Here is a 72,089-nt window from a genome sequence, read left to right as displayed (position 1 = left end):
GTTGCACAGCGTTAACTTTGCCGTGCTGTCCGTTAGCGCTCTGGCCAAAACGCAATGTGACCCTAGCCTAAGGTTTAACGGGAAAGTAAACAGTATAAAAATAATAAATAAATACGGTAATAATAAAAGATCTCAATACTTTCTTTTTATTTGTAGGTGTGTGATCTGGTTTCTGCCAACATTTATTTTGGTGAAAAGAATAAGATGGCTCAGAGGTGAGAAGATGCTATTTATTTCTTACTATTTTGTAGCATATTTTGTTAGAATATTTTATGTAATATATTCTATAGTTATACCATGCTAGCCAGCAGATTAGGGGCAGGGAACCTTTTTTTTCAGCCAACAGCCCCCTTTACCCCCCCCCCCTGTTCTGAAAATACTTACTCGGCTCCATCGTTGGCTGTCGCTGCTTCCTGTCCTGGCCGCACCTTCTATTGTATGCGGTCACGTGGGGCCACTCATTTACAGTAATGAATATGTGGCTCCACCCCTATGGGAGGTGGAGCCGCATATTCATGACTGTAATCGTCGGCCCCACGTGACCGCATACAGTAGAAGGTGCGGCCAGGACAGGAAGCAGCGACAGCCAACGAGGGAGCCGGGTGAGTATTTTCAGAACATCGGGGGGGGGGGGCGCACAGGGAATGGGGACATGGACCTTTATTTTAAACACGAAAAACCACACAAAAAAGGATTATTCATATCTTCTTTACAGCAAACGCTGCTGCACAGAGGATATGAATCGCGGCTTCAGCACCATGTGGGGGGGACAGCGCTTACTGGAGCGCTGTCTCCTGCACGGCATGCGGACTGCACACGGACAACGTCCATGTGCGATACGTGTTTTACACGGACCCATTGACTTTAATGGGTCCGTGTAATACGTGCGCTCCCACGAACACTGACATGTCTCCGTGTTTGGCACACGGAGACACGGTCCGCAAAAAATCAATGACATCTGCACAGATGCATTGATTTTAATGTGTCTACGTGTGACAGTGGCTCCGGTACGTGAGGAAACTGTCACCTCATGTACCGGAGCCACTGACGTGTGAAACCGGCCTTAGTCGGTAAGCACTATATCTTGTTATATATCTGGGGTACACAGTTACGATCCTCTACACGGCGACTCAGCTCATCCCATAGGTTTTCTATGGGATTCAGGTCTGGAGAAAGTGCAGGCCACTCACAACCCCTTCACAACCTTTTGAATTTTTGTTTTTTTCGTTTGTTTTTTGCTCCCCTTCTTCCCAGAACCATAATTTTCTTATTTTTCTGTCAACATGGCCGTATGAGGGCTTGTTTTTTTGCAGAATGAGTTGTACTTTTGAACAACACCATTGATTTTATTGGGTACTGGAAAATGGAGGGGAAAAAATCCAAGTGTGATGAACTTGCAAAAACAAAAGTGCAATTTCATAATTGTTTTTTTTTTTTTTTTTTATCACTGAACTCACTGAATACTAAAACTGACCTGCCATTATAATTCTCCAGGTCATTACGAGTTTGCAGATACCAGACATGTGTAGGTTCTTTTTTATTTATGTGGCAAAGAAAATATCCAAAGTTTGTTAAAAAAAAAAAGTGCAATTTTACGAGAGCCCTAAGCATATTCATGTTTCACCTAGATTTTAGAGAAGGGAAAAAAAAAATATATATATATATATATCTATATATCTATCCTGGTATGCATGGGCTCCCCTTCATCCCCATCCTGGTATCTATGGCCCTCATGAGAAAAACATAAAAAAATACATAAGCCATTCACTTATCTTCCCTGTGCTCTCTTGCAGCGTCCTGTTCTGATGTCAGCAGCTGATTTCAGCTTGTAAGCAACGCATTTAGGTGACGTCATGCCCCGCTTACAAGCACAGAACAGCTGCTGGAATATTCACTGCTTCCCACTCTCAGGATTATAGGAATGGAGAGCAGTGAATATTAATTTCACTTTAATAGCAAGCACAGTAGCCACAGCCACCTGCTTCCTGCAGCTGCTCGGCGATCACGTAAGCCCGCTACTAAAGGGAATGAACATGCTTTGCACCCCCATAGGCGTAGGGAGCAGTTAATATGCATTCTCTTTAATAGCGGGCACGTGTGATCGCCTGCCCACCTCAAGAAGCTAATAGCGGGCATAGCAGCCTCTCTATGTGTGTGGGGAGCAGGGAATATTCTTTCTTTTTAGTATCGGGAACACGTGATCATCCACCACTGCAGGAAGCCGGCAGCTGAGGGGTCATGAGTGCCTGCTATTAAAGAAAACGAATATTCACCACTCCCCATGGCCATAGTCCTTCCCATATCTCGGTGTCGGCTTTAGTGCATAAAGGTGGGAGGGATTATGGCGTGGAGAGAAGTGAATATTCATTTCTCTTTAACAATAGGCACAGGTGTTAGCCTGCAGCTGGCTCCTGCCTCCTGTGACCTGCTGCTGACACTCCCCCACCCTCCTTCTGTCCACATCAGGTAAATCCGGACTAAAAGAAGCACTCCCTATTTTCCTCCAATTGTTTGGAGGAAAAAAGTGTGTCTTATCGTTTAAAAAAAAAAAATATGGTAAATATTGGAGCAGATCATATATAAGCAGAATGAAAGTTTTATTGTTCACTTATTGAGGTCTGCTCCATGTTTGTGCTTCCCCCTCTGAGGAGCAAATTCCTTAACAGGAACCTGTTGGCTCCCATAAAGGAGGTTTAAGGGGGAAAAGTTTTTTCTTCTGGAGAGCATTATGGAGACTTATAGGGGTTGTTGTCTTTCCAAATATAATTCGTCTTTAGATGCATTTCGTTGTTTTTTTTTAAAAAAAAACATGCTGTACTCACCTTTCTCGAGGTCCACCTCAAGTATCCCCCACTACTGCCGATAAGTGGCAATGGCTTCGGCGCTGATGTCACCTTAACAGCGCAGTAGTCAATCAGTGAGTTCATTGGCTCTGAGCAGGCCATTCCAGTGTGGATGAAATGTTGAGCTCTCCTCCTGGCTTCTGCAATGTGACGTAAGCGCCACAGCCAATGCCAGACACTGGGAGCAGTGGCAGAGACCCACAGGTGGATTTTGGGGTAGGTGAATATAGTGTGATTATTTTTTTTTTTTTTTTTTTTTATAAAACCATGTAGATTAGTCAAATTATATTTTTCCCTGGGAACACAGGAACTATGGGACACGGGAACCATAGATTATATATCTGCTACCAGCAGCATTTCTTGGCCGACGAGTGGAAGTTTGCTGTACATTCTGATTGCCCAGTGGTGGAAGATAATAGACCGCTCGCATTGGTTGGTGAGCAGGGGTTCATCGACCACACTGATAGGCCGATGAGATAAGGGGTGTGACCTGGCTGGATTTGGCTAGGCCACAAAACTGGGGGCTCAACTGAATTCCCAGCCCCATCAGTAGACCCCAAAAGCTGTCCCGAAAACTGAGGGATTGGTACATGACTAAAAACTCCTTGATCAAGGGGACAGATGACCTTGAGTTCCTGGCCAGGACCTAGACTCCAAGAACACACAAAAACAAGGCAACACCAAATTGATTAAAGTGGTGTCAGCGCAACGCAAGGCAAGGCCTTGTCAAGGGACCTAATTAATGCCCCAAGAGGCTTAATCCTGTGGCTAAGCATCAGGATGTCCAGGCACCTTTTTTCCTCTCCGTATGGAGGGTGGGTTGGCAACAGCCAAAGGCAAAAGTACCACCACCCCAGGTACCTGATCGCCAATTGCATCAAGGTACACGGTCCTGCAATACTGACAATACAGGAAACGGGCTGACAAGTACAGGCTTTTCTCTCCGACCTTCCGTTGGATGAAACAGAACGGCATCATTCTGCTCTGTTAACTATCCTAACGAAAATCTGAGCTCCTGGAAAGCAAAAAAGAGAAAAGGTTACTTCCTAACCTAATCAAGGCCAAGACAAGTATGAGATTCAGACCCCTGTCTGCCTCCAAATGACACAAAGCTAAACTGAAACTCGATAGCTGGGTGTCCGCTGCACAGGTGTAGCCTTTTCGGGAGGAGTCAGCTTTTTTTAAAAGATTTTCTTAGTGTAAGCCACCAGGTGGCATCATAAAACCTATGGTTCTTGTGTCCCCCTATGAAGGCTACAAGAAAGATATTACAATGAGTACCAAAACAATTAATTTTAACCCTAAATACATGAATTTAAATAGTAATACAATATTGTCCCCCCAGGTGAAAAACTCTTTTAACCCCTTCCCGACCTGTGACGCCACGTAGGCGTCATGAAAGTCGGTGCCAATCTGACCTGTGACGCCTATGTGGCGTCATGGAGGAATCGCGTCCCTGCAGATCGGGTGAAAGGGTTAACTCCAATTTCACCCGATCTGCAGGGACAGGGAGAGTGGTACTTCAGCCCAGGTACTTTGCCCCCACGTGGCTACGATCGCTCTGATTGGCTGTTTTACTTTCAACAGCCAATCAGAGCAATTTGTAATATTTCACCAATGAAACTTGGTGAAATATTACAATCCAGCCATGGCAATCCAGCCTCTTCAGGAAAGCCTACAGCCTACAATAACCAAGCCGCCGCCTCACCGCCGCTTCACACCTACTTTCTGTCTCTTCCCCACTATCCCATAGAATGTAAGTCCGCAATGACAGGGTCCTCTCCCCTCTGTACCAGTCTGTCACTGTAAACCTGTCTACTGTAAACGATATCTATAACCCTGTATGTAACCCCTTTCTCATGTACAGCACCATGGAATTAATGGTGCTATATAAATAAATAATAATGATAATGGCTGATGCTGCAATATCATCGGCCATGGCTGGAGACCCCGATCTGACCCCCCCACCGACTGACAGCGGCGCTCTGCAGCCACCGTCAGTGTTTCCAACCCCTCCGTCCTGTCATCCGCGCCCTCCTCTCCCTTCCGTCCTTCCGGCGCCCACCCCTGCTGTCCGATTCCACACCCTCCCTCCCCCCCCCCCCCCCCTTCGTAGGATGGGCGCCGTCATCTTCCAAAATGGCGGGCGCATGCACAGTGCTCAGCCGGCAGATTCGTTTATTCGTTTTGATCACTGTGATAGGTTCTACCACAATAATAAAAAAAATGGTAAATAGCCCCCCTTTATCACCCCCACAGTTAGGGAACATCATAAAACAAAGAAAATATATTTATTTTTATTTTTCCACTAGAGTTAGGGTTAGAACTAGGGTTAAGGTTAGAACTAGGGTTAGGGTTAGAATTAGGGCTAGGGTTAGAACTAGGGTTAGGGTTAGAATTAGGGCTAGGGTTAGAACTAGGGTTAGGGTTAGAATTAGGGTTAGAACAAGGGTTAGGGCTAGAATTAGGGTTGGAATTAGCAGTTTTCCATGCGGTGTACAGTACCATGTAAACCTATGGAAAATCAAATCTGCTGTGCCCATGGTGCGGAAAATACCGCGCGGAAACGCAGCGTTGTATTTTCCGCAGCATGTCCATTCTTTGTGCGAAATCCGCAGCGTTTTACACCTGTTCCTCAATAGGAATCCGCAGGTGATTTTTCAAAAACGGTGCTGAAAAATCCGCACACGAATCCGCAACGTGGGCACATAGCCTTAGGGTTAGGGTTGGAATTAGGGATAAGATTAGGGATAGCGGTGTGTTGGGGTTAGGGGTGTGTTGGGGTTAGTGTTTGAATTAGAATTGAGGGGTTTCCACTGTTTAGGCACATCAGGGGTCTCCAAACGCGACCTGGCGCCACCTTTGATTCCAGCCAATCTTGCGTTCAAAAAGTCAAATGGTGCTCCCTCCCTTCCGAGCCCCGACGTGTGCCCAAGCAGTGGATTACCCCAACATATGGGGTATCAGCGTACTCAGGACAAACTGGACAACTTTTGGGGTCCAGCTCTACGTTATAAACTTCTGTGAAGCACTTGGGGGTTCAAAGTGCTCACCACACATCTAGATAAGTTCCTTGGGGGGTCTAGTTTCTAAAATGGGGTCACTTGTGGGGGTTTCTACTGTTTAGGCACATCAGGGGCTCTGCAAACGCAACGTGACGCCCGCAGACCATTCCATCAAAGTCTACATTTCAAAACGTCACTACTGCCCTTCCGAGCCCTGACGTGTGCCCAAACAGTGGTTTACCCCCACTTATGGGGTACCAGCGTACTCAGGACAAACTGGACAACAACTGTTGGGGTCCAATTTCTCCTGTTACCCTTGATAAAATAAAAAATTGCAGACTAAAAAATCATTTTTGAGGGAAAAAAAATTATTATTTTTTTCACGGCTCTGCGTTCTAAACTTCTGTGAAGCACTTGGGGGTAAAAAGTGCTCACCACACATCAAGATAAGTTCCGTGGGAGGTCTAGTTTCCAAAATGGGGTCACATGTGGGGGAGCTCCAATGTTTAGGCACACTGGGGCTCTCCAAACGCGACATGGTGTCCGCTAACGATTAGAGCTCATTTTTCATTCAAAAAGTCAAAAGGCGCTCCTTCCCTTCCAAGCCTTGCCGTGCGCCCAAACAGTCGTTTACCCCCACATATGAGGTATCGGTGTACTCAGGAGAAATTGCCCAACAAATTTTAGCGTTCATTTTATCCTGTTCCCATGTGAAAATGAAAAAATTGAGGCTAAAATAAATTTTGGGTAAAAAAAGTACTTTTTCATTTTTACGGATCAATTTGTGAAGCACCTGGGGGTTTAAAGTGCTCACTATGCATCTAGATAAGTTCCTTGGGGGGTCTAATTTCCAAAATGGGGTCACTTGTGGGGGAGCTCCAATCTTTAGGCACACGGGGGCTCTCCAAATGCGACATGGTGTCCGCTAAGATTGGAGCCAATTTTTCATTCAAAAAATAAAATGGCGCTCCTTCCCTTCCGAGCCTTGCCGTGCGCCCAAACAGTGGTCCCCCCCCACATATGTGGGGTGTCGGTGTACTCAGGACAAATTGGACAACAACTTTTGCGGTCCACTTTCTCCTTTTACCCTTGGGAAAATAAAAAATCGTTGCTAAAATATCATTTTTGTGACTAAAAAGTTAAATATTCGTTTCTTCCTTCCATGTTGCTTCTGCTGCTGTGAAACACCTGAAGGGTTAATAAACTTCTTGAATGTGGTTTTGAGCACCTTGAGGGGTGCAGTTTTTAGAATGGTGTCACTTTTGGGTATTTTCAGCCATACAGACCCCTCAAACTGACTTCAAATGTGAGGTGGTCCCTAAAAAAAATGGTTTTGTAAATTTTGTTGTAAAAATGAGAAATCGCTGGTCAAATTTTAACCCTTATAACTTCCTAGCTAAAAAACAATTTATTTACAAAATTGTGCTGATGTAAAGTAGACATATGGGAAATGTTATTTATTAACTATTTCGTGTCACATAACTCTCTGGTTTAACAGAATAAGAATTCAAAATCTGAAAATCTAACCCTAGCCCTAGCGCTAACCCTAACCCTAGCCCTAGCCCTAATGGGAAAATGGAAATAAATACATTTTTTTAATTTTTCCCTAACTAAGGGGGTGATGAAGGGGGGGTTTGATTTACTTTTATAGCGGGTTTTTTTAGCGGATTTTTATGATTGGCAGCCGTCATACACTGAAAGACGCTTTTTATTGCAAAAAATATTTTTTGCATTACCACATTTTGAGAGCTATAATTGTTCCATATTTTGGTCCACAGAGTCATGTGAGGTCTTGTTTTTTGCGGGACGAGTTGACGTTTTTATTGGTAACATTTTCGGGCACGTGACATTTTTTGATCGCTTTTTATTCCGATTTTTGTGAGACAGAATGACCAAAAACCAGCTATTCATGAATTTCTTTTGGGGGAGGCGTTTATACCGTTCCGCGTTTGGTAAAATTGATAAAGCAGTTTTATTCTTCGGGTCAGTACGATTACAGCGACACCTCATTTATATCATTTTTTTATGTTTTGGCGCTTTTATAAAATAAAAACTATTTTATAGAAAAAATAATTATTTTTGCATCGCTTTATTCTCAGGACTATAACTTTTTTATTTTTTTGCTGATGATGCTGTATGGCGGCTCGTTTTTTGCGGGACAAGATGACGTTTTCAGCGGTACCATGGTTATTTATATCTGTCTTTTTGATCGCGTGTTATTCCACTTTTTGTTCGGCGGTATGATAATAAAGCGTTGTTTTTTGCCTCGTTTGCATCTTTGATCGCGGTGTGCCGGGGGTTAATGTGCCGGGGGCGGTCCGTGACTGCTCCTGGTACATAGTGCTGGATGTCAGCTGCGATAGGCAGCTGACACCCGGCCGCGATCGGCGGCGCTCCCCCCGTGAGCGCCGCCGATCGCGCTGGACGTACTATCCCGTCCGTGGTCATAGGGGCCCACCCCACCTCGACGGGATAGTACGTCCGACGTCAGAAAGCGGTTAAGGTCAAATAGGCTGGGCAATGAAGGGGTTAAAGATTGTTCCCCAAAGACGTCCTGGGTGATGGCAACTATGGATCAGACCTCAGTCATTGGACACTAAAACTTTCACTTTCCTTATGTATGCACTGCTCCAATATTAACGGCTACAGCTGTTGGCCAACCTTCCCTATTAATCTGCTTCACATAACTTATCTTGTGTACTGCACTATGTCTAGGTCCGATTGTGTCTATGTGACTTTTCAGATAATGTGCTAAATTATGGCTGATGAAGAGACCTGGATAGTCTGGAAAGTTTTTGTTGTGTAGCTTCTTTTTAGATAACCATTAATAGAAGCTCTCGTTTTTTTTAATTATTTTCTAGTATGGGACATATAATATGTTATAAATATCTTATCATTGATTTAAAATAAAGGGACTGGGGCTTGGGCATTCTTTCAAGATCTCAGGTTGACTCTTATAAGAGATCTGGTAAAACTGATTAAAGCAATTACAGTAGATGTTTTGAGTGATTTTGCATTTATAGCATATCCTCTGAATTTATCATAAATATGAATGGAATAACATTTTAATAAGCACACTTAATATTTTAACATTAATGTTGCTTTTTTATATATATATCTATAGAACTCCTCTTAGAGAAATTTGTACAAATGTGGGTTTGCCGGATGTGCTGCTTAAAGATCCCAAGTAAGTACTTCTCACCTCCCAAAATTTCTGTTTCATTATACATTGTAATCTACCAATAGAATATGTAAGTTGCATGTAATTCATGGTTAGAGTGATGTAAGGTAAAAAGTATAAAAATGTGATGTTGGTGCTGCACTGAAACACTGCTAAATGCGCAAGCAAACCAGACACATAATCTTGTGTCTTTTTGTATCACTATTCACTTTCTGACTTTGAATGAAAATAGAAGAACCTAGTTTACAAAATCTCCTTTAAGTTGCCAGGAAATCCAGACGTAAAATCTACTACTCAGCTATGGCTAAGTCTTCAGTATGTGCAACTTTGCCAGAAGCCTGAATCTAGGCACAAAGTAAGCCATTGTAGAATAGATTATGAAAAAAGCTTCCCAAATGTTACATGTGCATCTTTTTGCACATGGACAACATATAGGAGATATTCTAGCTAGCTGGGTTAGTTAGGACTTGGTCTGTATTTCCTGCTCTTTTCTCCTATCTTAGGGTGGAATAGGGACATCAGGGACAGCCACCGAGGAGCGGGGGCACCACTGTCGTGTTGTGTAGGGTGCCAACCTCCGCGGTTAGACAGGAAGTGAGGACAAGTCCCTGACAGCGAATCTTTTTCCCATTTCTACTCATATACATTGTATATGTGTTATCTCTGTTTAGGATCGTTATCCCATCCATTTTAACAAGTAATAAAGATACCGTATATTATTTTAGAGGTTTACATATGTTAGTCGCTCACAGGGGTTCTTGAAACAACATCCCTAGACATCAAAGTACATGGCATATACAAGTCCACAGAAAAAATTCAGTAACACGAACATGCTCAAAAAGGGGATATAACAGATCTTTCTTCAAATTTCACAATTCAAATTGTATACATTACAAACTCCTCCCTCACATACACCGAGGAGCTGTCAATCAGGTTATCTCACATTTCTAAGTACAAGCTGCAAAGCAAATACACCAATTTCATCAGGTCTAAGAGCTATGTAATTATTTTAATAGTTTGCATTATGAAATCTGGTGACAGGTCTGCTTCAGTGCTTTTGTTCCATTTAGAGACTTTCCTGTTTTTTTTTTTGTTTTTTTTGTTTATGTTTATTTCTGCTAATGTTGATGATTATGGCTTACAGCCAATGAAAACCCAAAAGTCATTATCTCAGTAAATTAGAATACTTCATAACACCAGCTTGAAAAATAATTTTAAAATCCGAAATGTTGGCCTACTGAAATGTAAGTTCAGTAAATGCACTTAATACTTTGTCGGGGCTCCTTTTGCATCAGTTACTGCATCAATGCGGCGTGGCATGGAGGCGATCAGCCTGTGGCACTGCTGAGATGTTATGGTAGCCCAGGTTGCTTTGACAGCAGCCTTCAGCTCGTCTGCATTGTTGGGTCTGGTGTCTCTCATCTTCCTCTTGACAATACCCCATAGATTCTCTATTGGGTTAAAGTCAAGCGAATTTGCTGGCCAATCAAGCACAGTAATACTGTGCTATTCCATGTACGTTCTTCAGTTTCTATGTATGTTGTTATATTTTACTCTGCTGCCACCCAATGGCCTTTTTCGGTATGGCAACTTGTTCATTATTTCTTGTGGGCATGTCTTTCACTTCCGGTTCAGGGGTCAAGTCTTCTCTTCCTCTGGCAGCCATTTCATTTTCAGTTTTCTTGCTGTTGTGAGAGGAAACGTTTGTACCGGGCTTAGGAAGGCATCAGTCTTTCGACCTCTTGCTGCTCTTTTGTTTCTCACACTTGCAGTCATACTTGATGCTACATCTTACTGTACCTTGTCTACACCTGCATTTCTGGAGAAATTACTGTATTACCAGTTATACGCTGTATGTCCAGATTTCCAAATAAACAAGTCTGGATTGCACAATCCCTGGTGTGCATCATCTCTTCTGAAGCTGAGCAGCATCGGTCCTGTCTGCCCTATAGCAAGGAAATACGAAGGTACGATTTTCTCTCTCACAACCCTTAACCCCTTTCTGCCAGCTGACGGAATAGTACGTCAGCTGGCAGATCCCCTGCTTTGAGGTGGGCTCCGGCGGTGAGCCCACCTCAAAGCCGCGACATGTCAGCTGTTTTGTACAGCTGACATGTGCGCGCAATAAGCGCGAGCGGAATCGCGATCCGCCCGCGCCCATTAACTAGTTAAATGCCGCCGTCAAGCGCTGACAGCGGCATTTAACTAGCGCTCCCGGCCGCGCGGCCGGTGGGGGTCGCACTGCGGACCCCCGTCACATGATCGGGGGTCAGCAGTGCATCGCCATAACAACCAGAGGTCTCCTTGAGACCTCTATGGTTGTTGATGGCCGATTGCTTTGAGCGCCACCCTGTGGTCGGCGTTCAAAGCAACCCTGCATTTCTGCTACATAGAGGTGATCTGTACTTCACCTCTATGTAGCAGAGCCGATCGAGTTATGCATGCTTCTAGCCTCCCATGGAGGCTATTGAAGCATGCCAAAATTTAAAAAAAAGTGATTAAAAATATAAAAAAAATAAAAAATATATAAAAGTTCAAATCACCCCCCTTTCGCCCCAATCAAAATAAAACAATAAAAAAAAATCAAACATACACATATTTGGTATCGCCGCGTTCAGAATCGCCCGATCTATCAATAAAAACAAAGGATTAACCTGACCGCTAAATGACGTAGCAAGAAAAAAAAATCAAAACGCCAAAATTACGTTTTTTGGTCGCCGCGACATTGCATTAAAATGCAATAATGGGCGATCAAAAGAACGTATCTACACCAAAATGGTATCATTAAAAACGCCAGCTCGGCACGCAAAAAATAAGCCCTCACCTGACCCCAGATCGCGAAAATTGGAGACGCTACGGGTATCGGAAAATCGCGCATTTTTTTTTTTTTTTAGCAAAATTTGGAATTTTTTTTCACCACTTAGATAAAAAATAACCTAGATATGTTTGGTGTCTTTGAACTCGTAATGACCTGGAGAATCATAATGGCAGGTTAGTTTTGGCATTTAGTGAACCTAGCAAAAAAAGCCAAACAAAAAACAAGTGTGAGATTGCACTTTTTTTGCAATTTCATCACACTTGGAATTTTTTTCCCGTTTTCTGTTACATGGCATGGTAAAATCAATGGTATCTTTCAAAAGTACATCTCGTCCCGCAAAAAATAAGCCCTCACATGGCCATATTGACGGAAAAACAAAAAAGTTATGGCTCTGGGAAGGAGGGGAGCAAAAAACGAAAATGAAAAAGCGGAAAAAGCTCCTGGGGTGAAGGGGTTAATAGTCAACTACACCGCCATTCGCCTCATGTGGGGACAGAACAGTCGAAAGACTGCCTTGAAGCCCGGCCAGAATCATCCTTATATCCCTATCAATGTGCCCACGCTCTGCCTGCTCACATACTGCAGCCCTGCTCTGCTAAGAAATCTCCTGCAGCATCACCTCAGACCGTATTGTTCATAAAGACTCTGACAATCTGCAGCAATATGGTATAATACACAGACTGCAGAACCCCACAATTCTCCAAAAACACCTTGGGAATCTTATCAGGGGGTCGCAACTAAGCTGCACCGCGATTTCCAGCCCCCAATTCAAAAGTTCAGTTTCTTAAAAAGACAGCGCACCTTAAATCAAAATGGCCGAAAAGGACCTTACGCAGTTCCCCAATGCTGAAACAGAGCAAATACAACCCGATACTGTCCATTATGAAGACCAGGAAGCAGAGCTCGCTTCCGCAGCAGACCCAGATGCACGACCAGTATGCTCCCTCAAGCCAACACCTAAGGTCCTCGAGAATTACCGTTCCACAAGGGATGAGTTCAATGACAAGCTGGATGACCTATGGGAACCAGTTGCGTCCCTCATGTCAAGCGTCCAACGCCACAAAGATGATGCAGCGAGTTTACGTGACACTATAAGACAGCTAGACACAGCTCACGGCAGATACAAGAGACTGTCCGCAAAGTACGCCACCTTCCTAAAAGACTCTAAAATCGACAAAGCCCTATCAGAGTTAAGCAAGGCAGACTCCACAGAGAAAGGGACGCCGCCGTGCAAGTCACCAAAGATAAAGCGGTGCTTCGTATCGCCCATCTGCAAGAAGCTAGATCACACAGGTCAGCCTCGTCTAAACACTCTGTTCGGTCATGTAAATCATCCTGCTCAAGAACTTCAGCCCTCAGCGACAGAATCCTAGAGGCCTGTTTAAACGCAGAGCGATCCAAACTAAGACGTTCATACACAGAAAAGAAAGCAGAGGCTAGAGCAAAGATTCTTCAAACAGAAGTAGAAGCGAAGAAAGCAGAAGCAGAGGCTCAAGCAAGGATTCTTCAAACAGAAACAGAGGCTAGAACAAAGATTCTTCAAACAGAAATGGAGGAAGAAATCGCATTAGCCGAAGTAAAAATACTTGAGCAAGCATTGAAGCATAACTTCGACCCGATTTGCCTGCCACCACAGGAAGAAGACGACCCAGCTGTTCGTACCAGCGACTACGTGCAGAAACAGATACCTGCAGCGCACACCTTCTCCAGCGACGTTCAACCCAACATTGCGGAAACGTCCAAGTCAGCCCAACCTATGGTGCCAGTATTGCCCACAGCCCCTATAGAGACCCAAGACCAACACCATTATGCACCCCCTCAGGAGCAGTCATCGCCGCAAGACGACTGCAAGGCACACTCCAGCCTGCCTCCACAGTTCAAGCAGCAGTCATCAGAATCTCCAGAGGTTAAACCACAGCTCAACCCTGCAGCGACATCATTCTACCCGGGAACAATTCACCCTTCCAAGCCACACAGCTTATACGCCAGAGGGGCACCACAAGCTAACACGGTAACAAGGAGTGAAGGATCAGACATGTCCGAGTTTGCCAGGTTCATGGTGAGCAGGGAGCTAATCAACACGAGCCTCTCAAAATTTGACGACCGTGCAGAGAACTACAGAGCCTGGAAAGCAACCTTCAAGGCTGCCATTGCTGATCTCAACCTATCCACGGAGCAGGAGCTCGACCTCATGATAAAATGGTTGGGTCCCGAATCCACAAATCCTGGCAGAGACTGGAAAGAACCTATGGTAGTGCTGAAGCCATGGAAAAGTCCCTATTCAAGAGACTGCAGAACATTCCACGATCAACCTTAAGGAAGCCTACAAACTTCTGGACTTAAGTGATCTGCTTATGGAGCTGGAACTTGCTAAAAGAGACCCTCGTCTGTCTGCACTGTGCTACCTGGACACTGCCCATGGGGTGAACCCAATCGTCTCAAAGCTGCCACATAGTCTGCAAGAGAAGTGGGCAGTGTGCATCTCCAGGTATAAAAGGTCACATGATGTCACCTTTCCTCCGTTCATTCAGTTCTGCAAGTTCATTGACGAACAAGCCCAAATAAGGAACGACCCTAGCCTCGACTTCCTGGAGTCTAACACTGCAGCTCCAGCAACACCTTCATCAAGGTATGAAAGCGTCGCACATAGACGCAAGGACTCAAGGAACAGTGTAAGCGTCAGAAAGACTAACCTGCCATCACCTGCAGTACCTGCCGATAAACAGTACACTATTCCGTCGAGGGATAAGTCATTCAATCGTGAGTGTCCCATTCACAAAAAAAACCACACTCACTGAACAAATGTAGAGGCTTCAGGTCCAAAACCATGCAGGAGCGCAAGAAAATCCTCAGCGAACTTGGGGTATGTTTCAAGTGCTGCGCTTCATCAGAACATATGGCCAAGGACTGTAAATCTGCCATTAAGTGTGAAGAGTGTGACAGCGACAGACACCCATCAGCCTTGCACCCAGCCTAAGCCACCAGCGATCCAGCAGTCACAGTCACCTCTAGTCCCGCTACAAGCCATTGTGGGGAGCCACAGAATCACGCCAAGTCCACCACAGCTGTTTCCTGCTCATGCTCAGAGGTATGTGCGGAGAGTCAAAGTGCTAAATGCTGTGCCAGGATATTCCTAATCAGAGTTTATCCAGAAGGGCAACCAGAGAAGGCAGTAAAAATGTATGCCATCATTGATGATCAGAGCAATCGATCCCTAGCTGGACCTAAGTTCTTTGATGCCTTTAGAATTAAGGGACCAGCAACGCCCTACACTCTAAATACTTGCTCGGGGCGCATAGAGACTAGCGGCAGAAGAGCACAAGGTTTCATGGCTTCTCCTGTCAATGGAGACGTAGAAATACCCCTACCTACGCTGATCGAATGCGATCAAATACCAGACCAAAGGGATGAGATCCCCACCTCGGAAGCTGCTTTCCACCAACCACACTTAAGGCACCTAGCCAGCGTTATCCCACCTTTGGACACAGACGCTGAAATCCTTCTTCTGCTCGGCACAGATAATTTAAGGATGCATAAGGTCCGCCAACAGTGTAATGGTCCTGACTATGCCCCCTACGCCCAGAGACTTGACTTGGGGTGGGTAGTCATAGGAAATGTATGCTTGGACCGAACAGGAGTCCATTCCTTTAAGATCTACGTATGCCGAAACGGGCGCACTACTTTCTGCAAACCATGTCCTCATCACTATGAGGTGAAGGAAAAGCTTCCAGATCCTGTACAGCTGCCTGATGTTATCCCTTCCCCCTATGCAGACGACTTGGGAAGATCGGTGTTTCGTACAACTAAGGATGACAACAAAGTAGCCCCGTCTATGGAAGACAAGGAATTCGTCAGGATAATGGACAATGAGTTCCTTAAGGATGAGACCAATCACTGGGTTTTTCCCTTACCCTTCCAAGCTACCAGGGTAAGGCTCCCGAACAATCGTGAACAAGCCTTGTCCAGATTCAACTCTCTCCAGCGCACACTAAGCAATAAACCGGAGATGAAAGAACACATCGTCACCTTTACGGGTAAAATATTCCATAGTAACCATGCGGAGCCAGCCTCCCTTAACCCCTTACTGACCTCGGATGGGATACTACGTCGGAGGTCAGCTCCCCTGCTTTGATGCAGGGCTCCGCGGTGAGCCCGCATCAAAGCCGGGACATGTCAGCTGTTTTGAAATCGCGATTCACCCGCCGCTATTAACTAGTTAAATACCGCTGTCAAACGCAGACAGTGGCATTTAACTACCGCATCCGGCCGGTCACATGATCGGAGGTCGGCGATGCTTCTACATTGTAACCATAGAGGTCCTTGAGACCTCTATGGTTACTGATCAACCGGTAGCTGTGAGCGCCATCCTGTGGTCGGCGCTCACAGCACACCTGATTTTCTGCTATATAGCAGCGAACAGCAGATCGCTGCTATGAAGCAGAGTCGATCGTGCTGTGCCTGCTTCTAGCCTCCCATGAAGGCTATTGAAGCATGGCAAAAGTTTAAAAAAAAAAGTTTTTAAAAAAATGTGAAAAATATAAAAGTTTAAATCACCCCCCTTTCGCCCCAATCAAAATAAATCAATAAAAAAATCAAACCTACACATATTTGATATCGCCGCGTTCAGAATCGCCTGATCTATCAATAAAAAAAAGCATTAACCTGATCGCTAAACGGCATAACGAGAAAAAAAATCGAAACGCCAAAATTACGTTTTTTTGGTCGCTGCGACATTGCATTAAAATGCAATAACGGGCGATCAAATGAACGTATCTGCACCGAATTGGAATCATTAAAAACGCCAGCTCGGCACGCAAAAAATAAGTCCTCAACCGACCCCAGATCATGAAAAATGGAGACGCTACGAGTATCGGAAAAAAAATTTTTATTATTTTTTTTTAAGCAAAGTTTGGAATTTTTTTTCACCATTAGATAAAAAATAACCTAGACATGTTAGGTGTCTATGAACTCGTAGTGACCTGGAGAATCATAATGGCAGGTCAGTTTTAGCATTTAGTGAACCTAGCAAAAAAGCGAAACAAAAAACCAGTGTGGGACTGCACTTTTTTTGCAATTTCACTGCACTTGGAATTTTTTTCCCGTTTTCTAGTACACAACATGGTAAAACCAATGATGTCGTTCAAGAGTACAACTCGTCCTGCAAAAAATAAGCCCTCACATGGCCAAATTGACGGAAAAATAAAAAAGTTATGGCTCTGGGAAGGAGGGGAGCGAAAAACGAACACGGAAAAATGGAAAATCCCAAGGTCATGAAGGGGTTAAAGGAAAACGAGGAGTGCTGGTACTTACCCTCCTTTGGAGTATATCACCTGAGGAAACCTAAGCAAATTAGAGTTGTCTTTGATTCAAGCGCCAAACATCAAGGCATAACTCTCAATGATGTCCTCCTCACAGGTCCTAATCTGACAAACAACCTAATAGGAGTGTTGATGAGGTTCAGGAAAGAGCCCATAGCCATCACTGCCGACATTGAACAGATGTTCCACTGTTTCATAGTCAGAGAGGACCACAGGAATTTCCTCAGGTTCCTGTGGTACAAGGGCAATGACCCCAGCAAAGAGATGGTGGAGTATCGCATGCGGGTGCACGTATTCGGGAACAGCCCTTCACCTGCAGTGGCAACATATTGCCTGCGGAGAATCGCACTAGGAGAGTCCGAGTATGGAACAGACACCAGAGACTTTGTAGAGAAAGACTTCTATGTAGATGATGGACTAAAATCTCTACCCACAGAAGAAGCGGCAAATGACCTTCTTAAAGAGACCCAACGTATGCTGTACCGAGCTAAGCTTAGACTTCACAAAATTGCTTCAAATAGCCCGGCTGTCATGAGAGCCTTTGAGTCAAGTGACCACGCACCTGGATTCAAGGACATAGACCTGGGACCAGACCGTCCGCCTGTGCAGAGAAGCTTAGGTCTGAGGTGGAACCTGTCAGCTGACACCTTCAGTTTCCAAATCAACTGTGCAGACAAACCATTCACTAAACGTGGTGTTCTGTCAGTGGTAAATAGCTTATATGACCCACTGGGATTCGTAGCACCAATTACCATATAAGGTAAATCCCTTCTGAGACAGATTTCCGAAACCGTCAAGGACTGGGATGCCCCACTACCTCCTGATAAGGAACCAAAATGGGAAACCTGGAAGCAGTCTTTGTGTGCCTTGGATAAAATCCATATACCGAGATGCTACGCTGGAATCTCACTTGCTGCTAGCACTAGGACGGAACTCCATGTGTTCTCGGATGCATCCATGGAGGCCATTGCAGCTGTTGCCTACCTGAAGGTGACGAGATCCGACAATCAAGATCATGTTGGTTTCATTTTCGGCAAGGCTAAGTTGGCTCCCAAGCCTGACCACACTATTCCCAGGCTTGAACTCTGTGGGACCGTTCTTGCAGTAGAACTTGCAGACTTTATTCAGCATGAGCTGGACACTCACATAGATGACATACAATACTACAGTGACAGCAAAGTCGTCTTAGGTTACATCTACAACCAAACAAGGTGCTTCTACGTGTAAGTCAGTAACTGCATTGAGAGAATAAGAAGGTCTTCCAAACCTGAACAGTGGCACTATATCCCATCTGATCTTAATCCAGCTGACAATGCCTCTAGACCTATGTCTATAAATTCTTTTGCTAACTCTTCTTGGTTTTCAGGTCCAAAGTATCTGCTGGAACAGAGGGGAAGTGAATGTGTCCAGGAAGTCTTCAGCATCCAGGATCCGGATGATGATCCAGATGTCCGCTCCGAGGTCAGTGCTCTGGCCACAAACGCTAAACCAACCTCCACCCTCGGTTGCCAGCGCTTCAAATGCTTCTCCAATTGGATGAAACTCATTAAGACTATGGCAAGGTTAGTCCACATTGCGAGATCTCATCATAATTCACATGGAGACAAAGACTGTCATGGTTGACACGTCTGCCAAAAACCACTCTTTGCTGAGGACATTTCTCACTGCGAGTCCCTTATAATACTTTATGTCCAGCAGAGTGTATTCAGTACCGAATGGGAATGCTTATACCACAAACAGCAGATCCCTCTGAAAACACCCATTGCTCATTTGAATCCACTAATGGACAGCTTCGGTTTGCTGAGAGTCGGTGGTCGATTAAATCGAGCCAAGCTAGAGTCTTCAGAGCAACATCCTTGCATCATTCCCAGTAGACATCACATCACCAATCTACTCATTTGGCACATTCATGAAAAAACCGAACACCAAGGCAGGCAGATCACAGAGGGCAAGTTACGATCTGCAGGACTTTGGATCATAGGCATGAAAAGACGTGTAGTGGGATCAATACATCGCTGTGTGCAGTGTCGCAAAACTAGAGGAAAACAGGTGAATCAACAAATGGCCAACCTACCCTTCGACAGACTGAGTGCCGAACCGCCTTTCACCTACGTTGGCCTAGACGTCTTCGGGCCATGGATGGTATCTGCACGCAGGACTCGAGGAGGTCATGCCAACAGCAAACGTTGGGCTGTACTATTCACTTGCATGAGTGTCCGTGCCGTTCCCATAGAAGTGATAGAAACTATGGACACATCCAGCCTGATTAACGCTCTTAGGCGGTTTCTAGCGATCAGAGGACCAGCGAAACAGTTAAGGTCCGACCGCGGAAGCAACTTCATCGGTGCATGTCGAGAGCTGGATATTGACATCAAGCCAATTCAGGATCAACTGTCAGAGAGAGGTTGCACCTGGATCTTCAATCCTCCGCATAGTTCTCACATGGGAGGTTCCTGGGAAAGTATGATCGGGATCTCATGCAACATCTTGAACTCTATACTTATGGACATCAACTCTTCAAGACTTACGCATGAGACTTTTGGTTACTCTTCTGGCTGAAGTTTCTGCCATAATCAACTCAAGACCCCTTGTCCCAGTGTCAATGGATCCTGAAATGCCAACTATTCTTATGCCGGCTACTCTTCTTACCCAAAAGATTGGGAACCCGCTAACAGACAGTCAGTAGAGAGTTTACTCATCTCTTGGGACGCTGAGCAGCATCGGTCCTGTCTGCCCTATAGCGAGGAAATACTGAACGTACGATTCTCTCTCTCACAACCCTTAATAGTCAACTACACCTCTATTCGCCTCATGTGGGGACAGAACAGATACTGTTGTTTTTAAACCAGGTATTGGTACTTTTGGCAGTGTGGAAAGGTGCCAAGTCCTGCTGTAGAATGAACTTTCCATCTCCAAAAAGCTTGTCGGCAGTGGGAAGGATTAAGTGTTCTAAAATTTCCTGGTAGACTGCTGCGCAGCCATCTATCGGCCTGGGGTCACCATGGAGACAATTGGCACAACGCAATCACAATCATGTTGTGCCGATCGGAGCACAAAGGTAGCTCCTTCCCTCTGCAATGTTGCGATCACTATTGATAGCGGGATCAGAGGGGTCACCCATGATCGGCGCTAGCACCGATCGTGGGCATTTTTTCAGGGTGTCGGCGCCGGTGCTCGGTGCGAGCTCATGTGATTGTCACGCTGCGCATGTACAACGGATGTTGTGAAGGGGTTGTGCTTCCCTTTTGGCGAATATACAAAAATATGTGAATCCATTTTCCCATGTAATTTATGGATAAACAAGCTGACTAAACTGCATAATAGAATTCTAATTAATCTGTTAGTTTAATTAATCTATCAGTTTGAGTAATGAAACTGATAATTTGTGAACTTTTATTGTGTGCTTCATAAATCTGTATGATCATTTTTATAGTTTGAATAATCTGACCTGATTTAGAGACGCTTTTGACCAGCGCAAAAAAAAATGTATGCACACATATACATTTGTGGGGAAAAAGTGCCAAGGACCTGAAAAAAGCACTAAAATTGTGAGAAAAGCTAAAAAACTCCTCTCATAGCCAACATCGTTTACCAAAAATGAAAACCCAAGTTCTAAAAACCTGTGAGCCCAACCTTTGGCTGAAATTACAAACTTTTTTTTGTGGCAGTCTTTTTACCTAAAGGCCGGCGTCACACTTGCGAGTTTTACGGACGTAAGAGCGCAGAAACTACATCCGTAAAACTCGCAAAAAATACGGCACAATTATTCTCTCCCAGGCTTTCTAGGAAAGTTCCCACGATCTATGAACAGCCAGCAGAGGGCGCCTCACCGCAAATGAAGCTAAATATAGATCATTGATCTATATTTAGCCTCATTCCCCGGGGTTTTGCAGCAAGGAGCAGCCTGCATTAGCGGAACTCCTTGCTGCAAAATGTTTTAACCCCTTCAGAAGGATTTACATCGTTGGACGTTACAGATCTGCGGAGGGTAAGGATATTGTTGGTTTATTTTGTTTTTTTACTTACAGAACGAGGGTCTTCAGTGACTGGATTGGGCGTAGAATAAAATACTCCAACAACCATTGTTTTTATTTCATTAAAATAATTTTAAATAATGTGTTTGTGTTTTATTTAACCCTTTACTACAATTGGATTAATAATGGATATGTGTCATAATTGACGCCTCTCCATTATTAAATTAGGCTTAATGTCACCTTACAATAGCAAGGTGGCATTAACCCTTCATTACCCCATATCCCACCGCTACACGGGAATGGGAAGAGAGTGGCCAAGTGCCAGAATAGGCGCATCTTCCAGATGTGCCTTTTCTGGGGTGGCTGGGGGCAGGTGTTTTTAGCCAGGGGGTGGGCCAATAACCATGGACCCTCTCCAGGCTATTAATATCTGCCCTCAGTCACTGGCTTTACTACTCTGGCGGAGAAAATTGCGCGGGAGCCCACGCCAATTTTTTCCGCCATTTAACCCTTTATTTTAAGAGCTAGAACAGCCAAATTTTGCAGATACACACTACTGACATTAGTAGTGTGGAATCTGCAAAAAAAAAAGGAGAGAAGACATGGTTTACTGTATGTAAACCATGTCTCAAATCATGTCGGGTTTTAGGAAGGAGAAAGAAAATGCCGGTAATTGAATTACCGGCTTTCAAGCTGTATAGCGCTGGAAAAAATATTAATACATATACATATATGTGTCTACTGATATGTGTGTATATATATATATATATATATATATATATATATATATATATATATATATATATATATATATATATATATATATATAATATTTTTTTTTTTTTTTTTTTTTTTTTTTTCTTTTTGGGACACATGGATCACTTCTATAGCGGTATGTTGGTTTTGCAAGCCTGCGAGAAAACCACGCAGTACGGATGCCATACGGATTACATACGGAGGATGCCATGCGCAAAAAACGCTGACACACCCTGCCTACGGAGGAGCTACGGACCACTATTTTCGGGACTTTTCAGCGTATTACGGCCGTAATATACGGACCGTATTGTTTTACGCTGTGTGTGACGCCGGCCAAAAGCAGAGGTGAGCCTTGAAAAAAAAAATAGAAATGTTTGAAAGTCTGACTGATACTTCCTTTTGTACCTACTACTGTTAGAAAATAACATGTGATTCTAGCTTTTCAGGAACCACTATAAGCTATGAAGGCATATTTTTTTCATTATGGTTTGTAGACATACCTAGACTCTTTGGCCTCGATTAAAACAGTTGTGCCCACCAGTCTTAATGAAGAGCATGGTGGATTAAGGCTATGTTCACACCTTGCGGTTTTTACCGCGGATCCGCAGCGTTTTTGACGCTGCGGATCTGCAGCAGATTTCCATGCGGTGTACAGTACCATGTAAACCTATCGCAAACTAAATCCGCTGTGCACATGCTGCGGAAAAAACCGCATGGAAGCACAGCGTTGTTTTTTCTGCAGCATGTCGATTCTTTGTGCGGATCTGCAGTGTTTCTGCACCCATTGACTTGTATTGAGTCGAGCACTTCCGCAGCAAAACCGCAGATATAAAAAAGATCTGTGGTTTAACTGTGGGTGAAACGCTGCAGATCGGGAGGGGGGAAGAGTGTGGGCGGTGCATGGGCAGAGACTGTGCGTGACTGTGTGTGCGGGCGGGGTCTGTGCGGGCCTCGAGGGGGTCTGTGCGGGCCTCGAGGGTCTGTGCGGGCCTGTTGGGGGTCTGTGCTGGACTGTCGGGGGTCTGTGCTGGACTGTCGAAGGTCTGTGCGGGCTGCCGGGGGGGGGTCTGCGAGCTTCTGGGGGGTCTGTGTGGGCTGCCGGAGGGTCTGTCTGGGCTGCCGGGGGGTCTGTCTGGGCTGCCGGGGGTCTGTCCGGGCTGCCGGGGGGGTCTATCCGGGCTGTCAGGGGGTCTGTCCGGGCTGCCGGGGGTCTGTACGGGCCTCTTGGGGGTCTTTGTGTGTGTGTGTGTGTGTGTGTGTGTGCAGGCATCGTCCGATGGGACTACAAGTCCCATCGGGCTATGCCTGCTACAATGACAGTGAGTGACCCATTAGCCACTGATGGGACAGTAGTAGTTCAATCATCCGGCTAATGTGTTGAATGTAAAAAAAACAATACATACATACATACTATACATACATACATACATACTACACACATACAACATACATACTACATACTACACACATACATACAACATACATATATACTGCATCCATACTACATACATTCAACATACAACATACTACATGCATACGACATGCATACTACATACATGCATACATACAACATACATACTACATACATACAACATACATACATACTACATCCATACATACTACATTCATACATTACATACAATACATACATATAACATACAGTGCATATAACATAGAGTACATACTCACCATCACTTGTCACTTTGATCCCAGAAACCAGTGTCACCTGTAAAAAATATTAAAATAATAAGCAAACACTATACTCCCTGATCCACAGAAATTCAATAAAAACGAGTGTCCCACGACGATCTCCCATGGAGAGCAGCAGCATGAGCTGATGCGACCACTCTCTAGGGGCTCCAGGAATACAATGACGGAAGATATCCTTCCGCGCTGTATTCCTCCGCCACTGTAAAAAATAGTCCCTAGTCTCACTTGTGGCACTGCTGTGTGAGAAAGTTCCCACGCAGCAATGCCATAAAGTGAGACCCTGAACTGAGGTAACCTCTTCTGTGATGCACTGCAGGAGCCATTGTCTCCTGTCAGTGTGTCACTGGAGGTCCTATAGAGCAGTGACATCACCCGATATCACTTTTTCTATAGGGGAGATCGTCGTGGGACACTCGTTATTAATTGGACTGCGTCGGACAGGGAGTATACGGTTTATTATTTTACGTTTTTTGTAGGCGATCAAGTATGGTTAAATTAAGAATAATAAAATACTTTTTTCTGGATGTGTCTCTTTTTTTTTAACTCTTTCACTACTCTAGGATTAATAATGGATAGGCGTCTTATTGATGCCTCTCCATTATTAACCGGGCTTACTGTCACCTTACAATAGCAAGGTGACATTAACCCCTTATTACCCCATATCCCACCTCTACTCGGGAGTGGGAAGAGAGGGGCTAAGTGCCAGAATTGGCACATCTCACAGATGCGCCATTTCTGGGGCGGCTGCGGGCTGGTATTTGTAGCCGGGGGGCCAATATCCATGGCCCCTCTCTAGGCTATGAATATCAGCCCGCAGCTGTCTGCGTAGCCTTTCTGGCTATAAAATATAGGGGGACTCCATGTCATTTTTTGGGGGGGTCCCCCTATTTTAACCCCTTCATGACCATGAGATTTTCCGTTTTTCCGTGTTCGTTTTTCGCTCCCCTCCTTCCCAGAGCCATAACTTTTTTATTTTTCCATCAATATGGCCATGTGAGGGCTTATTTTTTGCAAAACAAGTTGTACTTTTGAACGACATCATTGGTTTTAGCATGTCGTGTACTAGAAAACGGGAAAAAACTTCCAAGTGCGGTGAAATTGCAAAAAAAAGTGCAATCCCACACTTGTTTTTTGTTTGGCTTTTTTGCTAGGTTCAATAAATGCTAAAACTGACCTGCCATTATGATTCTCCAGGTCATTACAAGTTCATAGACACCTCACATGTCTAGGTTATTTTTTATCTAAGTGGTGAAAAAAATTCCAAACTTTGCTAAAAAAAAAAAAAAAAAAAAAAAAAAAAGTGCCATTTTCCAACATCCGTAGCATCTCCATTTTTCATGATCTGGGGTCGGTTGAGGGCTTATTTTTTGCGTGCCGAGCTGGCATTTTAATGATACCATTTCGGTGCAGATCATAATTCTGGCGTTTCGATTTTTTTTCTCGCTACGCTGTTTAGCGATCAGGTTAATGCTTTTTTTTATTGATAGACCGGATTTTTTTAATTGATTTATCTTGAATGGGGCGAAAGGGGGGTGATTTAAACTTTTATTTTTTTTTTTATTTTTTTTTTCACATTTTTTTTTACTTTTGCCATGCTTCAATAGCCTCCATAGGAGGCTAGAAGCTGTCACAACTCGCCTCTGCTACATAGCAGCGATCATTACATCGCTGCTATGTAGCAGAAATGCAAGTGTGCTATGAGCGCCGACCACAGGGTGGCGCTCACAGCTAGCTGGTATCAGTTACCATAGAGGTCTCAAGGACCGGAAGCGCCGGTTAAATGCCACTGTCAGCGTTTGACAGCGGCATTTAGCTAGTTAATTTGCGGTGAATTTGTGGAAAAACGGATCCGTTGCAAATAGTGGAAAACTGATGCAACTGATCCGATTTTTAGAAAGGGAGAACGGAAAATGTGCATGATTTCAATGGAAAAAATTCATGAAAAATCGGATTCGTAGGCCAGATTCATCATTTCACATCTGTTTCACATCTGTTTCATACATTTTTTGCCAGATCCGTCGCTGTGCGTTTTTTCACCGGACAGAAAAAACTTTCCTCTATGTTATCTCCGTCTGGCGGAAACAGTTTTTTTTTTTACGGATCCGGCAAAAAACGGATGAAACATGTGGCCATCTAGCGCAATCCGGTCGCTAATACAACTCTGAGAAAAAAAACGGATCCGGCGGGAAAAAAACGGATCCGTTTTTTTCAAAACTCGCCGGATTGTGCCTGACGGCAAAAACCTGATGTGCGTAAGTAGCCCAACTATCCTTATATCTATCTACATCTATCTTTCTCATTCCTTCTGTCTATCTATGTATCTATCTATGTATCTATCTGTCTATCTATCTGTCTGTCTATCTATGTGTGAAATAGAGTGTGAGTTGGACAAATGTAAAAGAGGAGGTTGCACCTGCGTTTTCTGCCAAGACCTGCGGAGTTAGTGCAGAAAAATCTGCAGGCAAATCTGCAACGTGTGCACATAGCCTAAAAGGCTAGAAATCAATGACTGAAATAAGATTTCTTGTGTAAGCTGCCCCACATCTAATCATGAATTAGTGGGGTAGAGGCTGCCATGCTCTGCCAAAAGATGCTAAATTTTTGCACATCTTTGAGCTGAATAAAATTTACATAAGTTTTCTTGTGTAAACACTTTGATGTATCTACACCATTAAGTCTATAACTCATGTGTATGAAACGGAAAGCTACGTGACCGCACTCCTTTTTAGAGATAAAAACGACGCACAGGGACGCATCCGCACACAGACTGAAACGCAAGTGTGAAACCGGCCTTAAATGCCGTTGTCAATCGCTACAGCAGTATCTAAGTGGTTAAAAGGGGATTAAAAGACCCCCTATGGCAGTATTGATCATCTATAAGCTGGGTCTCACAGGCTCTTTCAGTGACTCACTGATAGGTTTCTGGCACTGCAGTACACGAGTACTGCAGTGCATGAGACCAACGATCAGAGTAAAAATGATACATTTCCCAAAGTGGGACTAAGTGGAAAAAGTAAAATAAAATATGTAAAAAAACACACAAGCACACACAAATCGCAAAAACCACTCAAAATGCAGCGTTTGCATTAAAACCAAAAATAAACAAACTATACACATAATTAGTAAGATGATAAAGCTGTGTTTTTATTTTTGTGGCGATACTGACAGACAAAAAATGTAATAAAAAACGATCAAGGAGACATATGTAACAAGAAAATGGTACAAATGAAAACACCAAACCATCTCGCTAAAAACAAGCCTTGGTATGGCTCATTCAACAAAAAGGTTACAGCTCTTAAAATATGGCGATGCAAAAACAAATTCATTTTTGTAAAATATTGTTTTTAGTCTGTAAAAGCAGCAACATGTAAAAAAATATAATTCTGGTTCGCTGTAATCATACTTACCCGATGAACAAATTGGTCTAATCCTTTTACCGCAATGTAAGCACGCAAAAAAATAAGCCTTAACTGAATTGCTGATTTTTGTTAATTCTTCTTAAGAAAAATCTGATTAAAAAGCGATCAAAATACTATGTACTCCAAAATGGTACCAAAAAAATCTCGAACTTATTGTGCAAACATAAGCCCTCACACAGCTCTGTTTGCAAAAAAAAAATTACATCTCTCAGAATATGGTGACAAAAAACTATTTTTTTATAGAAAAAAAAAAAGGCTTTTATATTGTGTGATAGCAGCAAAACATAAAAACCCCTATATAAGTCTGGTATCTGGTGTAATTGCACCGACCCAAAGAATAAGGTTGTCTTATCGCTTATACTGCGCATTCTTGTACTGTTGTTTGTTCATTGTGCCTCCCAAATATCAGAACAAGGCTCAAGTAACATTTAGCCTGTGATCTATACTGAAAGCATACAGGGTTTCCGTGTAAATCTTAAAAAAAAAATGTGATTCAGGTTAAACCCCCGACGGAACCACTCATTTATGAGGCAGATGGAGTCACTTTGGACTGGTCTCTGTTACGGCGGTGTCCCATCATTTTAGGTGTCTTGTTAATGCACAAGTGTGGGCGACCACGGTTCTGTGAATTTCTAAAAGTATGGACACCACCAGAACAGACACCAAACAGACTTCAAAGTGTCTACATCTTCCTCTTTATAGTGGGTGGTTCTGTCAAGGGTTTCGTCTGAATCGTATTTTTGTGAGTTGCATTTTGTGCCGACAGCGGGCGCGTTAAAGCGACGCATCTGCATGTCCTGTTTACCCAATGTTAAAGATAGGTACGCAGGACGCATGCAGAAGTATGCGGAAGTTGGTGGGGCTTAGCGTAGGAAGTACCCAGCCCTCCGGAAAGTCCCGGTACGCAAGTGTGAACCTGGCCTAAATCTGAATAGGTCTCTAAACAGCAGTTTTCAAAATTTTTTGAAAAGATGAGAAATTGCTGCTAAACTTTAACCCCTCAAACATTCTAACAATGTAAAATGATGTTTGAAAAATAATGCAGATGTAAACTAGACACATGAGGCATGTTCATTAACCCCTTCACCCCGGAGCCTGTTTTCACCTTCCTGGTCAGGCCAATTTTTACAATTCTGACCACTGTCACTTTATGAGGTCATAACTCTAGAACGCTACAATGGATCCCGGTGATTCTGACAATGTTTTCTTGTGATATATTGTACTTTAAGATAGTGCTAAAATTTCTTTGATATGACTTGCTTTTATTTGTTAAAAAAAAACAGAAATTTGGCGAAAATTTCGCAATTTACAAACTTTTAATTTTTATGCCCTTAACCCCTTTGTCATTGGACGTACTATTCTGTCCATGTGGGGTGGGCCTAAATTCCCAAGGACGGAATAGTACGTCCAGGGCAATCGGCCGCGCTCACGGGGAGAGCGCGGCCGATCGCGGCCGGGTGTCGGCTGCCTATCGCAGCTGACATCCGGCGCTATGTGCCAAGAGCGGTCACGGACCGCCCCCGGCACATTAACCCCCGGCACACCGCGATCAAACATGATCGCGGTGTGCCGGCGGTGCAGTGAAGCATCGCGCAGGGAGGGGGCTCCCTGCGGGCTTCCCTGAGACCCCCGCAGCAACGCGATGAGGTCTCCTGACCTCCCTCCCTGTAGCAGGCCCGGATCCAAGATGGCCGCGGCATCCGGGTCCTGCAGGGAGGGAGGTGGCTTACCAAGTGCCTGCTCAGAGCAAGCGCTTGGTAAGCCTGCAGTGCTCTCAGACAGATCGGTGATCTGACAGAGTGCTGTGCAAACTGTCAGATCAGCGATCTGTGATGTCCCCCCCTGGGACAAAGTAAAAAAAATTTCCACATGTGTAAAAAAAAAATCCTAAATAAAGAAAGAAAAAAAAATATTATTCCCATAAATACATTTCTTTATCTAAATAAAAAAAACAATAAAAGTACACATATTTCGTATCGCAGCGTCCGTATCGACCCAACCTATAAAACTGTCCCACTAGTTAACCCCTTTAGTAAACACCGTAAGAAAAAAAAAAAAGAGGCAAAAAACAACGCTTTATTATCATACCGCCGAACAAAAAGTGGAATAACAAGTGATATAAATAACCATGGTACCGCTGAAAGCGTCATCTTGTCCCGCAAAAAACGAGCTGCCATACAGCATCATCAGCAAAAAAATAAAAAAGTTATAGTCCTCAGAATAAAGCGATGCAAAAATAATTATTTTTTCTATAAAATAGTTTTTATCGTATAAAAGCGCCAAAACATAAAAAAAGATATACATGAGGTATCGCTGTAATCGTACTGACCCGAAGAATAAAACTGCTTTATCAATTTTACCAAACGCGGAACGGTATAAACGCCTCCCCCAAAAGAAATTCATTAATAGCTGGTTTTTGGTCATTCTGCCTCACAAAAATCGGAATAAAAAGCGATAAAAAAAAGTCACGTGCCCGAAAATGTTACCAATAAAAATGTCAACTCGTCCCGCAAAAAACAAGACCTCACATGACTCTGTGGACTCAAATATGGAAAAATTATAGCTCTCAAAATGTGGTAACGCAAAAAAATGTTTGCAATAAAAAGCGTCTTTCAGTGTGTGACGGCTGCCAATCATAAAAATCCGCTAAAAAACCCGCTATAAAAGTAAATCAAACCCTCCTTCACCTCCTTAGTTAGGGAAAAATTAAAAAATTAAAAGAATGTATTTATTTCCATTTTCCCGTTAGGGTTGGGGCTAGGGTTAAGGCTACAGTTAGGGTTGGGGCTAAAGTTAGGGTTAGGGTTTGGATTACATTTACAGTTGGGATTAGGGTTAGGGGTGTGTCTGGGTTAGAGGTGTGGTTAGGGTTACCTTTGGGATTAGGGTTAGGGGTGTGTTTGGATTAGGGTTTCAGTTATAATTGGGGGGTTTCCACTGTTTAGGCACATCAGGGGCTCTCCAAACACGACATGGCGTCCGATCTCAATTCCAGCCAATTCTGCGTTGAAAAAGTAAAACAGTGCTCCTTCCCTTCCGAGCTCTCCCGTGTGCCCAAACAGGAGTTTACCCCAACATATGGGGTATCAGCGTACTCAGGACAAATTGGACAACAACTTTTGGGGTCCAATTTCTCCTGTTACCCTTGGGAAAATACAAAACTGGGGGCTAAAAAATAATTTTTGTGGGAAATAAAAAGATTTTTTATTTTCACGGCTCTGCTTTATAAACTGTAGTGAAACACTTGGGGTCTCAAAGTTCTCACAACACATCTATATAAGTTTCTTGGGGGGTCTAGTTTCCAATATCGGAGTACTCAGGACAAATTGTACAACAACATTTGGGGTCCATTTTCTCCTGTTACCCTTGGTAAAATAAAACAAATTGGAGCTGAAGTAAATGTTTTGTGAGAAAAAGTTAAATGTTCATTTTTATTTAAACATTCCAAACATTCCTGTGAAACACCTGAAGGGTTAATAAACTTCTTGAATGTGGTTTTGAGCACCTTGAGGGGTGCAGTTTTTAGAATGGTGTCACACTTGGGTATTTTCCATCATATAGACCCCTCAAAATGACTTCAAATGAGATGTGGTCCCTAAAATAAAATGGTGTTGGAAAAATGAGAAATTGCTGGTTAACTTTTAACCCTTAACTCCCTAACAAAAAAAAATTTTGGTTCCAAAATTGTGCTGATGTAAAGTAGACATATGGGAAATGTTACTTATTAAGTATTTTGTGTGACATCTCTGTGATTTAATTGCATAAAAATTCAAAGTTGGAAAATTGCGAAATTTTCAAAATTTTCGCCAAATTTCCATTTTTTTTCACAAATAAACGCAGGTAATATCAAAGAAATGTTACCACTAACATGAAGTACAATATGTCACGAGAAAACAATGTCAGAATCACCGGGATCCGTTAAAGCGTTCCAGAGTTATAACCTCATAAAGGGACAGTGGTCAGAATTGTAAAAATTGGCCCGTTCCATAACGTGCAAACCACCCTTGGGGGTAAAGGGGTTAAATCAGAGAGTCATATCACACAAAATAGTTAATAAATAACATTTCACACATGTCTACTTTACATCAGCACAATTTCAGAAGCATAATTTTTTTGGTTAGGAAGTCATAAGGGTTAAAAGTTGACCTGCAAAATTTGCAAAACCATTTTTTTAGGGACCACCTTACATTTGAAGTGAAATTGAGGGGCCAATATGACAGAAAATACCCAAAAGTTACACCATTCTAAAAAGTCCACCCCTCAAAACCACATTCAAGAAGTTTATCAACCCTTCAGGTGCTTCACAGGATTTTTTGAAATGTGGAAGAAAAAAATAATTACTTTTCTTTCCCCAAAATTTTCCTTTAGACCTAAGTTTTTTTTTTACTTTCGCAAGGGTAACAGGAGTAAAAGGACTATACATTTTGTTGTGCAATTTCTCCTGAGCATGCCAATACCCCTTATGTGGAGGAAATCTACTGTTTGGGCAGACGGCAGGGCTCGGAAGGAGCGCCATTTGACTTTTTGAATGTAAAATAGGCTGGAATATTTAGCGGACGCCGTGTCGCGTTTGAAGAGCCCCTGATGCGCCTAAACAGTGGAAACCCTTGACAAGTGACAACATTTTGGAAACTAGACCCCTTATAGAACTTATAGTGGGTACGGAAAGTATTCAGACCCCTTTAAATTTTTCACTCTTTGTTTCATTGCAGCCATTTGGTAAATTCAAAAAAGTTCATTTTTTTTCTCATTAATGTACACTCTGCACCCCATCTTGACTAAAAAAAAACAGAAATGTAGACATTTTTGCAAATTTATTAAAGGGAACCTGTCACCCCCGTTTTTTCAGAATGAGATAAAAAATACTGTTAAATAGGGCCTGAGCTGTGCGTTACTATAGTGTATTTTGTGTACCCTGATTCCCCCTGATTCCTCCTGAGGAAGATGGCCGCCCCCCACAGATCACCAGGGAAATAGCGCCGATCGTGCGTTTTTTCTTCTCCTGCCCAGTGGATTCAGAAGATGGGCATGCGCAAATCACTACGCCACCAACGGAAATATATGCAAGATCTGGGAGAAGAAACAGCGATGTCGCCACGCCCATCTGACCTGACCAGCCTGATTGACAGGCGAAAACGGCGACTTTGGTAAGTTATTTCGGCAGCATAGGTGGGGAATCAGGGTACACAAAATACACTGTAGTAATGCACAGCTCAGGCCCTGTTTAACAGTATTTTTATCTTGTACTGAAAAAACGGGGTGACAGGTTCCCTTTAAAGAAGAAAAACTGAAATATCACATGGTCATAAGAATTCATACCCTTTGCTCAGACACTCATATTTAAGTCATATGCTGTCCGTTTCCTTGTGATTCTACTTGAGATATTCCTCCTGGAATACTGTGTCCAGTTTTGGGCACCACATTTTAAAAAAGACATCAGCAAACTGGAGCAAGTTCAGAGAAGAGGGACCAGAATGGTGACCGGTCTGCAAACCATGTCCTATGAGGAACGGTTACAGGATCTGGGAATGTTTAGCTTGCAAAAAAGAAGACCGAGAGGAGACTTAATAGCTGTCTACAAATATCTCAAGGGCTGTCACATTGTAGAAGGATAATCTTTATTCTCATTTGAAGGAAAGACTAGAAGCAATGGGATGAAACTGAATGGGAGGAGACAGATTAGATATTAGAAAAAACTTTTTGACAGTTAGGGTGATCAATGAGTGGAACAGGCTGCCACGAGAGGTGGTGAGTTCTCCTTCCATGGAAGTTTTCAAACAGAGGCTGGACAGACATCTGTCTGGGATGATTTAGTGAATCCTGCTTTGAGCACGGGGTTGGACCAGATGACCCAGGAGGTCCCTTCCAATTCTACCATTCTATGATTCAATGAGATGGTTCTACTCCTTCATTGGAGTCCAGCGGTGTTTAATTAAACTCATAGGACCTGATTTGGAAAGGCACACACCTGTCTATATAAGACCTCACAGTTCACAGTGCATGTCAGACCAAATGAGAATCATGAGGTCAAAGGAACTGGCCGAGATCTGAATCTGAGTATGCGCTGCCCCCCGGCGGCCATTTTGTCGGAGACCACCATCTCGCAACAACGGAGCTGCGGGGGCTTCCAGGCTTTGAAGAAATGCCGGCAGAGCCAGGCCACCACCACGGAGCCCCGCCACCACCACAGAGCACCGCCGCACCAGCCTGGGACGGGAGGCTGCATCGGGACCGCTGCCACAGGATTTGTAAGTATATTTTTACCATAAGACGCACCCCCATTTTCCCCAAAAAAAATTTTGGGAAAAAGTGCGTCTTATGGTTTGGAAAATACGGTAGTTTTCTTAGTACTCATGGGTGGATGCCATCCGCACCCGGAGATTTATCTATTTTAAAGGGAACCTGTCACCCCGTTTTTTCAATATGATATAAATATAGCGCTAAATAGGGGCAGAGCTGTGCTTTAAATTAGTGTATTTTTGGAGCCTTTATTCCCCACCTATGCTGCCGAAATACCTTTGTAAAGTCGCCGTTTTGGGCTGTCACGCTGGTCTGGTCAGATGGGCGTGGTGACAGCGCTGTTTCTCCCCGAGATCTCCGTTGGTGGCGTAGTGGTGAGCGCATGCCCAGCAGGCGAATCCAGTGCGCAGGTGAAGGAAAAAAGCGCGATCTGCGCTATTCCGCGGTTTATTGGTGGGCGCGGCCATCTTTGTGAGAGATCGTGGCGGCCATTTTCCTGAAGCCGAGATGCGAACTCCATCTGCGCACGCGCGGCATCCCGCGGCCATTTTTCTGAAGCCCCGGGAAGCCGAGAAGTACCATCTGCACAAAGATGGCCGCGCCCACCAATAAACCGCGGAATAGCGCAGATTGCGCTTTTTTCCTTTACCTGCGCACTGGATTCGCCTGCTGGGCATGCGCACACCACTACGCCACCAACGGAGATCTGGGGGAGAAACAGCGCTGTCACCACGCCCATCTGACCAGACCAGCGTGAGTGACAGCCCAAAACGGCTACTTTACAAAGGTATTTCAGCAGCATAGGTGGGGAATAAAGGCTCCAAAAATACACTAATTTAAAGCACAGCTCTGCCCCTATTTAGTGCTATTTTTATATCATCTTGAAAAAACAGGGTGACAGGTTCCCCTTAATCTTATTTAGCTGGTTTCGCACCTCTTCTTGGGTTAGATTGGTGACCATTAATATAGGGTTTTCTTTGTCTCTCGGTATTTCGCCTAGCATTTTATTTTCCACCGTGAATACCGTGAAGAAGAAGGTGTTTAATATATTAGCTTTTTCCTCATCATCTACAACCATTCTTTCGTTACAATTTAAGGGGCCTACACTTTCACTTTTGATTCTTTTACCATTGATATAGTTGAAGAACAGTTTGGGATTTGTTTTACTCTCCTTAGCAATGTGCTTCTCTGGTCCTTTTTGGCAGCTTTAATTCGTTTTTTAGATTAAGTATTCTTTATTCTTCGGCTCGGTGCGATTACAGCGATACCAGATTTATATTGTGTGTTTATGTTTGGCTGCTGTCACACATTAAAATACGCTTTTTATTGCGAAAGATAGTTTTTGCATCACCATATTTTGAGAGGTATAATATTTTCATATTTTGGCTAACAGGGTCATGTTATGGCTTGTTTTTTTTGCGGGACCAACCGACGTTTTTATTGGTACCATTTTCGTGCAAATGACATTTTTTGATCGCTTTCTATTCCGATTTTTGGGAGACAGAATGAGCAAAAACCAGCAATTCAGGAATTGCTTTGTTTTGTAATACTGCTCTGCGTGTGGTAAAATTGATACGGAAGCTTTATTCTTCAGTTCAGTATGATTACAGCGATACCACAGTTATATTTTTTTTTATGTTTTCGCTTTTATACAATAAAAACTATTTTATACAAAAATAATTAATTTTGCATCGCTTTTTTCTGAGCGCTATAACTTTATTTTTCTGCTGATGGAGCTGTATGATTGTTTTTTGCGGAACAAGATGACGACATTTTTAGCGGTACCATTTTTATTTACATCCGTCTTTTTGATCACATTTTATTGCACTTTTTGTTCGGCGGTATGATGATAAAGCATTGTTTTTTGCCTCGTTTTTTATTTACCGTATTTTTTTAACGGCGTTCACTGAAGGAGTTAACTAGTAGGATAGTTTTATAGAGTGGGTCGTTATGGACGCGGTGATACCAAATATGTGTACTTTTACTGTTTTTTTTTTTTTATTTTCATAAATGTATTTATTGGAAAAATATTTATTTTTTTCTTTATTTAGGAATTTTTTTTTTTTTTAATTTACACATTGTAATATTTTTTTAAAACTTTTTTTTACATTGTCCCAGGATGGGACATCACTATATAATGTCAGATCGCTGACAGGATCTGACAGGCAGGGAAGGAGGCATGCAGGACTCGGAAGGACCCCATGGCCATCTTGGTGCCGGGGGTCTCCATGGAGACCATCAGAATTCTGATGGAAGCGCGCAGGGAGCACCTTCCCTGCGCGACGCTTCTCTATGCCGCTGTCACAGAGGGGTTAAATGCCCAGGATTGTAGCTAGCACCGATCGTGGGCATTGTTGCGGTGTGTCAGCTGTCACATACAACTGACACCTGCACCCAGTTGTTGCGGCACTCAGCCTGAGGCCGCGCAATAAATGCGCAGTACCAGTATTGTTGTTTGCGGGAATGCACCCCCTGCAGAGCAGTACTAGTATGGCACATGTCTGGAAGGGGTCAATTTTGTACAGCATTACTAACTGGATAAAGGATATCAAAGTTGCAAAATTGTGAATTTTTTCAAAATGTTGGACAAAATTAGGATATTTTCTCAAATAAACACAAAGCATATCGACCTAAATTTTCCAATAACAAAGTACAATGTGTCACGAAAAAAAAATTCTCACAATCACTGTGATATGATGAAGCATCCCAAAGTTATAACCACATAAAGTGACACTGGTCAGATTAAAAAAAAATTGGCCTGTTCTTTAAGGTTAATATTGGCTCAGTCACAAAGGGGTTAATCCATATTTGAAGTTTTCTGGTAACTAGTTTTAGGTGCATGAGGCGGGATTGTGGGTAGGGTCTTTGGCTCTTGCCCCTTCGCCTGCCTCTGTGGTGTGTATGACAGGTCACTGCTTTGTGAGTGACCTGCCTCCTGTTTGAAGTTTTGCACAGTACCATCATTGCCATGGGCTTTGTGTGCGCAGATTGATCTCCCAGCGGTCTTCAATAAAATGGTCTAGGTGGCAAGCGGATGGGCCAGGCCGGGAGCCGAAGGCCCTACCCACAGTCTCATCCCATATTCACCTAAAGCAATTTACCAGAAAACTTCAAATGTGGATTAAAGTACAACCACGAAGCAGATTTCTCATCTAAAAGTATTGATTTACTCTGTATAACAGCGCCATTGTGGCCGTGCCTTTACTTTACATTGCTAAATAATGCAGACAAGTTTTCTTTAATCATTGCTTATGCTAGGAGTTACTGATATTATAAATTAATTATTGGTGACATTGGTAACAACTGTTTTTTGTTTGTTTGTTTTTTGTCTCCCCAGTGACCATTATTTGTCCCAAAAGTTAAAGTACCCTGATAGACTGCTTAATGTGGGCAAAGCTGTGCTGGGTGAACATAAAAGGAAAAAAATGAACAAAGAAAAAAGTACCCAACAGAGAGAAAATATAACTAAAGCTGTCTGTGCCTTACTAAATTCTGGAGGAGGAATAGTATTGATTGAAAGCGCTAATGAAGATTACATTTACACTAAAGATGGGTTAGGACAGGACCTTGAAAACATATTGCGTGAACTTGTGTATAAATCTGATGTTAGGGAATTCTGTGATTTCACACAAGAAGGATCAAATTTAATTATATTTGTTAAAACGTGGAATACGCAAAAAGATTATCCTAAACTTTGCACTCTAGATACGGGTATATATACACGAAACCTCACCTCAAAGGAAATCGTAAACGCTATGCAAGTAAAAAATGTTATAGAAAAAAAAAAGCGAGGAAGAGCAAAAAGAACTCGTTTTTCTACTGCTGCAAGTGATTGGCAACATGGTGTACAAAGCTTGATGGCTAAAGAGTTTCTATGTCTAGGTGAAGAGCTGGAGCTTGGAGAATCAGATCATGTGGAATTCAAAGATTTTAGATCAGATGGTTTTCAAAGAAGATTCAAAGACGTAATTAGGATATATTTCTCAGCGTTTGGAAACCGTGATGGAGGATGCTTGATTATCGGCGTAGATGATTACAAAGTAATACATGGTTGTTCAAGAGGAACTGAAAAATCAAAACTTGAATTCTTTATTAAGGACTATTTGAAAGGCATCATATTTGTCCACCTGGGAGACTGCAGATCAGAAAACGAGTTTTACACTCTCACAATAAAAGATGTTTGGGATCAGAGCAATCATTCTGGATATGTCATTTTTTTAGAGGTGGAGCCATTTTGTTGTCTTGGCTTTGTGAAACATCCCCAGTCTTGGATTCTAGATTCAATTGACGATTGTTTAGGAAAACCTCTGCAATCAAGGCAACTGACAGCATCTGATTGGGTAGAGAAAATGACTAACTCAAATTCAGGTAAATCTTCTTTGCTTTTGTTTTCTTCTAGACCACATAGCATTTAACATAAAAGAAAATAGTGCTTGCCAGCGTTAAGGGAAAAAACGCTATTAACCTGCAGATATGGGGTTAATGGCATTCTGAACCTGCCCCGATGCCTGCACTTAAACCCCCACTTCCGGAAGGAAATTAACTTTATTCTTCCTACTAGAGTACGGGTGTCAGTTATGGGGGTAGCTCCAGCATGATTTCAGTCACCGCTCTATGTATAGAGAGCCGTGGGAGTAATTGTGCCCTCGGCACTGACTGACAACTCGCTCAGCATTCTGGACATCTGTTAGTCAATACAGCTATCTATTCACGCAGCGGTGACTGAACCCACGCTGGCGCCACCCCCGTGAGGTCCAAACTCTGCCAGGAGGAAGAAAGTTAATGGGATTTTACCACTAACGAAAGTTCATTTTAATCAATGGATCTTGTAATAGTAATAATTTCTATAATTGGATGTGTTTAACCCCTTAACGACCGCTGATATGCCTTTTAACGGCGGCAATTAAAGGTACTTATTACTCAGTGCCGCTTTTTGACGGCGCTGAGAAATAAGTGTATTGCGCCCCCCAGCGTCAGAATTTCTCCAGGGTCTCGACCAGGGGTAGCTGAGACCCCAGAGAACATGATTCGGGTCGGTTTTTACCGACCCCAGTGTTGCAATTGCTGTTAGTAACGGAATAACGGCGACCGCAAAAAAAAAAGGCAGATTTCCCAGATTTCTCCCCCATCCCCCGAGTACCTCCGGTGTCCGTGCATCACCCCGTGAAGTCCCCCTGCCATTGGCGTCTTCTTCCGGGAAAATGGCGGGCCCATGCTCAGTGCGCCTGCCGAGATCTGCTGGCCGGCACCCTGCAGCAATAGGAAATTTTTCCTATTGGTTCATTTTGATCACTGTGATAGACCCTATCACAGTGATCAAAATAAAAAAACTGTGAATCAACCACCCCCTTTATCACCACCTTAGTTAGGTAAAAATACTAAAATAAAAAAAAGTGTTTCCCGTATTTTTCAGACCATGAGATGCACTTTTTTTTCCTCCAAATTCAAAACAGCTGACATGTTCCGGCTTTGATGTGGGCTCACCGCCGGAGTCCACGTCAAAGCAGGGGATCTGACCTCGGACTTACTATCCCGTCCGAGGTCAGAAAGGGGTTAATTGTTCAACCAGCTGGGTACTCCTCTCATAAGTGTGGGTTTTTCTTTGCCATACAAAAGAGAGCTATGTATGAATGTAATCTTTACCATTAGTGGGGACATGATTCTACCTTTGCAATGTACAGTAGCAGTTGATTACTTTTTTGACTCCGTCATCCCTCTTTTTTTCTGTTTGTGTTCTCTTGAAGTTTTTTTTATTGATTTTAAATTTTAAAGATATTTAATAAAACTAATTTTAAACTATATGATTTTGTGAGCAACCCTCTTTTTTTCTTGGGGTATACTTACACCTGGGAAATGTTGGCGAATTCAGTTGGAGGTTGAAGAGTGTGCACCTATGATTATAGGGCAATTAATTAGGACTTAGAAATTGGTTAAATTAACATGAAGTACAGTATGTCACGAAAAAACAGTCTCAGAATCTGTGGGATACGTTAAAGCGTTCTAGAGCTATAACCTCATAAAGTAACAGTGGTCAGAATTGTAAAAATTGGCTTGGTCATTAAGTACCAAAATGGCTCTGTCACTAAGGGGTTAAATAAAATGCTCCTGTGCTGAGATTTTATACATGTGTCCCTGCTGTGTGCTATGTAATGGCAGTGTCGGACTGTACATGGACATGGTCTGATCATGCCAGGTATCTAATTGCTGACACCTGGGCAGGTTGAGAACGCTATTAACCTGCAGGTTATTTCATACCTACAGGTTAATAGATTTTTCTCCTTCACCTCATTGGGGGACAAAAATGAGCAAAGTACTGCAGTGCGCAGGCGCCGGGAAAGGTCAGAGAGGCCCAGCGCCTACGCACTGCAGTACTTTGCTCTGCCCTCAACAGGGCAAAGTACGCCCGTAGCATTACAGAATGCTGTAGATAAGCCCTTGATTCTGGTGGCCGCAGCTCAGCTTCGATTTTTGGGGTGACAGGTTCCCTTTAATACAAAGAAAGTTAGGTTTAACGTGGGATGCCTTGCCTGGGCTGATTTTTAGGGGCGACGGGTTCCTGCACCATCAACAGACGAGCACATGGAGTGTCTCCTCCATGTATCCTCTTCTGCAACCAGGCCTAATGCTGGACAACCAGCCCTGTCCACCAGGATTAAACCCCTTGAATGCACAAAGGTACCCTCCGTTTTGCCATCCGTGCAACCTCCACTGCTCCACCACTGTCTAGCGGATGAAGCAAGGAGGTAGATGGTTCCTCTCCATCTTCCTATGAAAGGGAGAGTAGATTGAGGGTTTTTAACCTTATCCCTGCACCGTCCAAAAAATCACCAGCGACCGCATCACAACGGAGATACTTGCACTACAGCGAAGGTACCTGCATCATCATCCGAAGGACATCTCCAGCCTCTCCTGGTAAGCGTTGGGAAGGGGGCCTCTGAGCAGTCCGGGCACAGGCAGCAGACTATTCCTGGCAGGGGGACGTTTTTCTGTTTTTTTGGGCCTGGGTAAAAATGTAATCCCCGGCTTTGGCGTTGTACAGGCCGAAACTCCGCCCCCACTATGATGCTCAGGAAGCCTCCTGCTTGCTCAGATAGTGACGTGGAGTGTGATTCTCATGGCTGGGACACAGGACCTGGGTAGAGTACTGCCATTAGCTCTCTCTCTCCCTTTCAGTATCCTATCCTCTGTGAGAACCCTGATTAAGGGGGCACATAAGAGTACATCATGTCCCAGCCTCAGACACCTAAAAAGTCCCATAAGACTCTTACAGTCTTTTTCACTTCATGTAACTCCTGCCAGTCTGCTTTTCAAAAAGCTCAGAGTTCGCCGCTCTGCAAAGCCTGTGACCCCAAATGCGCTCAGGAGCCCCCCGCTGACACTGCACCCAGTGTCCTTAGTCCCCCTGAGTGGGTCTCGTCTGTGTCGCAATCTATGACTTCTCTGACCAAAGCACTTGAATCCTTCAGTGTTCCTTCTGGGGATTGTAGCGTTCGCACGTCTGATGCAGAGGGACCCTCCCCTACACGGGAACAGTCGGCTAGCAGGGGCCGCACACAATCTAGAAACGTACAATTGTCCAGGAAATGAATACGTAGGAAGCTCCTTTTGAACCGCTTCAGGACATTTTGCTCACCTTTCTGTCCTGGAAAGTTGCTTTTCTCGTGGAAATTACATCAATCAGGCGGGTTTCGGAGCAGGCTGCTCTGTCCTGTCGGGCGCCTTTCCTTATTTTCCATCAGGACAAGCTTGTTCTCAGGCCGTCCCCATCCTTTTTGCCCAAGGTTGTCTCATCCTTCCACCTTAACGAGGACATTGTTCTTACTTCATTTTGTTCGACTCCAGTCCACAGGGTGGAAAGTGCTCTCCATTCTCTTGATGTAGTCAGAGCTCTGAGAAGGTACGTATCGAGGACGGCGTCCTTCAGAAGGTCGGATTCTTTGTTCGTGCTTCCTGAGGTGCACAGGAAGGGCCTAGCCACTTCAAAGGCCACGATAGCTAGGTGGATTCGTTCCACCATTCAGAAGTCCTACCGCATCAGAGGCAAGCCTATCCCAGCAGGAATCTGAGCGCACTCCACTCGGTCAGTGGGTGCTTCTTGGGCCATTCGTCATCAGGCGTCGGCTGAACAGGTCTGTAAAGCCGCGACTTGGTCCAGCTTTCCAACTTTCTCGAAGCACTATAGTGTTCATACCCAAGCTTTGGCTGATGCAGGGCTGGGCAGAAGAATTCTGCAGGCTGCGGTTGCACACATCTAGGCAGTTTTTACGTGAAGCCTGATGTTTTCTATTGTTTTCCCACCCAGGGACTGCTTTGGGACGTCCCACGGTCCTGTGTCCCCCAATGAGGCAAAGAAAAAACTGGGATTTTTGTGTACTTACTGTAAAATCCTTTTTTCCGAGCCACTCATTGGGGGACACAGCGCCCACCCTGTTAGCCTAATGGCTGGTGTTATTTTCTTTAGTTTGACATGTTGTACTTTTTATATGTTGTTAATGTTCTCCTACTGCTTTTGCAGTGAACTGGTTCTCTAGGAGCCAGCAGGAGGGTGTATACTGCAGAGGAGGAGCTAACTTTCTTTGTATTAAAGGGAGTCTGTCACCCCCAAAATCGTATATGAGCTACGGCCACCGGCATCAGGGGCTTATCTACAGCATTCTGTAATGCTGTAGATAAGCCCCCGATGTAACCTGAAAGATGAGAAATGAAGGTTTTATTATTCTCACCGCTGCGGTCTGAGTCCAATGGGCGTCGCAGTCCGGTCCAGCGCCTCCTATCTTCATCAGATGACATCCTCTTCCTGCCATGGCTCTGGCGCAGGCGAACTTTGTCCTGTTGAGGGCAGAGCAAAGTACTGCAGTGCGCAGGCGCTGGGAAAGGTCAGAGAGGCTCGACACCTGCGTACTGCAGTACTTTGCTCTGCCCTCAACAGGGCAGACAAAGTACGCCTGTGCCGGAGCCGCGGCAAGAAGACAAGAAGAGGATGTCATCTGATGAAGATAGGAGGCGCCAGACCGCAGCGGTACCGCCCCTGGGTGAGTATAATCTAACCTTTATTTCACTTCTTTCAGGTTACATCGGGGGCTTATGTACAGCATAACAGAATGCTGTAGATAAGCCCCTGATGTCGATTGCCGCAGCTCATATATACGATTTTGGGGGTGACAGACTCCCTTTAACTTGGTGTCAGCCTCCTAGTGGAAACAGCATACACCCACGGTCCTGTGTCCCCATTGAGTGGCTTGGAGAAAAGGATTTTACGGTGCGTACAAAAAAATCCTTGTTTTTCACATGACAGGTTCTCTTTAACCTTTTACTCTAACTGTCTTATTGTAGTAGATGTTGTGGCACAGTTTTATATGAATGCATTGCTGCTAGAACAACCATGCTGCTGTTTCGGCAGTATTTCCTACACCAGGGGTGGGCAATTAATTTTCCCCTTGACTTTTACCTATTTTGTTACATTTCAATCTGTGTTTAAGTATTTTGGTAATCTGATTTGTGTGTGATGCATCAACACTAAATCTTCTAAGTTGAAGTGATGTGAGAAAAATATAAGCATCAATTAAGTACCGTATATACTCGAGTATAAGCCGACCCGAGTATAAGCCGACCCCCTTAATTTTGCAACAACAAACTGGGAAAACTTTTTGACTCAAGTATAAGCCTAGGGTGGAAAATGCAGCAGCTACCGGTAAATGCCAAAAATAAAAATAGATACCAATAAGAGTAAAATTAATTGAGAGATCAGTAGGTTAAGTGTTTTTGAATATCCATATTGAATCAGGAGCCCCATATAATGCTCCATACAGTTCATTATGGCCCCATAAGATGCTCCATATTAAAATATGCCCCATATAATGCTCCATGCAGTTCTTTATGGCTCCATAGATGCCCCATATAATGCTTCATGCAGTTTTTTGTATGGCCCCATAGATGCCCCATATAATGCTCCATGCAGTTTTTTATGGCCCCATAGATGCCCCATATAATTCTCCATACAGTTCATTATGGCCCCATAGATGCTCCATATAAAACTGTGCCACATATAATGTTCCATACCGTTCATTATTGCCCCATAGATGCTCCATATAAAGCTGTGCCACATATAATGCTCCATACCGTTCATTATTGCCCCATAGATACTCCATATAAAGCTTTGCCATATATAATGCTGCTGCTGCTGCAATAAAAAAAAAGGACATACTCACCTCTCGTTGCTGCCCGCTGCTCCTCAGCGTCCCGTCTCTCCACACTGACTGTTCAGTGAGGGCGGCACGCACACTAATACGTCATTGCGCCCTCTGACCTGAACAGTCACTGCAAGAGGACGGGAAGACGAAGCGGCGCCCGGCAGGTGGAACGTGGACAGGTAAATATGAAATACTCACCTGCTGCGGCACGGTCCCTGGCCCCTTCTCCTGGACAGATGGTCTCCGGGCGCTGCAGCTTCTTCCTGTAGTGAGCGGTCACGTGGCACCGCTCATTACAGGAATGAATATGCGGCTCCACTCCTATGGGAGTGGAGTCCATATTCATTACTTTAATGAGCAGTACCACGTGACCGCTAAACAGAGGAAGAGTTGCGGTACCCGAAGACCATGGGACAGGCAGGGACAGCGCCGGGAGCAGGTGAGTATGCGACAGGCCTCTCTCATCCGCCGACCCTGCCGCCGACCATGACTCGAGTATAAGCAGAGAGGGGCACTTTCAGCCCAAAAATTTGGGCTGAAAATCTTGGCTTATACTCAAGTATGTACGGTATATGGGATCAAATAACTAAAACTTGTAATGTGCATATATATTCACCCCTTTTGCTATGAAGCCTTTAATAGTTTCTGTTGCATGCTATTATCTTCATAAGTCACATGCTTGGTGAAAGGAAATACACCTGTGTGCAATCTAAGTGTCACATGGTCTGTCAGTATATACACTAGTGTACAAAATTGTGGATACACTTGAAGTTTTTAATAATTTTCAAGGCTTCTGGAACTTTCGACGTTCTTACTTGCTTGATTATGTAATTATATTTATAGCCCAGGCACGCAATCTGTTACTAAAGATATCGGGACACTTGTTTTTGATATTTTGTCAGTAGCTTTTATAATTTTGACAAGAAATACTGGACTTCTTTTTCTATGAGTAAAATTCATAAATATTTAGCTATGTTAACTTTTCTTTATGTCCGCATTAAATTAAAAATAGTGTTTTAAAGCTACAGTCGTCACTTGATCCTTTCAGTATAGGTCCTACAGGCTTTAATTTCTTTACAATCTATTGAGAATTTTTATTTATTGTATTAATTTTTTTTTAAAAATGTAACTGAATAATTATTCAGTAAATGTCTATTTTGAGCTCACAAACTCCTGAATGATTGTTTTTTTTTTATATTTTAATCATGCCAGCCACAAAGAGGTCTGATTGGTCTCCAAAAAAGAGAGCTACAGCTATTGTTTTGCAGAAGGAGGGATACAGTTTCAGAGAAATTGCTAGGAAGATGGGTGGTAGAGTCACTGCTTCCAGAGTGCAAAAGCTGCAGCTTCAAAACTAAGAGTGGAAGAGGAAGAAAAGAAGGCAACAACCCCAAAAACAGACAGAAGAATTGTTAGGTTAGGCCTTTTAAAACAGAAGAGCATCAGCCAAGGAACTCAACCAGTTCTTGCACAGAGTTTCGGTGTCTGATAGAACAGTACATCGCCGATTACTTGATGCCGGTCTGAAAGCACGAACACCAAGGAAAAAGGTATTCCTAAGCTTAAACAGAGAAGTAAGAAAATTTCCTTGGCCAAAGAACATCTTAGTGGGACAACTAAAGATTGGAAGAAAGTAGTCTGGAGTGATGAAACGAGAATATCAATTTTTGGTAGTGACTGAGTGTGTTATGTTCGGAGAAGGCCAAAGGAAAACTGTCTTCCAGTGTGTATGACAGCTACAATGAAACATCCTGAGAGTGTTATGATATGGGGCTGTATGTTCTTGCATGGAATTGGGAGAATATAGGTCCTTGAGGGAACTGTAAATGATTCTAAATATATTCCTGATGTCCTTGCACCAAAGCTCATCGCATGAATTTGTGACCTTGGCAAGGAACAGACCAAAATTATTTTTCAACAGGATGGAGCACCATGTCACACTGCAAGGCAATGTCTAAAATGGTTTGAAAGCAAACAAATTTCTGTGCTTTCAGGAAACAGTCCTGATCTGAACCCTATCAAACATCTGTGGTCAAGATTAAAGCGATTGATTTCTAGTAAGCGACCGAGCAACAAACAGGCATTGGTCGCAGCTGTTATCAGTTCCTGGTACCATGTTATAACCACAGAGAACCTGAGAAGTCTTGTTGAATTAATGCCAAGGAGATGCAAAGCTGTTAACGATTTTAAAGGATACCATACACGCTACTAACAAAAGAACACATAGGGATAGCATGAAACTAACATATTAGGACGTGATATTTTGATTAAGCCATCCCGCTGTTCTTATAGAAGTAATGAGATATTTTGCATTATGGTAACCTTTTTTCTATTTAGAGGTGTTCTAGTCTACCTTAGACTACTTGTGGCATTATTGTTATAAACACTTTGTATGATTGCATGCTAAAAACTTTAAAAAATGAAAAAAATTTGAAGTGTATCCACAATTTTGGCCACTAGTGTACACACCTTTTTCCGAAAGGCTACAGAGGCTGCAACACCATTAAGCAAGAGGCACTATTAACCAATCAATACTATGAAGACCAAGGAGATCTTTACACAAGTCAGGGACAAATTTGTTTAGAATTACAAGCAGGCCCGGATTGATAATCTGCCTAGGCGGGCAGATGCCCGCTGGGCCAGAGGCTCTGAGCTTCAAAATGGGCTGCCGACCCATTAAATCTTCTGCACAGGTCCTGGTGCATGCGTACTCTCTCGGTGCACATGCTGACCAGAGCCGTGGCAGCCCACGTCCGCTCGTGAGCACGGCCCTCATCAGTGCAGACAAGCAGGAGAGCGTACACCAGGGCCTGTGCAGAAGTTTGAAAAGCCCGCTGTGGCGCACAAAGGATGCCTGACATGTACCAGACCGGACGCTGGAGGCAGAGCCGCGCTGCTGGGGAGCGACTGTGAGGTAAGTATAACAAAGCTTTTTTTTTTTTTTTTTTTTTTATACAAAATGAATGAAATGGGTGAGGGGGGAGGAGGAGGAAGGTTAAAGGGGGACTGCACATGATGATGTGGGGAGGGGGGTTAAAGGGGGACTGCACATCATAATGTGGAGAGGGTGTTAAAGGGGGACTGCACATGATCATGTGGAGAGGGGGTTAAAGGGGGACTGCACATGATAATGTGGGGGGTTAAAGGGGGACTGCACATGATGATATGGGGGGTTAAAGGGGGACTGCACATGAAGTGGGGGGAGGGGACGGGAGACTGCAAATTATGAATTGAGAGTGAGGGAAGAGGGACAGCAATTGAATTAAAAGTGGAGGGTGGGGAGAGCAAATGATGATCTGGGGAGAGAGCAAATAATAATGAATTTTGAGGGTGGGGGAGTAAATGATGTATTGAATGTGGGGGTAGAGCTGTTTATAATGAATAGAGGATGGGAGAGAGAAGACATGACAATGAATTGGGGCGGAAGAGGAATGTAAATATGAGTCAGGGGGTACCTAGTGGGGGGCATTGAGCATGCAGCAACTCGTAATAAATTGAGGGAAAGAGTACAGGTGCTAATTAATTTATATATTTATTAGGTGGGGAAAGTGGCTATGTATAGCTAGAAGGGGCTCAGTGGCGTATTATAATTTATATTTGGAATGGTGGGTTGCATAATAACCAATTATTATTTAAATGGGTTTTCCAATATATACACCATATTTTTCAGACTATAAGACGCACCTAGGTTTTAGAGAAGGAGATTAGGGGGAAAAAAAACACAAGCAAAAAATGTGGTCAATTCTGTAGTTAATATCCCCCTATCCTGGTAAATATGGTCCCCTCATCCCTATCCTGGTATGCATGGCTCCCTCATCCCTATTCTGGTATGCATGCCTCCTCATCACCATCATGGTATGCATGCCTCCTCATCACCATCATGGTATGCATGCCTCCTCATCCCTATCCTGGCAGGAATGATTGCTCTCATCCCTATACTGGTACGCAGGGTCCCCATCTCATCCTAGTATGCATGGCCCCATCCCTATCCTGGTATGCAGGGCCCTATCCCTATCCTGGTATGCAGGGCCCTATCTCGTTCTAGTATGCATGGCTCCTCATAACTATCCTGGTAGGAATGGTCTACCTCATCTTTATCCTGGCAGGAATGATTGTCCTCATCCCTATCCTGGTATGCAGAGTCCCCATCTCTTCCAAGTATGCATAGCCCCATCCCTAACCTGGTATGCAGGACTCCATCCTTTACCTGTTCTGGTTGGCTCCCATTCCAGTCCTGGAATGCATGGCCCCATCCTTATCCTGATATGATTGATCCCATCCTTTCCTTATCCTGGCATGCAGGCCCCATCAGAAAAGATAAAAAAACAAAAAACTATTAAGGTACCGTCACATTTAGCGACGCTGCAGCGATCCAGACAACGATCCCGATCGCTGCAGCGTCGCTGGAGAGCTGTCACACAGCTCTCCAGCGACCAACGATGCCGGTCCCCTGGTAACCATGGTAAACATCGGGTTACTAAGCGCAGGGCCGCGCTTAGTAACCCGATGTTTACCCTGGTTACCAGCGTAAACGTAAAAAAAAAACCACTATATACTTACCTTCCGCTGTCTGTCCTCCGGCGCTCTGCTTCTCTGCACTGACTGTGAGCGCCAGCCGTAAAGCACAGCGGCCGCTGGCCGGCGCTCACAGTGCAGAGAAGTACAGCGCCGGAGGACAGACAGCGGAAGGTAAGTATGTAGTGTTTGTTTTTTTACGTTTACGCTGGTAACCAGGGTAAACATCGAGTTACTAAGCGCGGCCCTGCGCTTAGTAACCCGATGTTTACCCTGGTTACCAGTGAAGACATCGCTGAATCAGCGTCACACATGCCGATTCAGCGATGTCTGCGGGAGATCCAGCGACGAAATAAAGTTCTGGACTTTCTGCGCCGACCAACGATGGCACAGCAGGATCCTGATCGCTGCTGCCTGTCAAACTGAACGATATCGCTAGCCAGGACGCTGCAACGTCACGGATCGCTAGCGATATCGTTCAGTGTGAAGGTACCTTTACACTTACCTTCCCGTCGCTCCCTCGCAGCATCTTTTTCCGACGCCAGCAGCTGCTTTATGTTTGTAAGCAGTGCATGGCAGGGACGTCATGCGCTTTCAGTTCGAAGGGCAGCTGACGGAATACTCCGTATCATACAGCCAGCATCTGTCAGTAACAGCAGCAGCCAGAGCTAGGTTGTCTGTGCTTACCCCCCACCAAGTTCAGGGGTTGACTTTTTTTTTTTTTTTTATAAATCTGTTTATTGAGTTTCTCAACATAAAACAAAACAGTCATATAAAAGTAGTTAATTCAACAGTAACTCCCTTCCCTTAAGCCCACCCATAACCCTCCCACCTAACCTCTGTGTGCGCATCTGTAGCCATAAGATTATGGAATTGGTGAATGACCACTTATCCGTTGCAGCAAATACCATTGCGTATTTTCAAATTGGGCTCGTAACCTCTCCCTGATTTCTAGAGGAAGCGAGGGAATAAAAAGAGACCATGTATTCAAAAATTTGCTCGATAACCTCTCCTTATTAGACTGAGCCTCCAACCACTCCATTTTAAACAAAAAATTGACCTTTGTGTGTATAAGAGAGAGCGATGGGGCGATTGGATTCTGCCAATGTTGTAGTATGCTTTTTCTGGTGGCCGAGGCCCAGAACACCAAAGTTGCCTTAATGTGTTTAGGCCAATTCTGATTTGCCTCGTCTATGATGTTAAAGATGGCCCATTGCGGCGTGAGTGTGAAGCTGATCCCGCATAGCCTCTGTAGCTCAGAGTGTACATTGACCCATATATCCCGGATCTTTGAGCAGCTCCACAAATGATGGAAAATGTCAGTGTTACGCGCTTTACATTTTGAGCATAAGTACACACCTGAGGGAGACATTCTTGATTGCAAGTAGGGAGTGATATAGGCTCTATGTAGGATTAGAAGGGCCATGTCAGTGTAGCTGCTGTACGTGATAAATTTCCTTTGTGTCATGGTTGCTTCAAGAAAGTCTCCTGCTTGGTAACCTGTAAGATCCCCAGACCACCTTGCGACCCCTGTGGTCAAACCTTCCCATGACCATTTCCTTCTTAATACTGAGTAAATAGAGCTTATTGACGTCGGTTGAGACTTCGTGTTTCTAATAAAGCCATCTAGACTAGTCCTCCCTCCCTCAGGGGTTGACTTTTAAAGGGATTGTTCACTTCTCAACCCCATCTTAATCAGCATATTTGCGCAAGTAAAATAATAACACACATGCTCACCTTCGGTGGCGGGGCTGTTCCAGCAGTGTCCGTACTCACTCTCCCGGTGGTCATATGAGATTATGTCATGCGAGCACTGCGCCCAATCAGCGCTGGCTTCACTCTCCCTGCTTTTGGACAAATCGGACATCAAGAGGAAGTCATAGCTGTTGTTTGCCATTAACTTCCTCTTGATATTCAATACGTTCGATGGCGGGGAGAGTGAAGCCAGCGCTGATTAGACGCAGGTCTCATGTGACGTAACAATCTCACATGAACCCTGGGAGAGCCAGTGCCAACACCACTATAATGTCGCTCAAAACAAGCTGCAAATAACTACCAAAGATTTAGTGCAAACTATACAATACAGAAAAGTAATGTCGCTATGAGTTATACTTAATACGTAATGCTGTATCTGTACTGTAAATAATCAAGCTATATACTGTACATTAACCTCTTCCCGACAGGATGCAGATCCAGCTGAAGTAAGGGCTGGCATCGCCGGGCGCCTCCCCTGCTGGCCCTGGTCCACTGATGCGGAACAGCGATGGCATGCGTGCCATAGGTTCACCACAACTGCCCTAAGGTGTTGTCCCCTAAAGTCTGCCTGCTGGGTATTAGAGATGAGCTAATTGAAGCATCGTATGATAGAATATTTTAGATTTCTCTTCTAGAAAAATAATTATAATGGCGTGGAAATCCACAGAAGTCCCCTGTATGTCCTACTGGCTACAATTAGTCAAAAACTATGGTATATTCCACTATATAAAGTCCTCTGTGCAAGTAGAAGCTGTGCTTATAAGTTTGATTAACTACGGGCCTGGAGGTAAGCCATAGCAGACACTGCCCAATAGGATTCAAAGAGAAGCCTTCTGTATATTTAGTTGTATCATATGTCTGCATAATGTGATAGTGATCTTTTGGAGGAGGGGTTATGGGCAATGGGGACTGGTATATTTTTGTCGTCGATAAGTTTGTACGTATTGAGTGTATGGGTATGATTCTTTAGTTGTTAGTTTGTTCTATGCAATCTACTATATAATTGTCTAAGGGTCACTTCCGTCTGTCTGTCCTTCTGTCTGTCACGGTTATTCATTCGCTGATCGGTCTCGGCAGCTGCCTGTCATGGCTGCCGTGACCAATCAGCGACGGCCACAGTCCAGAAGAAAATGGCCGCTCCTTACTCCCCGCAGTCAGTGCCTGTCGCCCGCGTACTCCCCTCCGGTCACCGCTAACACAGGGTTAATGCCGGCGGTAACGGACCGCGTTATGCCGCGGGTAACGCACTCCGTTACTGCCGCTATTAACCCTGTGTGTTCCCAACCTTTTACTATTGATGCTGCCTATGCAGCATCAATAGTAAAAATATGTCATGTTAAAAATAATTTAAAAAAAACAAAAAACCTGCTATACTCACCCTCCGCCGCCTTTCCCGCTCCTCGCAAAGCTCCCGGGACCGCTCCATTGCAAGCGGCAGCTTCCGGTCCCCGGGCTGGTGTGCGACAAGGACCTGCCGTGACCGCGACGTCATCACAGGTCCTGCTCATACCAGCCCTGGGACCGGAAGCTGCAGCTTGCAATTGAGCGGTCCCGCGAGCGTTGCGAGGAGAGGGAAAGGCGGCGGATGGTAAGTATAGCAGGACTTCAATGGGCCTTCGGAAGGTGAGTATATGTTTATTTTTTTTTTAAGTCTCTATACTACGTGGCTCTGTGCTGTATACTCCGTCGCTGTGCAATATACTACGTGACTGGGCAATATACTACGTGACTGGGCAATATACTACGTGGCTGGGCAATATACTACGTCGCTGAGCAATATACTACGTGACTGGGCAATATACTACGTGGCTGGGCAATATACTACGTGGCTCTGCTATATACTACGTGGCTGGGCAATATACTATGTGGCTGGGCAATATATTACGTGACTGGGCAATATACTACGTGACTGGGCAATATACTACGTGACTGGGCAATATACTACGTGACTGGGCAATATACTACGTGACTGGGCAATATACTACGTGACTGGGCAATATACTACGTGGCTGGGCAATATACTACGTGGCTGGGCAATATTCTACGTGACTGGGCAATATACTACGTGGACATGCATATTCTAGAATACCCGATGCGTTAGAATCGGGCCACCATCTAGTTACATTATATTGATCTAAAGTCAGATATTGAACTTGCTTCATGATACTTATTGATACTTATTGATTTGAATTGTTGCTATTGTTAATATTTTAATTGTGTTTAAAAAATGGAAAATAAATCCTTCGTATTGCTGTATATAGTAAAAATGATGGCTTCCTTTTGAAGTCTGGCCACAGACTTGAGATTCCAAGAGGCTTGATAATGACAGGAACAGAGGTCTTCAACAGAAACTTAGCTTTAATAGCTTCCTGGAATCGCTTTGCATAGAATGACACTGAAGCATGCCTGTGTGCTGTTAAAGGGACACTGCCACCTGAATTTGGAGGGAACAATCTTCAGCCATGGAGGCGGGGTTTTGGGGTTTTTGATTCACCCTTTCCTTACCCGCTGGCTGCATGCTGGCTGCAATATTGGATTGAAGTTCATTCTATGTCCTCCATAGTACATGCCTGCACAAGGTACAATCTTGCCTTGCGCAGGCGTGTACTATGGAGGACAGAGAATGAACTTCAATCCAATATTGCAGCCAGCATGCAGCCAGCGGGTAAGGAAAGGGTGAATCAAAAACACAAAAACCCCGCCTCCATGGCTGAAGATTGTTCCCTCCAAATTCAGGTGACAGTGTCCCTTTAACTCCGCTGTTAGTGATTGACAGCAGTACAGCATTTAGCAAGTTAACAGTCGTAGGCTGAATTCTGCTCCATTGGCGGCTGTGAGAGGCAGGTCCTGGCTGTAGGTCACAGCCATTATCTACCAGTAATTGGTCGAGCTCACCTTGTGAGTCCGTTCCATACACCAGTAACCGGGTTGCATCGTACATGTACAGCGGATGTCGGTAAGGGGTTAAAAGCCTCTGTTTCCAGTACATATAAATATTACTGTTGGATGTACAAATATAAATTGTGACCTTTTGTTTATTTTTGTCACAACTTTTTTTAATATGTGTAATACTTGCTTTCACAGAGCCTTCTCTGGAATCACAATTTGAGAGCCTAAGCCTAAATGAAAAACCACCACTGGCTAAGCCTGTGTACAACAAGAAAGGCCTAGAAACATTACCGGAGTTGCAGCACAGTCTTTTTGGCAGTATGTATTTAATCACACTTTCTCACTGTATTGCCCATTACTTTTTCATCATTATAGGCTCCATATTAATATCAATGTATTATTCTTAAAGGGGTATTCTTAAAGTTATCATATTGCTTTAATTAGTTAGATAACTTGCTTTTTCTATCTGCTGTCATTCTCTTTCTGTGAGAGCTTTTATCTTACATAGTGTACGGCTGGTTTCCATGGAGCTCGGTTACTATTGCCTGCCAAGACATTGGCCAGAGTGTGTAATAGTTACATTCCAGGAGAGGAGTTTAAGGGAACCTGTCAACTGATGTATGGTGCCCAAACTGTAGGCAGCATGTATCAGGCACTGGCTGTCGCATGCCAGCCAGATATGCTAGTCAATAGCATGGCTTTAAATAGCCGGCCTCTTGCCTAGTCATACTTGCAGGTCACTGGTGGCTTCTGTCCGCCCACTGACAATGACTGACAAGTATCCACCTATACGCACATGTAGGCAGAGGCGGGGAGAAGCCACCGGGGACCTACCTGTACAACTAGTCACCCGTGCAGCTCGGTCCCTGACAGTTATTAAAAGTATATCTTCCTTTGAAACACCGCAACTTTTCAGAGACAAACATACATGGCTGGGATATGGCAGGCCTCTCTCCTCCCTCTCCGCTCCTTATAAGCTGTTCTTGTCAGTTGTGTAGACTCAAGAGCAAAAATAGTGGGATTACATTTCTGATTCCACACAAGGCCCTACTGACCAATTTTATCACTTCAGTTTTCCAATACGTTTTCACAATGAAAACATGCTCCTCCACACTGTATCTGTACATTGTTAACACATGAAGAAGGAATTTGGCAGGAGTGAAATGCAAGCACCACATACAAACTACGGATGCTCAAAAAGGCGTGCAGCAAGTCTATCTCATAGTGGAGATAATCTGTGGGTCGACAAGTCTGCAAAACCACTCGGCACAAGGATGTTTCTTGTTGATGTCTCTGAGGTTCATTGCTCTCTCATTTCTCATGAACCAAAGTACAAGTACCTCTCACTAAATTAGAATATAATCAAAAGTTAATTTATTTCAGTTCTTCAATACAAAAAGTGAAACTCATATATTATAGAGTCATTACAAACAGTGATGTATTTCAAGTGTTTTATTTCTGTTTATGTTGATGATTATGGCTTACAGCCAATGAAAACCCCAAAGTCATTATCTCAGTAAATTTGGATAATTAACAAAAAAAACTTCCAAAGGCTTCCTAAGCATTTAAGAAGGTCCCTGAGTCTGTTTCAATAAGGCTAGGTTCAGATTGCGTTAGGGCAATCCGTTTAGCGGTAAGCGCTAGCGGATTGCGCTAACGCAATGTCTTTTTCGGGGTCGCGTTTAACGTCCCCGCTAGCGCAGATCCCCGATCTGTGAGAGCGGGGAACGGACCTCGGGCGCGCCTCGGACGCTGCAAGCAGCATCCGAGGCGCGTCACAAAACACCGGCACATCGCTAGCGCGTGCCGAAAATGGCACGAGCTATTGATGTGCGTTACCATTGCTGCCAATGGGCGCGCTAACGGACGCGCTGCACGGCGTTAATTTCGCCATGCAATGCTGTCCGTTAGCGCGGTCCCATTAACGCAATGGGAACCTAGCCTAAACGCCACAATCATGGGGAAGACTTCTGACTTGTCAGATGTTCAGAAGGCGGTCATTGACATGCGTCACAAGGAGAGTAAGCCACAAAAGGTCATTACTAAAGAAGTTGGCTGTTCAGAGTGCTAAACATATTAATGGAAAGTTGAGTGGAAGGAAAAAGTGTGATAGAAAAAGGTGCACAAGCAGCCAAGATAACCGCAGTCTTGAAATGATTGCTAAGACGTATCCAGGTCATGGGCTACAAGTGTTGCATTCCTTGTGTCAAGCCACTCATGATCAATAGACAACGCCAGAAGCGTCTAATCTTGGCCAAGGAGAAAAAGAACTGGACTGTTGCTTAGTGGTCCAAGGTGTTATTTTCAGATGAAAGTAAATTTTGCATTTCATTTGGAAATCAAGGTCCCAGAGTTTGGCGGAAGAGTGGAGAGCCACACAATCCAAGCTGCTTGAGGTCTAGTGTGAAGTTTCCTCAATCAGTGATGGTTTGGGAAGCCATTTCATCTGCTTGTGTAGGTCCACTGTGTTTTATCAAGACCACAGTCAGCGCAGCCATCTACCAGGAAATTTTAGAGCATTTCATGCTTCCCTCTGCCGACAAGCTTTTTGGAGATGGAAGTTTCATTCTCCAGCAGTACTTGGCACCTGTCCACACTGCCAAAAGTACCGTTACCTGGTTTAAAAACAACAGTATTACTGTGCTTGATTGATTTTAGGGAATATTGCAATATAACATTAGTTAATGGGGAATTACTAAAGTTGTGCCAACTCCGGGAAATCCTATCCCAGGCTACTGCAGCAAGTTCAGTGGTGCAGGGGGCTCTGGCATCATTTTATGAAATCCCGGAGCCCCCCGCACTTCCATTGACTCGTTGCTGTGGCCTACAGGATAATGGCCGCCGGAGGCGGGAAACGAGATCTCAGTGCCGAGAAATCAATCTGCGCATGCGCCGCCTCCGGCGGCCAATTTCTCGGAGGCCACTGCATCGAGGCAATAGAAGTGCGGGGGCTCTGGGTTTTCACAAAATGTTGCCGGAGCCCCTGCACTGCCGAACCTGCCTCACCAGTTGGGATGGGAGTGAGATTAATGCCCTGCAGCGTTGGACCACCGGACTAATCGCCCATCTCCTGCTGCCACCACGCTAATTGTAAGTACATTCCGACTATAAGATGCACCCCTGTTTTACCCCTAAATTTTTTTAGGGAAAAAGTGCGTCTTATAGTCTGAAAAATACGGTACACAATAAAAGTATTGGGCAACAGAAGAACTTTTCAAGGTGACATTTGTACACACAGCATGTCGCATCTCAGAGTAGTAATAATAATAATCTCTATTTTTATATAGTGCTATCATATTCCGCAGCGCTTTACCGTTTGCACACATTATCATCGCTGTCCCTGATGGGCTCACAATCTCTACAATTCTCACTCTACTTTTTCTTTGTGGCACTCCTATTGATGAGTTTATGATTAGTACACTGTCCCATAGAGTTAAATGGATCCATGCATACATCTCTTGCTTCTTTTTTTTTTTTTTTTTTTTTTTTTTAAATAGATCAGTGTGTGCGTAGCGTTAAACTCAGTTCATGTCCATTTCGCATCTACTTTTCTGTGGATCCGTTTAGCCATAATAGAATAGTAATACAAGGAACGGTTTGCTTCTGTTTACTTTTTTTTAGTTTGTTTAAACAATTTATTTTTTGTTTTTGTCTTTTTTGTTAAATTTCACAGGTATTGCTGATGGCATAACTATAAAACCTGATAAACTGTATAACGATCTTCAAGCAGAGCACCCTGGTTTAGAAGACTTGCTGAATACTGTGCTGCCGGATTCCAGCGCTGTACTCATTGTATCCAGGAGCTGGGCTGTGGATTTAGAGCAGAAGAGAAATCCTAAAGTTGTGTGTGACATTTTGCTTTTATCACCTAACAACTATCCAACACTCTACTCCGTCTTCAGTGCTAAGGTGTCAGAAGAGGAGTTTCAGTATTCACTAGTAACAGCCTTTGCCTTGAAGAAAAAATTGATTAATGTTGGAAGCTACACTGGAAAGTTATGTGTAATCCCTAAATTGTTGTGTCTGAATGCTGAGCATGGGGTTTCCAGTCCCTCCTGGCCGGAGATCAGGTACCCAGAGACCTATAAATTGGATGATTTGGAAACTCTGGAAGAATTATTGAAGTCACTCACTATAGTGATTCTTAGTTTTCGGAGCGTGCTAAGTGACAAGATTGGGATGGAGTACTTCAGCCTTCTTACCATAGAACAGTACAAGATATTGTCAGAAAATTTATTTAATAATACCTCCTTTGTGCATGGACCACCAGGAACTGGGAAGACTGTGATTGCTCTGGAGATAATCAAGAAAATAAAAAACTTATATAACTGTTCAACTGACGACATTCTCTACATTTGTGAGAATATACCATTAGCGGAGTTTGTCAGGTAAATATAGTAATTGGACTTATTCATTTTTTCTTCATGTCATGTATATGTAACTTCATTTGCTACATTGTAAAACATCTGCCTGACTTCAGCAACCCTTAGGGTACTTTCACACTAGCGTTTTTTTAAATCCGTCACAATGCATCGTTTTGCAGAAAAAACGCATCCTGCAAAAGTGCTTGCAGGATGCGTTTTTTCCCCATAGACTTCTATTGACAACGCATTTGCGACGGATTGCCACACTTCGCATCCGTCTTGCGACGGATGCGTCGTGCTTCGGCGGACCGTCGGGAGAAAAAAACCCTACATGTAACGTTTTTTTCTCCTGACGGACCGCTTTTTCCGACCGCGCATGCGCGGCCGGAACGCCGCCCCCCACCTCCCCACACCTTACAATGGGGCAGCGGATGCGCCGGAAAAATGCATCCGCTGCACCCATTGTGCAATGCAGCAAACGCTAGCGTCGGAATCTCTCCCCGACGCATTGCGACGGGGAGATTCCGACGCTAGTGTGAAAGGAGCCTTAGAAGAAGCTTACTGCGGAACATACATATCCCGAGTTACTGTAACTGGAAGCTGTATTCGGCAACATTCACACTGCGTTTTGGGCCCTGTACTTAATGCGGGTTTTTATTTAAATATTGTAGAGTACTGCGATATTAAAAAGACATCAGGCTAAATGGGCGTCCACTTTTTCTGGATTTTGATGAAAATCCCCTATATAGTCAAAGGAGCTGTATACATAAAATGGTGAACTACTTTTAAGATTGTGTAATCTGGCTTCAGTTTTTGTTTAGATGCACTGGAGCAATTCAAACACATTTATGCCTCTTCAGGGAGCAAGCTGAAGATGAATGTGGCAGCTCTCACCGAACCTAATGGACCATATAAGTCCATATTCAGCTTGCACTATTTATTGGCCACCTAGAACTGTAGATATCTACCGTATTTATCTCGCTACATCTCAAAGATGCCCTAATATAAATTAGGTAGTCTGTATTCTTATTTTGGGCGCCACTAGAAATATATGGTCTGTACGGAAACTGACCATGTGGCTACAGCAACGTTTGTATGATGGTTGCAATACATCGGACTTTGTGATTTATTTTTTGTGTGTATTTTATTGAAGGTATACTATGTAGCTGTGACAGAAGCTATAAGGACCTGATTCATTAAGACTGGCATTGTACATTCCAGTCTTTAATAAGTGTTTTAGGATAGGATACACTGAGTTAAGAGGCGCACACCACTTAAAGGGACTCTGTCACCTGAATTTGGAGGGAACAATCTTCAGCCATAGGGGCGGGGTTTTCGGGTGTTTGATTCACCCTTTCCTTACCCGCTGGCTGCATGCTGGCTGCAATATTGGATTGAAGTTCATTCTCTGTCCTCCGTAGTACTCGCCTGCGCAAGGCAAACTCCTTCCCATCTCTGTCCATTTTGAAAGAGACGTCTGAAACTGGGTTGAAAACACCAAAAGTCACATTTTTCCTTAAAATTGTGCTTCTTTTTAAAGTGTTTTACATCAGTTTCCTGGTGTAAATCCTTTGGTGATTTGGGACCTATTTGTGTTTCTTTTTCTTTCTTTTCATTTCACAATTTTACTTGCCTTATCTTTTTAGATTTTTCTTTGTGTTAAAACACATAGATCTAAAATTAATTTTATACTTATCAAGTTCAGATGCTCCTGATGATTACAATTTTTTTACTATATGGTGAATGTATTATTTTAATCATATCAATGTTTTTCATTTTCAGGAGTCAAGGCATCTGTCAGACCATGACTCGTATGTGGTTTGTAACTCAAGACTTGGTTAATGTCAAGCACATTGTGGTTGATGAGGCTCAAAATTTTCAAGTTAATGAAGGGCATTGGTTTAAAAAGGCAAACAGTATTGTTAAGAAATCTTGTGGTGTATTTTGGGTTTTTTTGGACAATTTCCAATCATGGCACAAAAAATCTTCTGGCCTGCCAGAATGCAGATTTCAGAATAAGTACATGTTAAATAAGGTGGTTCGGAGTCCCTACAAAATCTACAAAAACATTTTTAGTAAAATGAACAAAGTTGCTTGCACAGCTAATGACCCTTTCTTGACCAAGCTGATAAAGAAGAGCGACTGTTGCCACACAATAGAGGGGTTCTGTCAAATTCTCAAGCAAGTGAAGGCAGAAATTGTGAAGTACGTCTCTGAAAACTGTTACAAATATCTTTCTAATGGCTACTCGCAAAGTGATATAGCTATTTTATGCAGCACAGAGTCTACAGCTATGGAATATAAAGGACTGCTGTTCAAGGAGATAAACAGACGTGCAAGGAAAGGAAAAATAGTAACAAAATTCAAAAGCGCAGAAGATCTGACCCAAGATGCGATCATTGTAGATAGTGTCCGACGCTTTTCAGGATTGGAACAACTCATCGTATTTGCAATTAACCCGGTTTCTAAAGACGACCGAGTTAACGACAACCTTTTTATCTGTGCTGCCTCGAGATCTACTGGGAAGCTCCATATGCTCTATGAAAATGCAGAAGATTGAGTATATTTTTCTTTTATAATTTGATGCATTTTGAGGTTTCATGGGCAATATTTCTAATAGAGGTCTTTAATGCCTTCCTGCCAAAGCCTGTTTTTACCTTCCTGACCAGGCCAAATTTTTCAATTCTGACAAGTGTCACTTTATATGGTAAGCACTATTTGACTTTTCGAGGGCAGACTTCACCAAAATAGACTGCGGACGCCATGTCGCATTTCAGGAATCACTGAGATGCAAAAACAGAAACTCCCCCACAAGTGACCCCATTTTGGAAACTACACACCTCAAGGAATTTATCTAGGGGTGTGGTAAGCATTTTGAACCCACATTTTTTTCCACAAAAATGTTTCTTTAGCCCAAGATTTTCTGTTCTAGTAACATAGTTAGTAAGGCCGAAAAAAGACATTTGTCCATCCAGTTCAGCCTATATTCCATCATAATAAATCCCCAGATCTACGTCCTTCTACAGAACCTAATAATTGTATGATACAATATTGTTCTGCTCCAGGAAGACATCCAGGCCTCTCTTGAACCCCTCGACTGAGTTCGCCATCACCACCTCCTCAGGCAAGCAATTCCAGATTCTCACTGCCCTAACAGTAAAGAATCCTCTTCTATGTTGGTGGAAAAACCTTCTCTCCTCCAGACGCAAAGAATGCCCCCTTGTGCCCGTCATCTTCCTTGGTATAAACAGATCCTCAGCGAGATATTTGTATTGTCCCCTTATATACTTATACATGGTTATTAGATCGCCCCTCAGTCGTCTTTTTTCTAGACTAAATAATCCTAATTTCGCTAATCTATCTGGGTATTGTAGTTCTCCCATCCCCTTTATTAATTTTGTTGCCCTCCTTTGTACTCTCTCTAGTTCCATTATATCCTTCCTGAGCACCGGTGCCCAAAACTGGACACAGTACTCCATGTGCGGTCTAACTAGGGATTTGTACAGAGGCAGTGTAATGCTCTCATCATGTGTATCCAGACCTCTTTTAATGCACCCCATGATCCTGTTTGCCTTGGCAGCTGCTGCCTGGCACTGGCTGCTCCAGGTAAGTTTATCATTAGCTAGGATCACCAAGTCCTTCTCCCTGTCAGATTTTCCCAGTGGTTTCCCATTCAGTGTGTAATGGTGATATTGATTCCTTCTTCCCATGTGTATAACCTTACATTTATCATTGTTAAACCTCATCTGCCACCTTTCAGCCCAAGTTTCCAACTTATCCAGATCCATCTGTAGCAGAATACTATCTTCTCTTGTATTAACTGCTTTACATAGTTTTGTATCATCTGCAGATATTTTACTGTGTAAACCTTCTACCAGATCATTAATGAATATGTTGAAGAGAACAGGTCCCAATACTGACCCCTGCGGTACCCCACTGGTCACAGCGACCCAGTTAGAGACTATACCATTTATAACCACCCTCTGCTTTCTATCACTTAGCCAGTTACTAACCCATTTGCACACATTTTCCCCCAGACCAAGCATTCTCATTTTGTGTATCAACCTCTTGTGCGGCACGGTATCAAACGCTTTGGAAAAATCGAGATATACCACGTCCAATGACTCACCGTGGTCCAGCCTATAGCTTACCTCTTCATAAAAACTGATTAGATTGGTTTGACAGGAGCGATTTCTCATAAACCCATGCTGATATGGAGTGAAACAGTTATTCTCATTGAGATAATCCAGAATAACATCCCTCAGAAACCCTTCAAATATTTTACCAACAATAGAGGTTAGACTTACTGGCCTATAATTTCCAGGTTCACTTTTAGAGCCCTTTTTGAATATTGGCACCACATTTGCTATGCGCCAGTCCTGCGGAACAGACCCTGTCGCTATAGAGTCCCTAAAAATAAGAAATAATGGTTTATCTATTACATTACTTAGTTCTCTTAGTACTCGTGGGTGTATGCCATCCGGACCCGGAGATTTATCTATTTTAATCTTATTTAGCCGGTTTCGCACCTCTTCTTGGGTTAGATTGGTGACCCTTAATATAGGGTTTTCATTGTTTCTTGGGATTTCACCTAGCATTTCATTTTCCACCGTGAATACCGTGGAGAAGAAGGTGTTTAATATGTTAGCTTTTTCCTCGTCATCTACAACCATTCTTTCCTCACTATTTTTTAAGGGGCCTACATTTTCAGTTTTTATTCTTTTACTATTGATATAGTTGAAGAACAGTTTGGGATTAGTTTTACTCTCCTTAGCAATGTGCTTCTCTGTTTCCTTTTTGGCAGCTTTAATTAGTTTTTTAGATAAAGTATTTTTCTCCCTATAGTTTTTTAGAACTTCAATGGTGCCATCCTGCTTTAGTAGTGCAAATGCTTTCTTTTTACTGTTAATTGCCTGTCTTACTTCTTTGTTTAGCCACATTGGGTTTTTCCTATTTCTAGTCCTTTTATTCCCACAAGGTATAAACCGCTTACACTGCCTATTTAGGATGTTCTTAAACATTTCCCATTTATTATCTGTATTCTTATTTCTGAGGATATTGTCCCAGTCTACCAGGTTAAGGGCATCTCTAAGCTGGTCAAACTTTGCCTTCCTAAAGTTCAGTGTTTTTGTGACTCCCTGACAAGTCCCCCTAGTGAAAGACAGATGAAACTGTTCTCACAAAGGTAACAGGAGAAAATGGACCATGCAGTTTCTCCTGAGTATGCCAATGCGACTTATCAGGGGAATATCTACTGTTTGGGCACACAGGCGGGCTCGGAAGGGAAGGAGCGCCGTTTGACTTTTTAGCATAAAATTGTCTGGAATTGGGAGCAGGCGCCATGTCATGTTTGAAGAGCCCCTGATGTGCCTAAACAGTGGAAACCCCCCACAGGTAACCCCATTTTGGAAACCATACCCCTTAAGGATTTTATCCAGAGATATAGTGAGCATTTTGAACCCACAGGTTCACAGGAAAGAAGCGCTATTTGTCTTTTCAAGCAAAGACTGCATAGGCGCGGCCTCACTCAATACACTTGACGACCACACTTACTAGATGGGTTCTGCCTGGGAGTATGCATACTTGATGGTTGTCACAAGGCAGACAACGACGAACCCTTGCAGCACACTTTTATACATATTAGTCCAAAGAAGTGAATATAGAACACATTCACAGTAGCAATACCTCAAAAACCTAGTAGATATATACACCAGGCTACAGAATGTTTATGTTCAAAAGTAGAAAATGTTATTAACATAAATAAAATATGCATACACAATAATAAAAACAGGATGCCTCCAATCCAAAGCGCCCCCGGAAGAAGAAGCTTATCGAAACGCGCGTAGGGGTATTTCCCGGCCCAGTGAGTGTTTGGAGGTAACTATGTCTCTTGATTAGGTTGCTGCTGGGGCTTTGGAGTGCATATTGCCTTCACATACCAGGGTTAGATATTGAGACCACTTTGGTTATGGTATTTTGACTATCTATTTTCATGATGTTGCACTTTATGTATCTATATATATTTATAACCTGGTTGTGAGGTGTATATGCTCTGGCAATATATATATATACAAGGCATTATTGTTAGTATTATTTTCATACAACATATACACATATAATAGGCTTATTTAGCAATTCTATACAGCTACAGTACCGGAGTATAGTAATCTCCCCCCCCAGCACTCTACTAGATCATAGACATATCGTTATGTAGCCACAAAATATCAGTCATAATGATTATAATGGAAATGATCCTTGTATATTTTGTTCCAAAGTGATATCTTTATGGGCTACATACCTGTCAAGCACCCATGGTGCCGGTGTTTTGGATTGGAGGCATCCTGTTTTTATTATTGTGTATGCATATTTTATTTATGTTAATAAAATTTTCTACTTTTGAACATAAACATTCTGTAGCCTGGTGTATATATCTACTAGGTTTTTGAGGCCTTGCAGCACACTGTCTGCACTGGGAGGATTCACAAGTCTGCAGTCACACAGTTACTGCGGACTTTTCATTTTAGACCGGACAACCCCTTTAAAACCCTGTTATATAGTTAACACAGAGAGAGACAGATATATATGAATTATGGATCGCCCCCTAAGGGCAGTGGGGTACTCGGTACCGGGTCCTTCGGTTCTCAAGGGGGATGTCACGGTGGCTGACCCGGTCCGTGGCCCTAGGGACGTCCGTTAAAAAAGGGGAAGGTCTTTAAAGGGGAAATGTTTGTGACGCCACCTGTGGTATTCGGTCAGGGTGACCGACGCTGCTTAGGGGTCCTCTGGGGTGATGTTATGGCAGCTAGATGGAATACCTTCCCACAGGTGAAGTGTGTCCCCAGGTCTTCCCAGTATGTAGATGGTGAATGGTGTAAGGCGCAGTGAAGAACGAGGACACAAGGTTGCTGTCTCTTTACCTCTTTATTGGAGGCTTCAGCATCCACAGTCCAGAGCACCAGATCACAGAGCAGGCAGAGTTCGGCCGGTCTGAAGGCATATCCAGAGTCCCCTTATCCAGGTTGAAATCAGTAGCCTTCCTCTAGCTCCTGGGTGTTGTAGTCCCTTCCTGCTGAGCTTCTCGGTAAGGTCCTCACAACTGTTGTAGATGTTATGTCTCTCTCTGTCACCCAGATGGATAGGAACAAACCCGTATGACTGGTGGCCTGGGGCTTTTTACAGGGACTCTAGCACGCCCGGCCCCCACAAGTTGCCACCGTGCCTCCTGGGTATAGGTCGGGCAGGTAATATGGAATTAGCTGTCCTGTCGGTCTCTGGAGCAAGGCATGGAGACGATTGCTCCCTCGGTGTTCCGGCTGCCGGATCCTGCGCCTCAGAAGGAGGCAGCCTGTGTGTGGCAGAACTCCTCCTTGTTTCCTCTCCTTTTGCTATGACTTTGTTTCTCACCCTCTACAATACAGTTCGCTGTTCTTGTCTTTTTCTTAGGATGCTGCCGCATCGGTAGGCAGTCGCAGCTCTGTGACCTTCTGTCTAGGCCCCTGACAGGATCTCACCCCTGCCAGGGACCAACTACCTAAGCGGAGCTCAGATAGCAGCTCACTGGGTGAAGCCCAGCCAGCTTCTGCCTAACTTCCTATCCAGACCACCAGTTTTACCTAATTGTGAGAAGTGCCCAAATAAATAGGAGCATGGCTCCCTCTGGTGGACTGGAGTGTGAAGTGTGTTGTGTGGTTTGTGATACCTGGTAAAGTGATCTCCTTTATTGCCTTCAGACGTAACATCACTCCCCCCTGGAGGAGAATGATATTACTGCAACAACCAGGACCCTGGCGCGCTGCACTCCCCCCCCTCCTGTTAAATCCAGTACTCCGGGACTGGGAAAAGAAAACAACAATACATTAGCAAAAAGACATGCAATTTTTAAAATGCTATAAAACAAGATAATTTAACTGTGCTACCCTTTATGGGAGGTGAGGACACTTGAACTTTACAAACAAAACATATTTACATTGTGCGTACGACTTTTTAAGACAAGTAAAAAATAGTTATTAACTAGCTATGAAACAATTACCCATACAGGTATACTATCTACTAAGTGCAAAGGCAACCATTTTATCTTTATTCAAGTGCAAAACAACTATTCTTTCCTAAGTGCCAAATTATCAACTAACTAACTAGCTAACCCCACGGGTTTACTTTATTTAAATGCAGAACAATCTCTCAACCCCTACGGGCTCACTGCATTTTCTTACACTTTATTCAAAGTACATCATCTCCGACTAACTTTTAACTCTATAATGCTAACTACATTCTATCGACTATGTAAACACAATTCTATCTAACCCCCGTGCTCCGATCCACCCTCCGTGCTCTGATCCAACCCCCCTGTGCTCCGATCCACCCCCTGTGCTCCGATCCACCCCCCGTGCTCTGATCCACCCCCCTCGCCCCCCCCATGCTCAGATCCACCCCCCGTGCTTCCCCCCACCACCTCATACTTACCAAGCCTCCCGGTGTCCGTCCATCTCCTCCATGGGTGCCGCCATCTGCCAAAATGGCGGGCGCATGCGCAGTGCGCCCGCCGAATCTGCCAGCCGGCAGATTCGTTCCAGGTACATTTTGATCACTGTGATAAAACCTATCACAGTGATCAAAATAAAAAAAATAGTAAATGTGCACACGTATTCTGGTCCTCTGCGGATTTATTAAATCCGCAGTGCAAAACCGCTGCGGATTTAGCGCGGATTTACTGCGTTTTTTCTGCGGATTTCAATGCGGTTTTCTATTGGAGCAGTTGTAAAACCGCTGCGGTATCTGCAGAAAGAAGTGACATGCTGCGGAATGTAAACCGCTACGTTTCCGCGCAGTTTTTTCTGCATCATGTGCGCAGCGTTTTTTGTTTCCCATAGGTTTACATTGAACTGCAAACTCATGGGAAACTGCTGCGGACCCGCAGCTACGAAAACGCTGTGGATCCGCAGCGTTTTCCGCAGCGTGTGTACAAACCCTTAGAATTAGGCTATGTGCACACGGTGCGGATTGGCCGCTGCGGATTTCTAGCAGTTTTCCATTAGGTTTACAGTTCCATATAAACCTATGGAAAACCAAATCCGCTGTGCCCATGGTGCGGAAAATACCACGCGGAAACGCTGCATTGTATTTTCCGCAGCATGTCAATTCTTTGTGCGGTTTCCGCAGCGTTTTACACCTGTTCCTCAATAGGAAACCACAGGTGAAATCCGCACAAAAAACACTGGAAATCCGCAGGTAAAACGCAGAGCCTTTTACCTGCGGATTTTTCAAAAATGGTGCGGAAAAATCTCACACGAATCCGCAACGTGGGCACATAGCCTTAGGGTTAGGGTTGGAATTAGAGTTAGGGTTGGAAACAGGGTTAAGATTAGGCTTGTGGTTAGGGTTATGGTTAGGGTTAGGGGTGTGTTGGGGTTAGCGTTGTGGTTAGGGTTGGGATTAGGGATAGAATTAGGGTTATGGGTGTGTTGGGGTTAGGGCTGTGGTTAGAGGTGTGTTGGGGTTAGGGTCGTGATTAGGGTTATGGCTAGAGTTAGGGTTAGGGGTGTGTTGGGGTCAGTGTTGGAGTTAGAATTGAGGGGTTTCCACTGTTTAGGCACATCAGGGGTCTCCAACCGCAACATGGCGCCACCATTGATTCCAGCCAATCTTGCGTTCAAAAAGTCAAATGGTGCTCCCTCCCTTCCAAGCCCCGACGTGCGCCCAAACAGTGGTTTACCCCCACATATGGGGTACCAGCATACTCAGGACAAACTGGACAACAACTTTTGGGGTCCAATATCTCCTGTTACTCTTGTGAAAATAAAAAATTGCAGGCTAATATTAATTTTTGAGGAAAGAAAAATTATTTTTTATTTTCACGGCTCTGCGTTATAAACTTCTGTGAAGCACTTGGGGGTTTCAAGTGGTTACCACACATCTAGATTAGTTTCATGGGAGGTCTAGTTTCCAAAATGGGGTCACATGTGGGGGAGCGCAAATGTTTAGGCACACAGGGGCTCTCCAAATGCGACATGCTGTCCGCTAACGATTGGAGCTAATTTTTCATTCAAAAAGTCAAATGGCGCTCCTTCCCTTCCGAGCCCTGCCGTGTGCCCAAACAGTGGTTTACCCCACATGTGAGGTATCAGTGTACTTAAGAGAAATTGCCCAGTACATTTTAGGATCCATTTTATCCTGTTGCCCATGTGGAAATGAACAAATTGAGACTAAAAGACATTTTTTGTGAAGAAAAAAAAAGTACTTTTTTATTTTTACGGATCAATTTGTGAAGCACCTGGGGGTTCAGAGTGCTCACTGTGCACCTAGATAAGTTCCTTGGGGGGGTCTAGTTTCCAAAATTGGGTCACATGTCGGGGATCTCCAATGTTTAGGCTCACAGGGGCTCTCCAAACGTGACATGGTGTCCGCTAACGATTGGAGCAAATTTTTCATTCAAAAGTCAAATGGTGCTCCTTCCCTTCCGAGCCTTGCCGTGTGCACAAACAGTGGTTTCTGACCACATATGGGGTATCGGAGTACTCAGGAGAACTTGCCCAACACATTTTAGGATCCATTTTATCCTGTTGCCCATGTGGAAATGAACAAATTGAAGCTAAAAGAAAAAAAGTACCTTTTCATTTTTACGCCCTGTCGTGCGCCCAAACAGTGGTTCCCCCCCACATATGGGGTATCGGCGTACTCAGGACAAATTGTACAATAACTTTTGGGGTCCAGTTTCTCTTTTTACCCTTGGGAAAACAAAAAAATTGTTGCTAAAATATTATTTTTGTGACTAAAAAGTTAAATGTTCATTTTTTCCTTCCATGTTGCTTCTGCTGCTGTGAAGCACCTGAAGGGTTAATAAACTTCTTGAATGTGGTTTTGAGCACCTTGAGGGGTGCAGTTTTTAGAATGGTGTCACTTTGGGGTATTTTCAGCCATATAGACCCCTCAAACTGACTTCAAATGTGAGGTGGTCCCTAAAAAATTTTGCTGTAAAAAATGAGAAATCACTGGTCAAATTTTAACCCTTATAACTTCCTACTGATGTAAAGTAGATATGTGGGTAATGTTATTTATTAACTATTTTGTGTCACATAACTCGTTTAACAGAATAAAAATTCAAAATTTGAAAATTGGGAAATTTTCAAAATTTTAGCCAAATTTCCATTTTTTTCACAAATAAACGCAAAAGTTATCGACCCAAATTTACCACTAACATGAAGCCCAATATGTCACGAAAAAACAATCTCAGAATCGCTAGGATCCGTTAAAGCGTTCCTGAGTTATTACCTCATAAAGGGACACTGGTCAGAATTGCAAAAAACGGCCAGGTCATTAAGGTCAAAATGGGCTGGGTTATGAAGGGGTTAAGAAAGTGCCAACTATTTACAATGGACAGTTTGTGATCATGCACAGTTCATGATTCTGAGTTCTTGGGGACAATGATGAAACTTTGTGCAAATTGAGGATCCCTTTAAGCATGGGACCTTTTTAAGAGTTAACCCTTGACGGGTCTAAAGTAGAAAAAGGAAATGTTTGTGAACTATGTACAATCTTTTCAGTGTTCTCTTATGCAGACGGCTTCCAGGGCTTCACCTGGCACAGAACCCTTCTTGGCCTGAGAAGGGTGTAATCCAAGTTTACCCCTGGCGCTGGATAAACGCTGTTTGTTTGTCTTTCATGTACTGTTAAATCATGCGCAGCAATGAAAGTTTGGGTGGCTTGATCATAGGCCTTCACAATAGCAGGGGCTGCAGCCATGGTGTCAGTGATTGTAGCTACTGGCAGTTCAGCTGCACTAGTAGTGGGGACGATTTCCTGGACCCCCGGTGACGTTATGAGGGCCTCACTCCTCCTGACATCCCGAGCCCACCAACCGTTTCCATGCCGGTGATGGGTGTAGCCTACGATATCCCCTGGGGACAGATCCTGGTCCATGTATCCCTCTCAAGGACTAGGTTCCACCTCATCCCTGATCACATGGACCCTCACCAGTAATCCAAACTCCTGTATGGAGCCCTATCCTTTTGGGAGATGAAAGGACACCACAATACCCCATCTCAGCACCAGGCTGTCCTGCATCTCGCCTCGGGCCCTTTGCTCTTCTTCCCTCTCCCACTGCACGGTCAGGAACTGCTGGTATTCCTCCCAGGTGAGGATTCTAATGTGGGACCCGTTGGGTCCAGCGCTCGGGACGTAGCCAGGAAGAGGTACCGCTGGGGTTTTAGCAGCGGTAACGGGTGCCGGGGCAAGATGAGGGGTAGGGTGGGAAGCGGTCGCGGGAGCGGGGCAGGTCGCCGGGATGAACCGTTTCTGGTACCTGTGCTGGATGGGACTCCGCTGGGGTCAGCGGCGGTACGGATGGCGACTCCTCTCGAGTGATCTTCCTGCAGAAGGCTGACCTCCAAGTCGCCACCCAGTTGCCCAGGAACTGGCAATCAGACCCCTTCGCTAACGGCTCCGAGAAGTCCATATTCTCCAGCTGTGGTAGGTCTGGTTCCGGACGGCTGGTCATGGCGTCTTCCACGTGGCTGGCTCCTTCCTCATTCTTTTCCCGTTCTCTTCTCCGTGGGCGGTTTTATTTTCTTTGTCTCCGCCCGCCATTGAGGATCAGGAGGCGGATCTCGGCTGCTGACGGACACGTCCTCAAGGTGCAGAGGTATTTGAACTGGGCGGCCATTATTTTTCGCGCTTCTCAGTTCGTTCACGCCCACGACGACACGCCCTTCTGCGCTCCTCGTGGCGCTGTAATGGCGGCGGTTTTGGCAGGAATTTTGGCGGTCTTTTGCAATACACAGTCTTTCAGCACAAAACAGTTCAATACAATTCTGGCACAGCTCTTAGGCGCACATGACCCTATTTTCAGGCTTAAGTAGATCCTGTTTGTGACGCCAAGATGGATCGCCCCCCTAAGGGCAGTGGTGTACTCGGTATCGGGTCCTTCGGTTCTCAAGGGGGATGTCATGGTGGCTGACCCGGTCCGTGGCCCTAGGGACGTCCGTTGAAAATGGGGGAGGTCTTTAAAGGGGAAATGTTCGTGATGCCACCTGTGGTATTCGGTCAGGGCGATCGACGTTGCTTAGGGGTCCGCTGGGGTGATGTTATGGCAGCTAGATGGTATACCTTCCCACAGGTGAAGTGTGTCGCCATGGCTTCCCAGTATGTAGATGGTGAATGGTGTAAGGCGCAGTGAAGAACGAGGACACCAGGTTGCAGTCTCTTTACCTTTTTACTGAAGGCTTCAGCATCCACAGTCCAGAGCACTAGATCACAGGGCAGGCAGAGTTCGGTCGGTCTGAAGGCAAATCCAGAGTCCCCTTATCCAGGTGGAAATCAGTAGCGTTCCTCTAGCGCCTGGGTGTTATAGTCCCTTCCTGCTGAGCTTCTCGGTAAGGTCCTCACAACTGTTGTAGATGTTATGTTTCTCTCTCTGTCCCCCAGATGGATAGGAACAAACCCGTATGACTGGTGGCCTGGGGCTTTTTACAGGGACTCTAGCACGCCCGGCCCCCACAAGTTGCCACCGTGCCTCATGGGTATAGGTCGGGCAGGTAATATGGAATTAGCTGTCCTGTCGGTCTCTGGAGCAAGTCATGGAGACGATTGCTTCCTCGGTGTTCCGGCTACCGTATCCTGCACCTCAGAAGGAGGCAGCCTGTGTGTGGCAGAACTCCTTCTGGTTTCCTCTCCTTTTGCTATGACTTTGTTTCTCACCCTCTACAATACAATTCGCTGTTCTTGTCTCTTTCTTAGGATGCTGCCGCATCGGTAGGCAGTCGCAGCTCCGTGACCTTCTGTCTAGGACTCTGACAGGATCCCACCCATGTCGGGGACCAACTACCTAAGCGGAGCTCAGATAGCAGCTCACTGGGTGAAGCCCAGCTAGCTTCTGCCTAACTTCCTATCCAGACCACCAGTTTTACCTAATTGTGAGAAGTGCCCTAATAAATAGGAGCATGGCTCCCCCTGGTGGACTGGAGTGTGATGTGTGTTGTGTGGTTTGTGATACCTGGTAAAGTGATCTCCTTTATTGCCTTCAGACGTAACATCACTCCCCCCCCTAGAGGAGAATGATATTACTGCAACAACCAGGACCCTGGGGCGCTGAAATTAAATGCACAGCTTATTGTAGGAAAGTGTTGATAGATAGATTGGCAGGTGTTGCATTAATATGATTTGATTATATTAGAACTTGAACTATTTGATAATTGTTTAAATTTTTTATATACATTTTTGAAAACTCTCTGTGATGGAACATATGTAGCACAATGTTATATATAGTTCCTGCATCTGTTATTATAATGTAGCAATGCTTGTACCATTTAAGTACGTTGTACAAACTGTCAATATCAGGCTGCTGTGACTTCAGCAGTGTTCAGTCTGTTCAGCCACCTAAGAAGCCTCAGCGCTAAGTCACAAGTGCTGAGGTATGGTATGCGTCAGAGAGAGGCGGTCCATGTGATTGCAGTAACACCGCGTGCCTCTGTTCGGGCAGTAGATGGATATCAATCTGCCTGTCCCTGCATTCAGTTAGCCCTATCTTGAATTGGGCTGTCTGTCCTTCAGTTAAACCCTAAGGTAAGATCGCACTACTTCAAGCAACAAATGGCCCCATTGCAACTCAATTGTGGGTTGCCAATGGGTGTTGCCATGGATGTCGGAAACCTACTCATGCCTACCATGACTGTGCTCCTATGAAAATCAGCATTTGGCTGGCATTCATAAGAGACTTTATACCGTAATACTGTGTTTTAGCAATATATAGTACAAGCGATTGCAGGTTCAATTCCCCTAAGGAAAAAATAAAGTGAAAAAATAAATACAATGTAAAAATTCAGAACACCAGCCTATTTCCCCAATTAAAAATAGACATTTTATAAATAAGCATATTTGGAATTGCCACATCCGTAAAATTCCAATCTATCAAAATATAAAATTAATCAACCTGATCAGGGAACTCCATTGCAAGAGAAAAAATATAAACGCTTACATTTTTTTGTTGCCGCAACTTTGCAGAAAAAGCAATAAGAGGATAATCAAAACATTATACCTACCCCAAAATGGTATCAAAATTAGATGTTACTGGTCTCTGAAAATAGCGACCAAATTAAAAAAAAAAAATGTAAGTACCTTAATT

General features: G+C 43.9%; 1 protein-coding gene across 1 annotated transcript; it reads left to right on the top strand.

Moving 5' to 3' along the window:
• Nucleotides 1–17,429: 17,429 nt before the first annotated feature.
• Nucleotides 17,430–59,537, top strand: LOC138671651 (schlafen family member 9-like). The gene is made up of 7 exons (XM_069759822.1): nucleotides 17,430–17,637; nucleotides 18,532–18,727; nucleotides 18,956–19,558; nucleotides 36,602–37,632; nucleotides 52,809–52,931; nucleotides 56,287–57,001; nucleotides 58,760–59,537. Exons 1-7 carry the CDS (start codon nucleotides 17,430–17,432, stop codon nucleotides 59,535–59,537), a joined length of 3,654 nt encoding a protein of 1,217 aa, XP_069615923.1.
• Nucleotides 59,538–72,089: the final 12,552 nt, after the last annotated feature.

This window comes from Ranitomeya imitator, chromosome 3 (assembly GCF_032444005.1).
Source record: "Ranitomeya imitator isolate aRanImi1 chromosome 3, aRanImi1.pri, whole genome shotgun sequence".
NCBI lineage: Eukaryota > Metazoa > Chordata > Amphibia > Anura > Dendrobatidae > Ranitomeya > Ranitomeya imitator.
This window is presented reverse-complemented; position numbering and strand designations above follow the sequence as displayed.

Bases quoted from the DNA above. Each gene is read 5' to 3' on its own strand.
- LOC138671651 (XM_069759822.1), top strand. From the start codon at position 17,430: ATGGTGGAGTATCGCATGCGGGTGCACGTATTCGGGAACAGCCCTTCA. The intron at 19,559-36,601 runs GTCAGAGAGAGG...TTGTCTCCCCAG, and splicing joins AAGCCAATTCAGGATCAACT to TGACCATTATTTGTCCCAAA. The intron at 57,002-58,759 runs GTAAATATAGTA...TTTCATTTTCAG, and splicing joins CCATTAGCGGAGTTTGTCAG to GAGTCAAGGCATCTGTCAGA.